The sequence below is a fragment of the Elaeis guineensis genome, chromosome 11 (assembly GCF_000442705.2).
Source record: "Elaeis guineensis isolate ETL-2024a chromosome 11, EG11, whole genome shotgun sequence".
In the NCBI taxonomy this organism is placed as follows: Eukaryota; Viridiplantae; Streptophyta; class Magnoliopsida; order Arecales; family Arecaceae; genus Elaeis; species Elaeis guineensis.
Genome location: NC_026003.2, coordinates 1,016,065 through 1,069,882, shown reverse-complemented (window position 1 = coordinate 1,069,882; position 53,818 = coordinate 1,016,065). Strand labels below are relative to the sequence as shown.

At 35.4% G+C, this 53,818-nt stretch overlaps 1 non-coding gene across 1 annotated transcript; it reads right to left on the bottom strand.

The window, feature by feature from the left end:
* Positions 1-26,107: 26,107 nt before the first annotated feature.
* LOC114914648 (small nucleolar RNA R71) lies at positions 26,108-26,213 on the bottom strand. Its single transcript, XR_003802187.2, has one exon. It is a non-coding gene; the product is annotated as a small nucleolar RNA R71 (small nucleolar RNA).
* Between the last annotated feature and the right edge of the window lie 27,605 nt (positions 26,214-53,818).

Below are 53,818 nucleotides of genomic sequence, written 5' to 3'. Positions count from 1 at the left end.
ATCAATCTCCCTTGACTGTTTGAAGTCGCTGACCCATTTCCATAATGTAGGTTCTGGTAGAATTCTCTAACTAGGTCAACATAGGTGACTTCCTTAAGGGAGCAGTAGAATTCCCATCCTTGGTTTTTAATTTTACTTGCAAAAGTAAAACCTTCTTTCTCAAAGAACCGAAAATCTATATTCTTCCCGGTTTCAACTTTTCTATCAGAAAGAGGATTCTTACTGGGGCTTTAGGAGGATTGAGGACCTGACTTAGCATACTGAAGCTGGAGTGGGATCAGTGGAAGACTGAGCATGCCTTTTCTTTCGGACAATTTCTTCAGGCTCACGGATTGATTTCTTCTTTGGGGAAGTTTCATCTTCGGAGCCATATTCAATATAGTAGCAGGCAATGAGACTTGGAGGAGTGGAGGAGGGATCACAAGAGAGTGAAAGAGGGATTTTGGTGGAGAAAAGAAGTGGATTTTGGAAGATCGTTGAAGTGCTAGGGCTCGTTCCAACCGCGCCAAACACTGCGAGAAAGCACAAAAATTCCTTTTCAAGGTGGCGATTTTGGTGGAGAGGAGGAGGGAGAATTGCTTCGAATTGGATCCTTGGATTTGGAGCAAAATGAATTGGAGAAGATGGCTTTTGGAAGGAAGACGATGAGAAGATGAGTCGTCTCACGAACAGGGATCCAGTATAAAAACACTGAACCCGTTGGAAGTTGGTGGGATTTACAAGTTTGCCATTGAGTCGACTCATGGGGGTCGACTCATGAAGTTCAGAAAATCAGAAAAATATGAATAAATTCCAAAAAAAATTGAAATTTTGGGAGAAGGAGCTTTGCTCAAAGATAAATTTTTAGAATGATAAACTTGAGCTTTTGGGACCAGGATAGATGTTGAAATTGAGCTCTAAGAATATTTGACATCAATTCTTGAAAATTGAGAGAAAATTTAGGCATATGGATCTAGAATTCCTAGATTTCTCCTAATTTCACAGAATCTATCCTCATTAAGGGCCTTTATAAAGATATCAGCTAATTGACTTTCAGTGCAAACATATTCAAGAATAATATTTTTGTTTTGAACATGTTCTCTTATAAAATGATGTCTTATTTCAATATGTTTGGATCTTGAGTGTTGAATTGGATTTTTAGATAGATTTATGGCACTTGTGTTGTCACATCTTATTGGTGTTTCATTAAGTTTGATTCCAAAGTCTTCGAGTTATTGCTTAATCCACAAGATTTGAGCACAACAGCTTCCGACTGCAATGTATTCGGCCTCAGCCGTAGACAGTGCCACCGAATTTTGTTTCTTGCTAAACCATGAGATTAGGTTAACTCCAAGAAATTGGCAAGTTCCACTTGTGCTTTTTCTATCTAATTTACATCCAGCAAAATCAGCATCTGAATATCCTAATAAATTAATTTGTGAGTCCTTAGAGTACCATAACCCTAGAGTTTGAGTACCATTTAAGTATCTAAGGATTCTTTTAACAGCATTTAAATGAGATTCTTTAGGATTAGATTGATATCTAGCACATAAACAAACACTAAACATGATATCAGGCCTACTTGCAGTTAAATATAATAATGAGCGATCATACCTCTATAGTATTTTAAGTCTACACATTTACCTTCATCATCCTTGTCAAGCTTACATGAGGGACTCATTGGTGTGCCAATTGGTTTGCAGTTCTCCATTCCAAATCTTTTGAGTAGTTCCTTGGTGTACTTGCTTTGGATGATGGAGATTCTCTCTTTTGATTGTTTGATTTAGAGTCCGAGGAAGAAGGTGAGTTCTCCCATCATGCTCATCTCGAACTCCCCCTGCATAAGCTTAGCAAAGTCTTGACAAAGAAATTCATTAGTAGACCCAAAAATTATGTCATCAACATAAATTTGTATAATTAGCATATCATTTTGATTTTTTTTAATAAATAGGGTTGTATCTACATTACCTCTTGTAAAACCATTATTTAGTAGAAATTTGCTTAGCCTTTCATACCATGCTCTAGGTGCTTGTTTTAATCCATATAAAGCTTTATTTAATCTAAAGACATGATTAGGAAAAGCATGATTTTCAAATCCAGGGGGTTGTTCTACATATACTTCTTCAGCAATATATCCATTTAAAAATGCACTTTTAACATCCATTTGAAATAACTTGAATTTCATAAAGCAAGCATATGCAAGTAGAAGTCTAATAGCTTCTAATCTAGCAACAGGTGCAAAGGTTTCATCAAAATCAATTCCTTCTTCTTGATTATATCCCTTAGCAACCAGTCTTGCTTTATTTCTAATTACATTTCCATGCTCATCTAATTTATTTCTAAAGACCCATTTTGTGCCAATTATTGAATAATTTTTAGGTCTAGATACTAAGGTCCAAACATTATTTCTTTCAAATTGATTAAGTTTCTCTTGCATTGCATTAATCCAGTTATGATCATTTTCAGCTTCTTCAAAAGTTTTAGGTTCAAGTTGAGATACAAAAGCACAATGATTAACTACATCTCTAAGTGAAGAACGGATTTTTACCCCATGCATAGGATCACCAATAATTAACTCCTTAGGGTGGTTGTGAACATACCTCCATTCCTTGGGTAGGTCATTTGTACCTTGAGGTTGTTCTTGAGTTTCTTCACCTCTCTCATTTTGTTCGTCTTCTTGATCCTTGTCTTCTGGAGTTGCTGAATCTTTCAGAGTGATCTCCTTCAAACCTTCTATTAGTGGATCTGCATCATCAACACCCTCATTCTTCCTTGAAGGAAGATCGTTAGATTCATCAAAGACAACATGTATGGACTCCTCAACTATTAAAGTTCTTTTGTTGAAAACTCTAAATGTTTTACTAGTGGAGGAGTAACCTAGAAAGATTGCTTCATTGATTTTGCATCAAATTTATCAAGTTTTTCTTTGCCATTATTTAATACAAAACATCGACAACCAAAGACATGAAAATATGCAATATTTGGTTTTCTTCCTTTCCAAAGTTCATAGGGGGTTTTCTTTAAAAATTGTCTAATTAAAGCACGATTTAAAATGTAACATGCTGTGTTAATTGCTTCCGCCCAAAAATATCTTGGAAGGTTGCTTTCACAAAGCATGGTACGGGCCATTTCTTCTAAGGTTCTGTTTTTCCTTTCAACTACCCCATTCTGTTGGGGTGTCCTAGGAGCAGAGAAGTTATGGCCAATTCCATTTTCATCACAAAAATTTTCAAAATCTTGATTTTCAAATTCAGTTCCATGATCACTTCTAATATTTTGAATTGAAAAACTTTTTTCATTAGTGACTTTTCGATGAAATTTAGTGAAAATATGAAAAGTTTCATTTTTGTGTGCCAAAAAGAAAACCCAAGTAAAACGAGAGTAATCATCTATAATTACAAAGCCATATCGTTTTCCTCCTAGACTAGTGGTTCTAGTTGGTCCAAATAAGTCCATGTGTAAGAGCTCTAAAGGTCTAGAAGTTGAAACAGTATTTTTGGATTTAAATGAAACTCTAGTTTGTTTACCTAATTGGCATGCATCACAAATTCTATCCTTTTCAAAATTCAGTTTTGGCAAACCAAGAACTAAATCTTTCTTAATTAATTTTGAAAGAGAATGCATGCTAATATGTGCAAGTCTACGATGCCACAGCCAACTAGTCTCATTAATTTTAGCATTTAAGGATACTAGGCATTGCATGTCTAATTTGGCTAAATCATTCAAATCTACCATATAAACATTGCCATGCCTTTGTCCTATAAATTTAATGCCATCGTTAATAGGACTAGTCACAATGCAAACAGATGATTCAAAAACTACTTTATACCCTTTATCACAGAATTGACTAATGCTAAGTAAGTTATGCTTTAAACCTTTAACTAATAAAACATTCTCAATGTATTTGGAGGGAGTGATACCAATGTTACCTATCCCGATGATCTTTCCTTTGCCATTATCTCCAAAGTGACCATCCCTCCATCCTTAGCATCAAGCGTGATGAATTATGATTCATCACCGTCATGTGTCTCGAGCATCCACTGTCAAGATACCATTTCCTGTTTCCTTCTTGGGATGCTAGACACACCTGCAAGCAAAGGTCAAGTTTCTGTCTTAGGTACCCAAGCTTTCTTGGGTCCTTTTAGGTTAGTCAAAATGGTTCCTTTTGGAACCCATATTTTCTTTGTGTTTGCATATTTGTTAATAAGACATGTGTATGATTTATGTCTATTCTTCCATATTTGAAACAAGTAATATTTGTAGACTTGTTACTTGAATAATTTACATAGATATCCTTCAGAAATTTTTGTTTCTTCAGAGGTTTATAGCCAAGTCCAGCCTTATCATATATAGCTTTCTGATTATCAAGGATCATATTTAGTTTGTTTGAACTTAAGGTGAACTTATCTACTATAGGTTTCAGCTTGTTAATTTCATTCTTTAAGTTTTAATTTTCTTGAATCAAGGTGGATTTTTCAATTGAAAGTTTTCAGCTTGTTTCACTAAGGACTGATTTTTCAATTTTAGTTCTTTGTTTTTCTTTCCTAGTTTCTTTAATTCATCAATTGAATCATAGAATGCTTCATGCAATTCTTCAAAAGTAAATTCACTAGTGGATTCAGAAGTTACCTCATTTTCGTGTGTCATCAGGCACAGGTTGGCTTGTTCTGTTGAGGTTTCCTCATCGGAGCTTGAGTCATCACTCGCACTCCAGGTCGCCATCATTGCTTTCTTTTTGAACTTTTTGGGACCTTTCTTCAGTTGTGGACATTCGGATCTGAAATATCCCGGCTTCTTGCACTCGTAGCATATAAGGGGTTGATCTTTCTCTTTCTCTTTCTTTGTTCCCCTTTTGTGAACTTCTTTCTCATCCCCTGTTTCCTTTTTCTTAGAAACTTCTTAAATTTTCGGGTGATGAGTGCCATCTCTTCATCCTGTTCTTCATCTTCAGTGTCATCCGTTTCATAATCAGGCGAAGTTGTGGATTTGAGGGCAATGGTTCTTTTCTTTTTGACTTCATCCTCTTGATGTTGCTTCATGCTAAGTTCATGAGTCATCAAGAATCCAAGAAGTTCTTCTAGAGGTAGAGTGTTCAAGTCCTTTGCTTCTTGGATGGCAGTCACCTTGGCTTCCCAAGTTCTAGGCAATGACCTGAGAATCTTCCTTACAAGCTCACTTGTTGCCCAGCTATGCAACCCAAGAGGGGGGGGTGAATTGGGTTTCTAAAAAATTTTAAGCCCAACAGATTACTTTTGAAGAACAAAACAAAGACTTTAATTCAATATTAATTCCCTAAAGCAGGAATGCAAGAATATAATAAAGAAATAAAGTGAAGAGATAAACACACCACAAACACAAGAATTTATAGTGGTTCGGTGCTAACCTTGCACCTACATCCACTCCCCAAGATCCTACTTGGGAATTTCAATCCACTATCCTTTGTATTCAACCCGAATACAAAACGTCGAAAACTCCGACACTAGCTATCCCAAGCTAGATCACTTGTTTCTCGGTACAAGTAAACCAAAATACTTCGATTTCAGGTTCGGATCAACCTTTTCTTGTTTTGAAATCCTCCAAAAACAAGAACAAAAACTCACAAAGAGTTAGAAAATTTAGAGCACAAATTAATACAATAAAGCTCCTTTAAATGAGCAAATATAACAATAAAAGCTTTACTCAAATGAAGAACCCCTTTTTCGGATTTTCTCAAAGTGGATGAACGCTTGAATGCTTGAGAAGAGGTTGATTGTTGATTGAAGATCTCTTGAAAGCTTTGAACAATCTCTAGATCAAGGTTGAAACAATAGGCGTGAAGAATTCTCTCCTTGAAAGATCTTGCTTTTCTCTTTCACAATCTCTCTGGTATATTGTGGATCCTCTCTCTTTTTCTTTTTGGATTTTTCGTTGATCTCAGACTTTTTCTTGCAAATTTCGGATCCTTTCTTCTATTCTTCTCGTTTTTTTGATTTCACGTTTGATCCGCTATTTAATCTACAATTTCTTTCACCATTTAAAGCAATTTGTAGCATTAGAAGCAAGAGAAAATAATTTAGGTAGATAAAGAGCCGTTAGAAGATTTTTAGAAGCATAAATGGCAATTAAAATGGGTAAAAAAATAACCGTTGCTGATATTTCCCGTCGCAGGGGTCGACTCATGAGTCGACTCATGCTTCAGGGGTCGACTCATGAGTCGACCTCTGTTGCAAAAACCAGAGAATGCGTTTCTGGAAATTCTTGGCTCAAATTAGCAGGGGTCGACTCATGAGTCGACTCATGCCTTGTGGGTCGACTCATGAGTCGACTCACAGGTCTGCCAAGCCAGAAAACTAGCGTGCCAAGGAGAATTTTTGCGTGCCAATCAGCTCACAGTGCCATGAGTTGACTCATGAGTCGACTCATGCACTTCAAACCTTCATAACTTCAAAAATATAAGTCCAAACACAATGAAATTTTCACCAATAGATTTCAAATCATTTGTTCTACCAAATGGTACTATCAAATCAGGATTTTAGTGAAATTATGATTTTGCCCTTGAAGACCATAAGGACTTTTTCATTTTAAAATTATTTGTATCCCTTCAATCTGCTTTGTAATCATCAAAATCAATCTAGGAGCAACAATCTCCCCCTTTTTGATGATGACAAAATATTTGAACAAAAATATTTATGTTAATGCATTAATTTCAAAAGAATCCATTATAGGTGTATATGCTTGAAAAGAGTATGATTCTTTTGGCATGTAATATAAATGCAAAAATAGTTTGTCCATTTTCTTAAAGATTTGAAAAGGGTATTAGATCATTTTGAGTTTAAGATATATCAGAGCAAGAGAAGAGAAATAAATTTTGCAATGTATCAGAGCAAGAAAAATAATTTTTACAATGATATTAGAAAAGATTTTATAATGTATCAGAGCAAGAAAATTTTATAATATATCAGAGAAAATTTCACACTGTATCAGAGCAAATGTTATAATATATTAGAGAAACTTTCTCACTGTATCAGATCAAATGTTATAATTTATCAGAGAAACCTTCACACTGTATCGGATTAAATTTTATCATGTATCAGAGCAAGTTAAAAGAAATTGTAGGGTGTATCAGAGTAAAACAAATTTCTTAAGATGTATCAAGGTGAATAAAATTTCAAAAGATGTATCAGAGCAAGTTTGAATTTTGAAATATATCAGAGCATATAAAAAAAAATACTTATTTGCATTGTACTTATGATTTTGCTTTTGATGGATGACTTTTTTGTTTAAGTTCTGTCTGATACCAAATTTCGATACCAATTTTCTCAAAGTTTTGTTTAATCTTTCAATCTTTGTTTTCATTTAATTTCTCCAATATTTATTTCCCAATATATATATATATTTTTTTAATCTTCCAATTTTTGTTTAATTTCACAAGTTTGGTTTAATCTTCCAATCTTTGTTTTTGTTTAATTTCTCCCCTTTTTTAATTTCTCCCCCTTTTTCTCATAATTTAGGGTTTTGCTTTTTATCTAATTTCAATTTTTGTTTTTGTTTAATTTCTCCCCCTTTTTGACATCATCAAACATAGTTAACTCTTCCTTTTCTTTTTTTTTTTTGAAATATTCTTTATTTTCTTCCTCTTTAGAGTTTTTTCACAAATGTTTGCTCCCCCTTAATATAGCAATTATCAACAGCAAACAACAACAAGGAGAAGACAATATTTCAACAAGAAGAAAATATATAACCAAAATATGATCATTACAAAGAGGTAGAAATATAGGTAAAAGATGATTCCATTAATATCATAATTGTTTCAATACATAAAATTCAACCAGCTAAATGTCAATACATGGCCTCAAGGTATAGATCCTAGAACAAGATACTAACTCCTAGAACCTAGTAAAGATCAAGATAAGTCAATGATCGGAATCATCAGATATAGGGTGAGGAGATGATGGATCAGAAGTGCGTCCTCTACCCCGTCTGCCTCTGCCATGAGCAGGAGAGCGAGATGAACTGGGTGGCTGAGAACGCTGAGATGCTAGGGACTGAACAGAAAGGGTGAGTCTAATAGAATCAAGTACGTTCAGTGCTCTGGAAACAGATTGAAGTAGAGCAGTGAACTGGGTGGTAGCATGCTCACTCGATCCTCGGATCTCTTTCCTCAGTAATTCATATCCACCTTCTAGTGCTCCTCTGAGCCTGCCAGCCTCTGCAGTGAGGTCTGTGACCTCAATAGTAGACTCCTGTGGCTGGGGATGGGCCAATGCAAGGACTTGCCCCTGCAAGTCAAGAACTCTGCCAGTCAGTCTCCAACTGTGTCCTCAAGCTGCTGTATCCTGACGGACTGATCTGAAATCATCTGAAATACAGTGAAGATATGGGGAGTAATGGTCTGATCAGAAGAGGTAGCTCCAGGTACAAAAGAAGTACTACTCCACTGGCTAGACAGCAAAGAAGCCACACGCTGAGATATATGCTCGATCTGATCATCAGCCAGTCTGAACTCTGAATGAGGTGCTCTGCTCTCTGGCTGATACACTGGTGTGGGCATCCTAGTAAACTCAGAAGGGCCAGCCTCAGTATCAGGAATGAACTGGGTATCTGGTGAAGCTGCCCTGAAGTCATGTACAGGAGAAGATGGACCTTCTTCTTCTACTCTGCCTTCAGTTCTGTCTTCAGCTCTTTCCTCAATTCTCTCCTCAGTTCTTTCTTCAGAGCCCTTGATCCAACCACCAACAGTCTTTGTAATTCCCATTCGTGCAGGCTGTGTTGGTTGAAAGTGTCCACATGTGAGAGCTTGGTAGCAGCCTCCCCCTCACAACTAACTCCAAACCTCCTAAATACTCTAGTAAGGGCCATACCATAAGGCAAGTGTGCCTTGGATCTGTTCAAAGTTTCTCTCATGGCCTCTATCATAAGTGCAGGGAGGTTTAGGGGGGTCTGAGTGATGATATGAAACATGACACATACATCTCTGCCAGATAGTAGATCATGCCTACCACTCCTAGGAAAGAAGAGTTTTGTTACAATCTGATGCAGGACCCTCATCTCAATGGATAATAGCTTTGCTTCAATTTGTTTAAACTTCCTGAAAAAGCTTCTCCTAAGATAATTCTGATCCCTTCTTCTTTAATTGGGAGTTCCATATATGAGTATCCTTCACTAGGCAACTGAAGTATTTCTCCCAATATCCTAGAATCCAAGCATATGTCAATCCCCTTGACTGTTGAAGTCACTGACCCATTTTCATAATTTAGGTTCTGGTAGAACTCTCTAACTAGATCAACATAGGTGACTTCCTTAAGAGAGCAATAAAGTTCCCATCCTTGATTTTTGATCTTGGTAGCAAAAGTAAAGCCTTCTTTCTCAAAGAACCGAAAATCTATATTTTTCCCGGTTTCTACTTTTCTATCAGAAAGAGGATTTACACTGGGGCTTATGGAGGATTGAGAGAGACCTTGAGCAGGTACTGAAACTGAAGTGGGAGCAGTTGAAGACTGAGCATGCCTTTTCTTTCGGACAATATCTTCAGGCTCACAGATTGATTTCTTCTTTGGGGAAGCTTCATCTTTGGAGCCATATCCAATAAAGTAGCAGACAAGAAGACTTGAATTGAGAGGAGGAGGGATCACAAGAGAGTAAAGAGGAATTTTAGTGGAGAAAAGAAGTGGATTTTGGAAGTTCGGTGAAGTGCTAGGGCACGTTCCAACCGTGCCAAGCAATGCGAGAAAGCACGAGAAATCTCTTTTCCAAGGAGGCGATTTTTGGTGGAGAGTAGGAGGGAGAATTGCCTCGAAATAAATCCTTGGATTTGGAGCAAAAAAGAGTTGGAAAGAACGGCTTTCGGAAGGAAGACGATGAGAAGATGAGTCGTCTCACAAACAGGGTTCCCGTTTAAAAACAATGAGCCCGTGGGAAGTTTGTGGGATTTACAAGTTTGCCATTGAGTCGACTCATGGGGGTCGACTCATGAAGTTCAGAAATTCAGGAAAAATCAAATAAATTCCAAAAAAATTTGAAATTTTGAGTGAAGGAATTTTGCTCAATGATAAGTTTTTAGAGTGATAAATCTGAGCTTTTGGAACCAGGATAGATGTTAAAAATTGAGCTCTAAGAGTTTTTGACATCTATTCTTTGGAAATTGAGAAATTTCAGACAAATGGATCTAGAATTCCTAGATTTCTCCTAATTTCACAGAATCTATCCTCACTAAGGGCCTTTGTAAAGATATCGGCTAATTGATTTTCAGTGCAAACATATTCAAGAATTATATTTTTGTTTTGAACATGTTCTCTTATAAAATGATGTCTTATTTCAATATGTTTAGATCTTGAGTGTTGAATTGGATTTTTAGATAGATTTATGGCACTTGTATTATCACATTTTATTGATGTTTCATTAAGTTTGATTCCAAAATCTTCGAGTTGTTGCTTAATCCACAAGATTTGAGCACAACAACTTCCGGCTGCAATGTATTCGGCCTCAGCCGTAGACAGTGCCACTGAATTTTGTTTCTTGCTAAACCATGAGATTAGGTTAACTCCAAGAAATTGGCAAGTTCCACTTGTGCTTTTTCTATCTAATTTGCATCCAGCAAAATCAGCATCTGAATATCCTAATAAATTAATTTGTGAGTCCTTAGAGTACCATAACCCTAGAGTTTGAGTACCATTTAAGTATCTAAGGATTCTTTTAACAGCATTCAAATGAGATTCCTTAGGATTAGATTGATATCTTGCACATAAGCAAACACTAAACATGATATCAGGCCTACTTGCAGTTAAATACAATAATGAACCAATTATACCTCTGTAGTATTTTAAGTCTACGCTTTTACCTTCATCATCCTTGTCAAGCTTACTTGAGGGACTCATTGGTGTGCCAATTGGTTTGCAGTTCTCCATTCCAAATCTTTTGAGTAGTTCCTTGGTGTACTTGCTTTGGGTGATGGAGATTCTCTCTTTTGATTGTTTGATTTGGAGTCCGAGGAAGAAGGTGAGTTCTCCCATCATGCTCATCTCGAACTCTCCCTGCATAAGCTTAGCAAAGTCTTGACAAAGGGATTCATTAGTAGACCCAAAAATTATGTCATCAACGTAAATTTGTATAATTAGCATATCATTTTGGTTTCTTTTAATAAATAGGGTTGTATCTACATTGCCTCTTGAGAAACCATTATTTAGTAGAAATTTGCTTAGCCTTTCATACCATGCTCTAGGTGCTTGTTTTAGACCATATAAAGCTTTATTTAATCTAAAGACATGATTGGGAAAAGCATGATTTTCAAATCCAGGGGGTTGTTCTACATATACTTCTTCAGAAATATATCCATTTAAAAATGCACTTTTAACATCCATTTGAAATAGTTTGAATTTCATAAAGCAAGCATAAGCAAGTAGAAGTCTAATGGCTTCTAATCTAGCAACGGGTGCAAAGGTTTCATCAAAATCAATTCCTTCTTCTTGATTATATCCCTTAGCAACCAGTCTTGCTTTATTTCTTATTACATTTCCATGCTCATCTAATTTGTTTCTAAAGACCCATTTTGTGCCAATTATTGAATAATCTTTAGGTCTTGTTACTAAGGTCCAAACATTATTTCTTTCAAATTGATTAAGTTCTTCTTGCATAGCATTAATCCAGTTATGATCATTTTCAGCTTCTTCAAAAGTTTTAGGTTCAAGTTGAGATACAAATGCACAATGATTAAGTACATCTCTAAGTGAAGAACGGGTTTTTACCCCATGCATAGGATCACCAATTATTAACTCCTTAGGGTGGTTGTGAACATACCTCCATTCCTTGGGTAAGTCATTTGTACCTTGAGGTTGTTCTTGAATTTCTTCACCCTTCTCATTTTGTTTGACTTCTTGATCCTTGTCTTCTGGAGTTGCTGAGTCTTTCAGAGTGATCTCCTTCATACCTTCTATTAGTGGATCTGCATCATCAACACCCTCATTCTTCCTTGAAGGAAGATCGTTAGATTCATCAAAGACAACATGTATGGACTCCTCAACTACTAAAGTTCTTTTGTTGAAAACTCTAAATGCTTTACTAGTGGAGGAGTAACCTAGAAGGATTGCTTCATCTAATTTTGCATCAAATTTACCAAGTTTTTTTTACCATTATTTAATACAAAACATCGGCAACCAAAAACATGAAAATATGCAATATTTGGTTTTCTTTCTTTCCAAAGTTCATAGGAGGTTTTCTTTAAAAATTATCTAATTAAAGCACGATTTAAAATGTAACATGCTGTGTTAATTGCTTCCGCCCAAAAATATTTTGGAAGGTTGCTTTCACAAAGCATGGTACGGGCCATTTCTTCTAAGGTTCTATTTTTCCGTTCAACTACCCCATTCTGTTGGGGTGTCCTAGGAGCAGAGAAGTTATGGCCAATTCCATTTTCATCACAAAAATTTTCAAAGTCATGATTTTCAAATTCTGTTCCATGATCACTTCTAATATTTTGAATTGAAAACCCTTTTTCATTAGTGACTTTTCGATGAAATTTAGTGAAAATTTGAAAAGTTTCATTTTTGTGAGCTAAAAAGAAAACCCAAGTAAAACGAGAGTAATCATCAATTATTACAAATCCATATGTAAGAGCTCTAAAGGTCTAGAAGTTGAAACAGTGTTTTTGGATTTAAATGATACTCTAGTTTGTTTACCTAATTGGCATGCATCACAAATTCTATCCTTTTCAAAATTCAGTTTTGGCAAACCGAGAACTAAATCCTTTTTAATTAATTTTGAGAGAGAATGCATGCTAATGTGTGCAAGTCTACGATGCCACAGCCAACTAGTCTCATTTATTTTAGCACTTAAGGAAACTAGGCATTGCATGTCTAATTTAGTTAAATCATTCAAGTCTACCATATAAACATTGCCATGCCTATGTCCTATAAATTTAATGCCATCGTTAATAGGACTCGTCACATTGCAAACAGATGATTCAAAGCTTACTTTATATCCTTTATCACAGAATTGACTAATGCTAAGTAAGTTATTCTTTAAACCTTTAACTAATAAAACATTCTCAATGTATTTGGAGGGAGTGATACCAATGTTACCTATCCCGATGATCTTTCCTTTGCCATTATCTCCAAAGGTGACCATCCCTCCATCCTTAGCATCAAGCGTGATGAATTGTGATTCATCACCAGTCATGTGTCTCGAGCATCCGCTGTCAAGATACCATTTTCTGTTTCCTTCTTGGGATGCTAGACACACCTGCAAGCAAAGGTCACGTTTCTGTCTTAGGTACCCAAGCTTTCTTGGGTCCTTTCAGGTTAGTCAGAATGGTTCCTTTTGGAACCCATATTTTCTTTGTGTTTGCATATTTGTTAATAAGACATGTGTATGATTTATGTCCTATTCTTCCACATTTAAAACAAGTAATATTTGTAGACTTGTTACTTGAATAATTTACATAAATATCCTTCAGAAATTTTTGTTTCTTCAGGGGTTTATAACCAAGTCCAGCCTTATCATATATAGCTTTCTGATTTTCAAGGATCATATTTAGTTTGTTTGAACTTAAGGTGAACTTATCTACTATAGATTTCAGCTTGTTCATTTCATCCTTTAAGTTTTGATTTTCTTGAATCAAGGTGAATTTTTCAATTGAAATATTTTCAGCTTGTTTCACTAAGGACTGATTTTCCAATTTCAGCTCTTTGTTGTTCTTCCCTAGTTTCTTTAATTCATCAATTGAATCATAGAATGCTTCATGCAATTCTTCAAAAGTAAATTCACTAGTGGATTCAGAAGTTACCTCATTTTCATGTGCCATCAGGCACAGATTGGCTTGTTCTGTTGAGGTTTCCTCGTCGGAGCTTGAGTCATCACTCGCACTCCAGGTCGCCATCATTGCCTTCTTTTTGAACTTCTTTGGACCTTTCTTCAATTGTGGACATTCGGATCTGAAATGTCCCGGCTTCTTGCACTCGTAGCATATAGGGGGTTGATCTTTCTCCTTTTCTTTGCTTTGATCCCTTTTGTGAATTTCTTTCTCATCCCCTGTTTCCTTTTTCTTAGAAACTTCTTAAATTTCTTGGTGATGAGAGCCATCTCTTCATCCTGATCTTCATCTTCAGAGTCATCCGTTTCATAATCAGGCGAAGTTGTGGATTTGAGGGCAATGGTTCTTTTCTTTTTGACTTCATCCTCTTGATGTTGCTTCATGCTAAGTTCATGAGTCATCAAGGATCCAAGAAGCTCTTCTAGAGGTAGAGTGTTCAAGTCCTTTGCTTCTTGGATGGCAGTCACCTTGGCTTCCCAAGTTCTTGGCAGTGACCTGAGAATCTTCCTTACAAGTTCACTGTTAGTATAAGATTTGCCAAGACTCTTTAAACCATTGATTATATCAGTAAAACGAGTAAACATAGCAGTTATGGACTCATCATGCTCTATTTTGAACAATTCATATTTATGTACAAGCATGTTTATTTTAGACTCTTTTACTTGATTTGTTCCCTCATGGGTTACTTCTAACCTATTCCATATTTCTTTAGCAGATGCACAAGTAGAAATGCGATTAAATTCACTAGCATCTAGTGCACAATAAAGAACATTCATGGCTTTGGCATTTAATTGTGCCAATTTCTTGTCAACCTCATCCATTCTTTCTCGGGTTTGGTTGACTCCTCACCATCTATAATCTTGGTGGGTGTGTGAGGACCATTCACTATGATACTCCACATATCATAGTCGAGTGCTTGTATGAAAATCTTCATCCGAGCTTTCCAATAGGTGTAATTAGACCCATTGAAAAGTGGAGGTCGGTTTGTTGATTGCCCCTCGGCTAGAGAAGTACCAACATGGGTTGCCATAGATCTTTGGCTCTTTGATTATTAGATCAAAGAAGGGCTAGAGCACTGGCTCTGATACCACTTGTTGCCCAGCTATGCAACCCAAGAGGGGGGGTGAATTGGGTTTCTAAAAAATTTTAAGCCCAACAGATTACTTTTGAAGAACAAAACAAAGACTTTAATTCAATATTAATTCCCTAAGGCAGGAATGCAAGAATATAATAAAGAAATAAAGTGAAGAGATAAAGCACACCACAAACACAAGAATTTATAGTGGTTCGGTGCTAACCTTGCACCTACATCCACTCCCCAAGATCCTACTTGGGAATTTCAATCCACTATCCTTTGTATTCAACCCGAATACAAAATGTTGGAAACTCTGACACTAGCTATCCCAAGCTAGATCACTTGTTTCCGGGTACAAGTAAACCCAAAACACTCCAATTTCAGGTTCGGATCAACCTTTCCTTGTTTTGGAAATCCTCCAAAAATAAGAACAAAAACTCACAAAGAGTTAGAAAATTTAGAGCACAAATTAATACAATAACAGCTCCTTTAAATGAGCAAATATAACAATAAAAGCTTTACTCAAATGAAGAACTCCTTTTTCGGATTTTCTCAAAGTGGATGAACGCTTGAATGCTTGAGAAGGGTTAATTGTTGATTGAAGATCTCTTGAAAGCTTTGAACAATCTCTAGATCAAGGTTGAAATAATAGGCGTGAAGAATTCTCTCCTTGAAAGATCTTGCTTTTCTCTTTCACAATCTCTCTGGTATATTGTGGATCCTCTTTCTTTTTCTTTTTGGATTTTTCGTTGATCTCAGACTTTTTTTGCAAATTTTGGATCCTTTCTTCTATTCTTCTCATTTTTTTGATTTCACGTTTGATCCGCTATTTAATCTGTAATTTCTTTCACCATTTAAAGCAATTTGTAGCATTAAAAGCAAGAGAAAACAATTTAGGTAGATAAAGAGCCGTTAGAGGATTTTTAGGAATCATAAATGGCAATTAAAATGGGCAAAAAAATAGCCGTTGCTGACATTTCCCGTCGTAGGGGTCGACTCATGAGTCGACTCATGCTTCAGGGGTCGACTCATGAGTCGACCTCTGTTGCAAAAACCAGAGAATGCGTTTCTGGAAATTCTTGGCTCAAATTAGCAGGGGTCGACTCATGAGTCGACTCATGCCTTGTGGGTCGACTCATGAGTCGACTCACAGGTCGTGCCAAGCCAGAAAACTAGCGTGCCAAGGAAAATTTTTGCGTGCCAATCAGCTCACAGTGCCATGAGTTGACTCATGAGTCGACTCATGCACTTCAAACCTTCATAACTTCAAAAATATAAGTCCAAACATAATGAAATTTTCACCAATAGATTTCAAATCATTTGTTCTACCAAATGGTACTATCAAATCAGGATTTTAGTGAAATTACGATTTTACCCTTGAAGACCATAAGGACTTTTTCATTTTAAAATTATTTGTATCCCTTCAATCTGCTTTGTAATCATCAAAATCAATCTAGGAGCAACATCACTGTTAGTATAAGATTTGCCAAGACTCTTCAAACCATTAATTATATCAGTAAAATGAGTAAACATAGCAGTTATGGACTCATCATGCTCCATTTTAAACAATTCATATTTATGTACAAGCATGTTTATTTTAGACTCTTTTACTTGATTTGTTCCCTCATGGGTTACTTCTAACCTATCCCATATTTCTTTAGCAGATGCACAAGTAGAAATACGATTAAATTCACTTGCATCTAGTGCACAATAAAGAACATTCATGGCTTTGGCATTTAATTGTGCCAATTTCTTATCAACCTCATCCCATTCTTTCTCGGGTTTGGTTGACTCCTCACCATCTATAATCTTGGTGGGTGTGTGAGGACCGTTCACTATGATACTCCACATATCATAGTCGAGTGCTTGTATGAATATCTTCATCCGAGCTTTCCAATAGGTGTAATTAGACCCATTGAAAAGTGGAGGTCGGTTTGTAGATTGCCCCTCGGCTAGAGAAGTACCGACATGGGTTGCCATAGATCTTTGGCTCTTTGATTGTTAGATCAAAGAAGGGCTAGAGCACCGGGCTCTGATACCACTTGTTGCCCAGCTATGCAACCCAAGAGGGGGGGGGTGAATTGGGTTTCTAAAAATTTTAGGCTTAATTAATTACTTATGATGAACAAAACAAAGACTTTAATTCAATATTAATTACCAAAAGCAGGAATTCAAGGATATAATAAAGAAATAAAGAGAAACAATAAAGCACACCACAAACACAAGGATTTATAGTGGTTCGGTGCCAACCTTGCACCTACATCCACTCTCCAAGCTCCTACTTGGGAATTTCAATCCACTATACTTGTATTCAACCCGAATACAAAATGTCGAAAACTCCGACACTAGCTATCCCAAGCTAGTCTACTTATTTTTCGGGTACAAGCTAACCCAAAATACTCCGATTTCTGGTTCGGATCAACCTTTCTTGTTTTGGAAATCCTCCAAAAATAAGAACAATTACTCACAAAGAGTAAGAAAATTTAGAGCATAAATTAATACAATAACAGCTCCTTAAATGAGCGAATATAACAATAAAAATATTTTACTCAAATGAAGAAACCCTTTTTGGATTTTCTTAAGGTGGATGAATGCTTGAATGAATGCTTGAGAAGAGGATGATCTTTGATTGAAGACTTCTTGAAGGCTTTGAAAGATCTCTTGATCAAGGTTGAACAATAGGCTTGAAAGATCCTCTCTTTGAATGCTCTTGCTTTTCTCTTTCACAATCTCTCTTGTATATTGTGGATCCTCTCTCTTTTTTTTTTGGGTATTTCGTTGATCTCAGGCTTTTTCGTGTAGATTTTGGATCCTTTTGTATATAGGTTTGATCTCTCCTTTTTGATCTACCATTTCTTTCACCATTTGAAATATTTTATAGCAATAAGAAACAAGAGAAAATAATTTAGGCAGATAAAGAGCCGTTAGAGCAATTTTAGAAAGCATAAAAGACAATTAAAACGGGCAAAAAAATAGCCGTTGCTGATATTTTCCGTCGCAGGGGTCGACTCATGAGTCGACTCATGCTTCAGGAGTCGACTCATGAGTCGACTTCTGTTGCAAAGACCAGAGAATGAGTTTCTGAAATTTTGGCTCAAATCAGCAGGGGTCGACTCATGAGTCGACTCATGCCTTGTGGGTCGACTCATGAGTCGACTCACAGGTTGTGCCAAGCCAGAAAACTAGCGTGCCAAGGGGAATTTTTGCGTGCCAATCAGCTCATAGTGCCATGAGTTGACTCATGAGTCGACTCATGCACTTCAAACCTTCATAACTTCAAAAATATAAGTCCAAACACAATGAAATTTTCACCAATAGATTACTAATCATTTGTTCTACCAAATGATACTATCAAATTAGGATTTTAGTGAAATTATGATTTTGCCCCTGAAGAGCATAAGGACTTTTTCAATTTAAAATTATTTGTATCCCTTCAATCTGCTTTGTAATCATCAAAATCAATCTAGGAGCAACATAGGGGATGAGACTTGGGTAGTGAGTTCAGTATTACATCTTTCTCAAGCTGCTCATGCAAAGAAAAGTCGAGCTTGCTCAAATACTTCATCAGCTCGATCATGTACAATACATGATCAGTGATAGAGGCACCATCCCATATTTTGGTATTGAAGATGGCACAACTAGTCTTGTGCCTCTCCACATCATCAGGTGTGCCAAAGGCATCCTCCAACACTTGAAGCATGTCCTTTGGCTGAGCCGTCTCAAATCTGCGATTGAACTCGTTGCTTATGGCAGCCAGAATGATGCAGCGCACCATGGTTCGATCATTGAGCCACTTCTGAAAAGTGTCTCTGACTGTTCCACGTGCATTGGCAACTGGCTCCTCAGGTGCAGGATTCGTTATCACATATAGGATCCATTCATGCTCCAGGATTATTTTCAACTTTCGGTACTAACTACCGAAGTTGGGTCTCACCAACTTATCATTGTCCAACAATGATCAGAGCGATAGGGAAGTGGCCATATCTGCACAAAGGAAAATCATAACCTAATTAGTAATTAATTCATTAAACCTAAAGATTTAGACTTTAATCAAAAGATTTTTCTTAGTATTTTATTCGAATTGGTAGCCTCTACCTCCAATTCGAGGAATTATCCTAATTCCTTAGTGGGTACTAGAATTCACTTAGACTACACACAAATCCAACTTTGGTTGGCCAACCCATGTACATCTAAAGATAGGTTCATAACAAATTATTTTTTTAAATAATTTTTAGTAATTTAAATTTTGCCCTAGTCCCTAATCAGTAGGCTTTGGCCTCCACTGAAAAGGTCTGATTAGGTCCAACCATTAACATGACCATACTTGGCCCATCTAGCCAATGAATGATTAGGTCCAACTTTGGTTGGCTAATCTAACCACCATTTAGAAAGATGCAGTCAAGAAATCATATTATGAATGATAATTCCATCAGCCGATAAGCACCAGACCTTTGGGCCTCCAATGATTATCCAACTGATGGATCCATTATCATCCACTTAATGGGAGGCTGTGATCTAGTTATCACCATAACTATTTTATTTTAAGGATCTAATAATTTTAGAAGATTTAATTGATTTAGAAGAGGAGGTCAAATGAACCAGCTTATCATGATCCTCCCACTGGCTTCACCAAGTCTGCTTAAGGGAGACCATTAAAAGGACTGGTCTAGGAGTACCTAAATCAGTCACACTGATTTACCTAGCTGACATGGGTCAGCTCGAATAGTCAAGTGATCTGATCAAAACATAATTTCATCAAGAAACTAGGTAAGTTCGATCGATGGGAAGGTCTCCCAAAGCTTGCCTTAGACATCATCAGAAATGGTCAGGTAAGTGGGCTGCCAATTAAAAACCACCGATCTGGTTTACCTTAGACACCAACTGGTTTAATTAGTTTCGATTAGATCAACCTAACAGTTCGTGTTAGACCGCTTAGCCAAGAATCAAGTCCATTTGGTTCTCGTTAAAGATATGGACTTGACCAACTACAACTGTTGTAATTGATCTAGAGAATCCTTGACCTAATCTAAGACAACAATTGATTAGATTTAGTCAATTCTCTAATTAAGTCCATCTTTAATCTAACCTTAGGTCTAACCCAATTAATGGACCTAATTTTCACTAACCTATTAACCCAATGTGTTATGATTTATGTCTTAGGTTCTTCAATTCATAATCCTAGAACCTAATAAAATAACTTCTTAATTCTCAATTAAGTTTTGGACTGAGGGTTGCGGTTCGACTTTTAGAAAATAATTTTCATATTTGTAAAATATTTTTACAACATGATTTTACCAACCAAGTTGCATGTTTGATTCATAATCAAAATACAAGTGAAATAAGCATGAAACTACTTGAGATCTAATCTAAACAGGCTTATATAATTGAAATATTTTAACTTTAAACTGTGTAAATTTTTCAGATAAATATATGATGGTTCTTTGTACGAAAATTATTAACAAAGAGATTTTATTTTAGATTTAAATATCTTTTAAATCTAATAAATCATAAATTTAATCTAGATCATATCTAACAAATTTATGATTAAAGATAGATCTACACGAACTAGGACAATCTTTGCACTGTAAGGGGTAAACCTTACAACAGGACAACCTACAGTTCGTGATTGATCTAAAAATTTTAATTTCAGATTTAATAATCAGATTATAAATTAAAAAAATAATTTAAGTATATATAAATAATCATGTAATAAATAACCTAGGCTCTGATACCAATTGAAGGAACCAAATCTAGGGTTTCAGGATTAGATCTTAAAACTTTTTCAAGATCAGGCAGCGGAAGAATAAAATAAATCAAAATTTATCTTATAAAATCAAAGAATCTCTAGATCTAAGATCCTATTATATGATTATTACATGGTATTAAATCAAAAATTAAAATATAAAGAGCAAGAACTACATGTTGATCATATCAACATGTTTCTATATTACATCTAATGTATGTAAAATATAATAGATCAAATCTATTACCTTGCAAGTTAGATATTCTAACTTTACTGATCTGGGCTTGAGGATGATGTTGTGAGCCGCACATGTATCCGACCTCTAGGAGTCATCCACATGAGCCCACGAATCACGATCAAAAGTCCTGGTCCAAGAAATCAGCACAGTATGCTAGTGCTGTACTGATCCTTCTTTGATGGACGATTAGATGCCTCCTTCTTAATTTGGACTCTTCCAAAGATGAAAAGTAGGAGAAGGAGTTTTAGATATGAGACACTCTCAGAAAACTCACAGATGGAGGAAGAGAAGGGGTGAACTCAGCAACCCTAGAAGAAGACCCTCTTCTTCTTCTTTTTGCTCTAACCCAGATACTTAGTTTTGTGTCTATTATATCTTCATGCCCTAATACTCTTTCTCTATAATTTTTACACACCCCAGAGGTCTCTCAATTCTCTATAATCTACAAAATATTTAAGAAGAAATTCATCTTAAATAAAGAGATATGAAGAATCTTTATCTAGGTCAAATACCTAGTTAAAGAAAATCCAAACTGGGCAAGACAAGTGGTGCCCAACTCTTGGGCGCCCCCTCCTTTTTTTTCTATCATGAACCATTATCAAAGGATACACAATATGTTCCATAAAAGCTACAAAAATCTCAAAAAAAATCTGAGTAAAATAAGTACTATAAGGAAAATGTTTTGGTTTCCTAAAATTCTATCTCATAGAATATGAAATCCAAACTAATTCCTACTTTGACTTGGTCCACAACCACATTCCATGTAAGAAAGAAAGAGTGGAAAGCTTTGGGTGTGTGTGAAGGACTGGGAGAGAAGGTTTTGTCGCACAAAATAAAAGAGAGTGGGTGTGGGGGGCTAAGGTGGCGCAAGGTGGAATCCTAGTCTTACTAGGATTCAATCTATGACTTGTTCAAATTTGTTTTCTCAAACCAAATCAAACCAAAATCAAATCAACCCAATTAAAATAGATCTTAACCTAATTAAGAATATAATTAAATCATATTAAATTAGATTTAAATCTGATTTAATTTTTTAATTGAATTAAAAATTAGGTTGACCCAAGTCCTAATTGAACTAGGACTAATTTTTTCTTGCACTTGGCTTATCCAATAAACCAATTGGACTTGATCCAATCAAGCCCAAACTAAATCTAATTAAATTATATTTAATTAGACTTAATCTCAACTCATTGGCTTAATCAAATTAAGCCAATTGCAATCGAATTGCTAATCAATCCTCCTACAACACTTGCACTAGGTTAAATGTCAATCGTATTGATCGTTTAACCCTAGAACGATTCTTAATCATTGATCAACCATCCGATCAGATCATGAACTCTAATGTGTGTAACTTCATTGGTCCAAACCTAAGCTGATAGCATAAGAATAAATTTTTATACCAATCGAAGTGACCATCTAGCAATGGTACCCGACGGTCGGATAGGTCGAATGTGTAGAACAACATCCTTAGAATCCATGCGGATATAGTTTCCATATAATTCATCCTCTTGACCAAAATACTTATAGGACACCTCAGAGTTCCACTGTTAATTCTGATCAGGTTGTCCATATTGTATTTCAAAATATCAAATCCATCTGATGGATTATCCTGACCAAGATTTTGCTAAATTAAAATACAGTGACTCATTCTTCTCCAACTCTTAGAGTGGTCAATCCCATCTTGATCACACTTCGACTTTGCAAGTACTTGACTGTGCCCAGAAGCCTTCTGTCACTGAATTAGAAATTCAGTTAGTTCAGTATCAAAGCACGGTGAGTTGCTTGCAAGTCACTGAGGTGATCTTAGGTCTAAGGGACACTTATACCTATATTCCATGAGAGACATTCTCGACAGAATGCTCTGGAGTTGGTCATGTTCAATGATGATGTACCCTTACATCTCACCTGTATGCCATACCAGTATCTCCATACTCTTTGATTAAGAGGATAACCAACCCATATGGCCTACAGCGACCTATGCTCGATAGAAACTGTCGTCCTTATTAACAGCCTATCATTTGGTCGTGAACAGTTTTAAGGACTAATCGATAAATCCTTTCTTTATCGAACCTAAATAGTCTAAGGACTTCATCACAACAACGGAGTTCATTAGAAGATGAAAACTTATGATGAAAATGTTAAAAATATATTTTATTTATTAATAAATCAATTACAATACAAAGTTGCTCAACCGTCAATAGGTTGACGATTGATATTTGGGACATATTTTCCAACATCGGACACCCTCAGACCCTAAGATAAGAAAGGTTCGGCCTAAGCTCTGACCATATCTCATATGGTATCTTACTAACTGACTTGCTCGGAATATTATTGAGCTTAAGATAAGCTGTTTTAAGTGAATATCCCTAAAAGAAGATTGATAGAATTACAAACTCCATCATGGATCAAATTATGTCGAACAAGATTTGATTTCTCTTTTTTGAGATGCCATTATGCTGTGTCCCTAGAGGAGTCTGATGAATACTTAATTTAGGATGCTAGAGGCACTAAATATTGTAATCATTAATATTATTTTATTAAGAATTTAATACTATCTAGTCTATTTGCAGGTAATTGGGAGTTTGGATTCATACGATTCAATTTGGACTCAAATTGGTTCAGATTTGAGTGAACCAAGCAATCAGTTCTTATTTCAGTATGAATGCAACTTAAAGATCAAGGGTCAAGAAGCAACCTCTCCAATCAAAGGTCCAGATTAAAAGATAAATGGAACTAAGTGTGAACATGACTTATTGATCAATGGAGGAGAATCAATATGAAGATCCAAGGGTTCTTATTCACACTCCTATCTCTCTTTTCATGAAACTCTAGCCTCCTCACTCTATAAATAGAACCCCAAGGCCTCCCTCTTTTTCAATCAAGTCAACGCCTAAGTTCTCTTCAAGCTTCTCTCTTTCTCTCTCCCTCTTCCTCTTCTTCATAAGTCTAGGAGAGGTACTAACCCTAGCACAACATATTCCTCCATAGATCCCTTTTCCACATCCCAACAAATCTAAGAGAGGTTCTAATCCTAGTGCCGCTACCCTTTCTCTATTACATATCCGCTTCCATCAATCTTTCTTCCTTGGAGTTTCTGTACCAAGCCTTCCAGCCATCCTGTCGCTGTCTACACAGAAGAAGATGAAGGATTCAAGGAGACACATCCACCATCAGACGCAGCAAGAAGATCAACTTGGTTTAGTTGTCTTATATCATAATTTTATTTCTTTTCTTTATGTATGCTTCTTTATTAGATTAATGAAAAGTAATTTTATTTTTCATACTTCTTTCTTAATTTTTTTTATAATTTATTATTATTTTTTTATATTTTTAAAATAATCAACTAAGATCCCTATGGATACGATCCTGACTCATCCTATCTACATAGTAGTGAGTAGGATTAATTTTGGTATGCTACGATACGCATCAAATTTTGATACCATTGTCAGAGATTTTGGCATGATTTTTTGGAAAAAAATTTCAAAATAAAAAAAAATCTATAAAATAAAAAAAATATTTTACTACTTTTTAGATTTTTATTTCTTACTTTAGATTGCTTGATTGCCTTTTATGTATTCTTTTTCAAAATTTTTATCTCATATTACTTTTCGTATATGGTAGATTTACTATTTTATATTTAGATTTCTTTATTTGCATACATAGAAATATTTTTTACTTCCTATAACCTAGCAATTTATTGCTTTCTATAGATTAAAATAATTTATTATTTTATATAATTAATAATTTTTACTTCATAAGTAGATTAGATTCTTAGCCTTTTATTTGGATTATGTAGTTACATTTTATTCTTAACTGTGAGATTACCTTATTTGTATAGTTAAGTAGTTATCTTATTTATTATTACCTATTATTCCTAGTGATTTATTATTTTCTATAGTTTAGAATAATTTATTATCCTAAAAGTAGATTTGATTTATTACTTTATTTGTAGAATACCTACTTATCTTTTAATCTTAGTATGATTTACTTTTCATTTAGTTAGATTCACTTGATCTTCTAATATCTAATTAACCTAATTTAAAAATTTATTTTTTATTTCTTCTTACTAAAAGATAACATAATATAAAAGAAATACAACGATAATACATAACACTTGACTAATATAAATAAATCAATTAAATTTTAAAATCCACTTAACATGTTTGGATATCTTTTTCTTTTGCATTACATATTTTCATAAAAAAAAAATCTTAAGGGCAAAATCCTAATCAATATAAGGTGGGAATTTCATCACCCTTTCTTGGCCCACAAATCACCATCTTGCAATTACATTGACCTAAACTTCTAATTTAAAATCGATTAGACGTTGACCCTTAAGGATCCTCAAGCTCAGTAGGAAAAGGAATCCTAAAAGTTAGACCGGGTTCAGGTTAGTCAGTTTAACTGGTGTCTAGGAAAGTGGTTCAGAGATTACATCCTGAAAGAAGGTGGTTCATTAATTAATTCCATTCGCTAATCTGGCCAACACAGTTGGTATCTAAGGAAAGCAACGGAGGGACCCCCACCAACCTTATACTTACCTGACCAGTTGAGTGACTAGTCTGCTACTTGGAGTGCTTGAAGGAGACCTTAGCAGTTAGGAACTATTTAGATCTAGGATAATCCATAGATAGGATTGATTGAACTACTTGATTGTTGACTAAAAATATCAAATCTAATTAATTCTTCTCTATCTTCTTAGCATTAGAACTCCTTAGATTCTCTTCTTTAGAATTCTTTTCCCTCCTCCTACTCTCCTCCTCTTTCAAAAAAAAAAAACTTGTTGAAATTAAAACTCGATGAGATCTTTTGGGTGCATCCTAGGACGCCGATCATTACAACCTGATTTACACCCATTAGACTTAGAGCTTGAAAAAATGATTCGAATAAACCAAATCAAAACCATGGATCCAAAATAAAAGACTGACCCACCATGACAATTGATAGAGTATTTTACTCCCTCATCTTACACTTACTCATGTATCCAGCCTCCTCCTTTGGAGACGGGACAATACAAAATCAAGTCCAACATTATTCAAATACTTCCATCATTCTATGGACTGATGAATGAGGATCCATATAAATACTTGGACGAATTTCTTGAGATATGCTTCACAATAAAAATCCAAAACTTCTCTGATGATGCCCTCAGGTTGAAACTGTTTTTTTTTTCACTTAAGGACAAAGCCAAGTATTGGTTAAACTCCCTAGATTTCATAATCATTTCAACTTGGGACCATCTTCAGAGAGAATTTCTCAAGAAATACTTTTCAATTGGAAAAATGAATCAAATTAGAAAAGCCATCACTAGTTTTTCTCAATTGGATGGTGAACTTTTTCATGAGACATGGGAAAGGTTAAGAAATCTTATTCGTAAATGCTCCCACCATGCTATCCCCAAATGACAACTTGTTCAGTGTTTCTATGATGGTCTATCGGAGAAATACTGACAAATGATCGATGCATCGTGTGGTGGGACATTCATGCTAAAGACTGAGGACGAGACTTGGCAGCTCTTTGAAACACTTAGTGAGAACTCCCTACATCACATGTCTGCCACCTCTAGAAAACAACCCATGTCTCAACAGAAAAGAGGTGGAATCTATCAGATTGGAAATGTTATGGATATCCACAGTAAGGTAGATGAGTTGTCCCAAAAATTAGACCATCTTCTGAATACTGGACACTCTTCGATTCTACCTAATCCAGTCCAAGATGTTTGTGCATTGTGTGTAAGCCCAACTCATTTTATTAGTGAATGTCCAACCGCACCTCAATTTTCTAAATTTATGCATGAGCAAGTCTAGCAAGCTCAAGCCCAACAAGCTCGTAGATCAGAAAATGATCCATATTCGAACACTTATAACCCCGACTAGAGAAACCATCCAAATTTTTTCTGGAGATCATAGCCAGTGGTTGGCCCTATTGTACTTAGACCAAATTATCAGGATCCGACATATAGGCATGGACCATACCACCAGTTTCAAAATACTCTTCAACCATCTATCACTGATCATAACTCAACTTTTGAGGATAAGGTTCTAAAAGTACTAGAACGATGAGAAGTCAACACCCAGACCCTTAACTCCCACACACAATTCATTGCTAAGCTAGAGACCCAAATAGGTCAACTAGCAACCGCAGTCAGTAGGAGAGAAGGAGAAAAATTACCTAGCCAATCTGAGAGCAATCCTAGAGGACAATTCATGGCTGAGAGCTCCAATACTTCAGATACCTTTTCTGAACATGCCAAATTAATCATGCCTCTCAAAAGTGAGAAGGTCATTGAACACATGAGTAAAATCAATGAGACCGATCCTAGACCTCTGACTAAGCCCAAATCACCTAAAAGCAAGGAAGACACAAAAGTAGAAAAGGGACCAACTGCACCAGAATCACCTTTCTTGCCTAAAGCCCCATTTTCGAGTGCCCTAAAAGCCCCCACTCTTGTGGATAAGAAAGGAGGAAGACTTGATGAGATGTTGGAATTATTTAAGCAAGTTTAAATTAATCTTTCCTTCTAGATGCAATCAAACAGGTCCCAGCTTACGCAAAATTTTTGAAAAAATTATACATCCAGAAACGTAAATCTCGATCACAACTCTCGAAGAAAGTATGCCTCACCGAACAAGCTAGCTCTGTATTTCAGCATGCTACCCCTCCAAAGCTTAAAGATCTAGGTACCTCTACCATTTCTTGCATTATAGGAGACCTTTACATTGAACAAGCTCTCCTAGATCTAGGGGCGAGTGTGAACCTTTTACTTAGCTCAGTTTATAAACTTTTTGGATTCAAAGAATTGAAACCCACATCGATCACTCTACAGTTAGTTGATAAATCAATTAAGACACCACGTGGGATGATCGAGGATATTTTGGTCAAGGTAGATGAGTTCTATTTTTTAGTTGATTTTTTAGTCCTTGATATGAAACTGAGTGGCAATCCAAGGCAAATTTCTATTATCTTAGGCAGATCCTTCCTAGCTACGGTAAATGCATGCATCAATTGTAGGACAGAAGTCATGGATGTATCATTTGAGAATAAAAAACTAAGATTAAATGTGTTTAGTGCATCCCAGGAACCATCAATGGATAGTTGTTTCGAGATAGATACATTCGAGGATATTATAGAGGAAGCAACATCAATGATTTTTGCACATGATTTTCGAGACACCTATTTGACGTACTTTAGAGTGGATGATTGTGATATGGAGGGAGGTAGTGAAGAAATAAATATTTTAGTTGATACATCAAGTGATGAAACTACTCCCTATTGGACAATCAAGTATGAGCCATTGCCTGCATTAGCCAATACACCCACAGCCCCATCATTAAAATCACCACTTGCACTAGAATTAAAGCCAGTTCTGACCACACTCAAGTATGCATTCTTAGGACCTAATGACACCTTTCCGGTGATCATTGCATTAGACTTGACCCCGGATCAAGAAGCACAATTGGTTGGTGTTCTGAAGGAAAATAAAGAGGCTATCGACTGGTCCATTGTCGATCTAAAAAGAATTGACCCCTCCATCTGTATGCACCATATTCATTGCGAAGTAGATGCTAAACCCCATCGAAACATGCAGAGGAGACTGAACCCAAATATGTGAAAAGTAGTGAAGAAAGAGGTGGTAAAATGATTAGATGCTGGAATCATCTACCCCATATTCGATAGTAAATGGGTCAGCCCTACTCAAGTAGTACCTAAAAAAGTAGGTATTACTATGGTGGAGAATGAAGAAGGTGAATTGCTTCCTACTCGCACACCATCTGGTTGGCGAGTGTGCATTGACTATAGGAAACTCAATGCTGTTACTAGAAAGGATCATTTTCCATTATCCTTCATCGATCAAATCCTAAAACGGCTAGCAGATCAATATTTTTTTTATTTTCTAGATGGTTATTCGGGGTACAATCAAATACCTGTATTTTTGGATGACCAAGAGAAGACCACCTTCACTTGCCCCTACGGCACTTTCACTTTTCGACGTATGCCGTTTGGACTCTGCAATGCATTCGCTATTTTAACGGTGCATTTTGGCTATTTTTTCAGATATGGTGGATAAATATCTCGAAGTATTTATGGATGATTTCTCCGTATTTGGAATCACTTTTGAGAATTATCTTCATAACCTCTCCAAAGTTCTTAAGCGCTGTATGGAGATAAATTTAGTTTTAAGTTGGGAAAAGAGCCATTTCATGGTTCGAAAAAAATCGTATTGGGATATATTATTTTTGAAAGGGGGATTGAGGTAGATAAAGTAAAATTAAGATCATCTCAAAACTATCAAACCCCACTTCGGTTCGACAAATACGATATTTCTTAGGTCACGCTGGATTTTACAGACGCTTCATTAAAAATTTTTGCAAAATATCGAGATCCTTGTGCAATCTGCTGGCCAAGGATATACCATTTGTCTTTAATGAAGAATGTCTACAAGCCTTCTACACGTTACGAATAGCCCTGACAACAGCACCCATAATAAAACCTCCTGATTGGTCCTTCCCATTTGAAATCATGTGCGACGCTTCTGATTTTGCAATAGAGGCCATCTTAGATCAAAGAATCAATAAGGAGCCACATGTGATCTATTATGCTAGCAAAACTCTATCCGATGCTCAATTGAACTACACTATGACAGAAAAAGAGCTACTAGCGGTGGTATTTATCCTTGATAAATTTTATTCATATCTATTAGGGTCTAAGTTCTAGTATATTCTGATCATGCAGCTTTGAAACATCTGCTCTCAAAGAAAGATACTAAACCACGATTGATCAGATGGATCCTTCTGCTTCAAAAATTTGATCTAAAAATCCGAGATAAGAAGGAGTCCAAAAATATGGTCGCTGATCACATTTCTAGAATCTTAGTTGATCATACGATGGGTACAGATGAAGTCAAGGAGAAATTTTCTGATGAACAACTTTTTGCAACATCCTCTGACCAAATCCTATGGTTTGCCCACATCATTAACTACTTGGCAACAGGGCAAGTTTCTCTCTATTGGACAAAACAGGAGAAGGATCGATTCTTCTCATAGGTCAAACATTATTATTGGGAAGAACCTGAATTGTTCAAATATTGTCCTGACCAAGTGATTCGACGTTGTATCCCTGAGGGTGAATATCAAAGTATACTTACTTTTTGTCACTCTCATGCATGCGGGGGACATTTCAGTGGGAAGAAAATGGTCGCAAAAATGTTACAAAGTGGGTTTTATTGGCCGACATTATTTAAGGATGTACATAAATTTTACCTGGAGTGCTTGCACTATCAGCAAATAGAAAATATTTCTAGAAAAAACATGATGTCCCTATCTCCCATCTTAGTCGTGGAAGTTTTTGATGTTTGGAGAATCGATTATATGGGCCCCTTTCCTCTATCCTATGGATATGAATATATTTTGGTTGCGGTAGATTATGTATCTAAATGGGTTAAGACTATGGCAACCAGAACGAATGATCACAAGGTGGTAATCAAATTCATCCAACAGAATATCTTAAGTCAATTTGGTTGCCAAAAGCCATTATTAGTGATGGAGGTACAGACTTCATGAATAAGTACTTTGAAAGTTTAATGAAAAAATGTAGAATCACTCACAAAGTTGTCACACCATATCACCCCCAAACTGGTGGCCAAGTGAAAGTCTCCAATAGAGAGATCAAACGAATTCTTGAAAAGATGGTTAGGTCTGATTGAAAAGATTGATCTGAACGATTAGACGATGCATTATGGACCTACCGTATTGCATACAGGACCCCGATAGGAATATCTCCTTACCGACTCATTTTTGAAAAAGTCTGCCATCTGTCGGTAGAGCTAGAACACTGCATATTTTGGGTCATAAACCAATTCAATTTCGACATGACAAATGTGAGTAGTAATAGGAGACTACAATTGAATGAATTAGAAGAGCTACGCAATGAAGCATATGAGAGTTCACGAATTTATAAGGTTCGAACTAAGGCCTATCATGATAAATATATTTCATGAAAAATGTTCGAACCTAATCAAAAAGTGTGGCTTTATAATTCGAGGTTGCGACTATTCCCTGAAAAACTCTATTCACGTTGGGATGGATCATATTTATAACTCAGGTGTTCCCTCATGAAGCAATTGAAATCAAAGATCCTAAACAGGAAAATACCTTTAAAGTAAATGGCCAATGATTGAAACATTATGTGGATGAAATTAGAGATGGCGAGCAAGTTGACTCAATTAATTACAGGATCCAGTTTACAATTGAACTTTGGCTTGGTCTAGCTGAAGACCTTAAACTTAGCGCTTGTTGGGAGGCAACTCAATATTTTATTTTTTAGCTATCCAGTTTCTTTTTATTTTATAAAAAATTTTGAAAAGGATAATTAGCCAAGTTGGGGGGAGCACTATGATCAATGGAGTCAAGAACACACTAGCCTAGCAATGAACGATATGTTAATCAATATTACACACATCGAACTCAGGTAGTGTCCTTTTTTGTTACACTCTATTTTTGCTTTGTTATGATTCTCTTCTTTCATTGGGGATAATAAAAATTAAGTTGGAGGAGAGAATAACTAATTAATCCTCGAGTATGGCCAGAAATAATTAGTTTAGTGCATTTAAATTTTATCTCAATTTGAAGTTAACTAGGTACTCTAATCAATAAATGATTAACGATCTAGATAATTTTAGAGATATCGAGAAAAAAATTATTAAGGATACCCAATTAATGAAAGAATTTAGACCAGACTAAATTTTAAAGTGATTCTAGAACCCTTTTCCCACTATCTCAATGAAGAATCTGCTTTATGGGGGTATGGGTGGAAAGGTCGAGATATGCCAAAAAAAATATTATTTAAATAAAAAATGAGATAAAATAAAAAAGAAAGATTTTTAGCATTTCTCACTAAGTAACTGCATCCTTTCACCTAAGTAAGCATTGTTGTTCGCGTCAAAAGGTGAGAATATGAAAAAACTTCTTGTATAGTCAGTTTTAACTCGTAGTCTTTTTGATTTGAATTAGTAAGCCTGAGGGGTGCCTTACACCTAATGCCCTAGAGCCAACTGGTTGGGGAGTCATTGACCTAAAGCTCGCTATAAGAGTCAATTAGAAAGCTTAAGGGGTTAGGACATTGCACTGACTATACATGTAAATATTTCTTCAAAAAAAAAAAAGAATAAGGAGACTAAATTGTAAGAAGATAATAAATCTTGCTCACATCAAGTTTGAGGACTTAAAGAGTAGAGTGGGAAGTCGGTGAAAGAAGATCTCAAAAAATTTTATGGCTAATACTCAACCATTAATTGGGTTGAATTGATAATCCAATGAAGTACCTCTTTAATGATCTAGCCGGATATCAACTATAGTTAGGAATGTCTAGGATAATTTTTAATTCAAGGACAATTTGGTGTACAATGCTAATGTATCTATTTTACTCGAGGATGAGTAAAGTTCAAATTAGGAGGTGAGATGAATACTTAATTTAGAATGCTAGAGGTACTAAATATTATAATCATTAACGTTATTTTATTAAGAATTTAATGCTATCTAGTCTATTTTATAGGTAATTGAGAGTTTGGATTCATATGATTCAATTTAGACTCAAATTGGTTCAGATTTGAGTGAACCAAGCAATCAGCTCTTATTTCAGTGTGAACGCAACTTAAAGATCAAGGGTCAAGAAGCAACCTCTCCAATCAAAGGCTCAGATTAAAAGATAAATGAAACTAAGTGTGAACACAACTTATTGATCAACGGAGGAGAATCAATATGAAGATCCAAGGATCCTTATTCACACTCCCATCTCTCTTTTCATGAAACCCTAGCCTCCTCACTTTATAAATAGAACCCAAGGCCTCCCTCTTTTTCAATCAAGCCAATGCTTAAGTTCTCTTCAAGCTTCTCTCTTTCTCTCTCCCTCTTCCTCTTCTTCATAAGTCTAGGGGAGGTACTAACCCTAGCACAATATATTCCTCCATAGATCTCTTTTCCACATCCCATCAAATCTAGGAGAGGTTCTAATCCTAGTGTCACTATCCTTTCTCTGTTACATATCCACTTCCATCAATATTTCTTCCTTGGAGTTCCTGTACCAAGCCTTCCAGCTATCCTGTCGCTGTCTGTATGGAGGAAGATGAAAGATTCAAGGAGACACATCTACCATCGGGCATAGTAAGAAGATTAACTTGGTTTAGTTGTCTTGTATCGCAATTTTATTTCTTTTCTTTATGTATGCTTCTTTATTAGATTAATGAAAAATAATTTTATTTTTCATGCTTCTTTTTTAATTTTTTTTATAATTTATTATTATTATTTTTTTATATTTTTAAAATAATCAACTAAGATCTCTGCGAATACGATCCCGACTCACCCTATCTACATAGTAGTGAGTAGGGTTAATTTTGGTGTGCTACGACACGCATCATGGTCCATTGGGAGAGAATCCCATTCTCTTCTATATATGTTAGAAATTCACTAGAGAGGTATTCATTTTCTCGATTAGACTGAAGAGTTTTAATAGTTTTTTTAGTTTATTTTTCTACTTCATTACGGAATCATTTGAATATTTCAAATGATTCAGACTTATATTTCATCAAGTAGACGTACCCATACCTAGATAGATCGTCTGTGAAGGTAATGAAATAGCTATACCCACCTCTGCATATGTGCTCATGGGTCTACATACATCAGTATATATAAGATCCAGCACATTACTGGCTCATTCACCTTTTTTAGAAAAAGGTGACTGGGTCATCTTTTCAAGCAAACAAGACTCATAGGTAGGTAATGATTCATAATCATTTTTATCAAGAATCCCTTCTTGAGCTAATCTATTCATCATGTTCTTGTTGATATGACCTAGCCTACAATGCCAAAGGTAGGTATCTGTGACATCATCTATTCTATGGCATTTATTTGAAATGTACATTACATGAGGTCTAGATACAATATAGATACCATTGTTCAATTGACCATGCAAAATTGTAACACCATTCAAAATGATATTACAAAAGTTTTTCTTTATTGATATTTCATAATTGAAATTGATCAAAAGGTCTACAGAAATAATATTTAAAAGAAAACTAAGATAGTAATGACACTCATCAAGAACAATATAACGAGACTCAAATACAAGCTTGATGATTCCTAAAGCTAGAACTGGAACTGATCTTCCATCTTCAACATTCAGAAATCTCTTGCCATCTTCAAATCTCTTAGTGATATGAAGATCTTGCAATGAATTGCTAATGTGAATAGGGCTATCAGTGTCTAATACCCAGGTCATTGTATCAAAAAGAGAGAAGTTACAAGGTGTTATCACATAAGTATCTTATCCAGCAACTGATTGCTTCTTCTTCTTTGGTCTATTCGGGTCAAGAGAAGTGATGTACTAAGGACAATTTCTCTTCCAGTGACCCTGCTTCTTGCAAAAGAAGCACTCTGTCTAACTTTGATCAGTCTTGAACTTGGATTTCTGGGACTGACTCCCAGCACCAGGCTCCTTCTTATTCTTTTTCTTTTTTTTCTTGAAAGGACGATGACTATCCAAAAAAAATCCTCCCACTAAATTCACCATCTCCTTATAGAGCTGGTGATCCTTCTCAAAAGTCTGTAGCAATCTTAATAAATTATGGTAGTTGATTACAGGCTTCGTCATTATGAAATAACTGAGGAACCATAGGTAGGACTTGGGTAGGGAGTTTTGGATCGCATCCTTCCCTATTGTTCATACAAGGAGAAGCTAAGTTTGCTTAGTTTTTCAATCTATTCGATCATGTACAATACATGATCAGTAACAGATGCACTCTCCCTCATCCAAGTATTGAAAATGACACAACTAGTCTTGTGCCGCTTAATGTCGTTAGGAGTACCAAAGGAATCCCTCAACATTTGAAACATTTTCTCTGGTTGAGCCTCTTCAAACTTTCAACTGAACTCATCGTTCATAGAGGCCCATATGATGCAACGAATCATGGTGCGATCGTTGAGCCACTTCAAATAAGTATCTCAACCATTCTTCGAGTGTTAGGAGTAGGCTCCTCAAGTGTCAAATCCGTTATCACATAAAGGATCCTCTCATGCTTCAGGACTATCTTTAACTTTCGATATCAGTTATCAAAATTCAGTTCAATTAGCTTCTCACTATCCAACAGTGATCGGAGCGATAAGTTTAAGGCTATATCTATACACACAAGAAAAATACAAAACCTAATTAGTATATGAATTTGTTAATCTTAAATATTTGAACTTTGTCTAAAGATCCTCCCACTATTTTATACGAATTGGTAGCCTCTACCTCCAATTTGAGGAATTAACTTAATTTCTTAGCAGGTATTAGAATCCACACAGACTACATATAGGCCCGATGATGGCTCGATCAATCCAAATGCACCTATGGATAGGTTCTCAGTCAATTATTTCTCTAAACAACTTTTAGTATTTAATTTAGCCTCAGATTTTATTTCAGTAGGCGATGGGCCTCCACTGAAAATTTTGGTTAGGTCAAACCATTAACATAAACCTATTCAGTGATTCTAGCTAATGAATAATCAGGTCTGAAGATGGCTCGGTCAATCTAACCATCATCAGATAGTTCAAAGAGTCATCATATGATGAATGATAATTCCATTATTCAGAGTGAAGACAAGATGGATGGCACCTGCAATGTCAATTATAAATAATGGATCCATTATCAATCACCTTAATAGGAGGCTATGATCTAGTTATCACCATAACCAGCTTGTATTAGGGACCTAATAATTTAGAGGGTTTAATTGATTTAGAGAAGTGAGAAGAGAAGATCAATCAGTAGACCATAATCCTCTCATTGACTTCATCGAGTCATTGAATAAGGTTAGGTCATGTTGATTGAATTGACACCTAGATCAGTCACACTGATCAATCTTAATGGCATGGGCTAACTCAAATTACTTAGCGATCTAATCAAAATCTAGTTCACTAAATTGGTTAGGTAAGTGAGATCAATGAGAGGGTCTGCCAAGCTTGCCTTAGACACTATCGAAATGGTCAGGTAAGCCGCTTCCAATTAAAAACTGCGGATCAAAATGCCAAACTTACCTTAGACACCAATTAGTTAACTAATTTTGATTTGACCAACCTAATGATTCTGGTTCAACCACTGAGCCACAATCAAGATCCATTTGGTCTAATCAAAGATATGGACTTGACCATCTACAACTATTGTATTAGAAAAACTCTGATTAATCTAATTCAATATTTAGTTAGACTTAATCAGTTTCTCTACATGATCAATCAATTCTTTAATTCTAACCTTAGGTCTATCTCAATTAAGGAGAAAGATATGATTTGAGCTAATCCATGCTCCATATTTTATACAATGTCATTAGATCTAAATCATAATTCTAGATCTATTGAGTTTAACACTTAATTCTTAATTAAGTTTTACATCAACATGGTTAAAATTTTGAAAATAAATTTTTATGTAAATTTTTTATATCAAATCATAAAATCTTTTAGATCAAATCTAAATTTTTTTATAATTTTAAATTAAAATAATTTTGATTGAACAAGATTAGATATAATTAGTTTCTTCGCAACTTGCATCACATACAACAACACCTAAGATTTCAAGATCTAGAATTTTGTAAGAAAGTAAGTTTTCTCTTTTTACTTTCTTCTTTGTAGAACCTCACAATGGCACCCCTACATGTCATGAAGAGCACCTCATTGAATGAGAAGAGAGGGTCATAAAATTTTACTTGCTCCTATGATCGGATGGCCTGATAATTATCCAATCCGAGTACTTTGCTACTCAGAATATCTAATCTAAATAGGTAATAATCAGATCTGAAAATAAACTAATTTAGATCTAATCTAAATTATAAATAATCAGATCAAATAAAAAAAATAGATCTAAGTCATATTAATTCACATCAAAACAACCATGCTTTGATACTAGTTGAAGGAAATATGCAGTAGTACAGTACATGTGATTTTAAAATTTTTATGCAGTAGAAATAAATGATTAAATAATTTAATCCTAATCACATACATAATATCTAATCTTAAACTACTACATCATGACCTTTGATATAAAAATATATACTTTAGATCTGAAAGTAAAAACACACATCGATCTCATCGATGTTGAAAACCTAGATCTAACTATTAGATCTATCATAGAAATCAAAACGAGTTAGAGATCATTATCAAACAAATTTTGATCTTGATCTCCTTTGATCCAATGGTTGGAGAGGATATTTATCAGATCACTCACAGTCATACGAAGTCATCTGGCCTTTATAGAAAAATCTATGCAAAGACTGACGTAGATCAGGGACTTGGAGATGCTAGTCTGCAAGTAACTTCGACAATTGATTTTTTTTTCTTCTACAAGTATTTTGAACACTCCAAAGTAGTAGAGAATATGGAGGAGGAAAAATGAAGGAGGAGAAAAGCTCTAGAAAACCCAAAAATAGTAAGAAAATTGATCATGGGACGTCTAAGAGAGAGGACCCCTTTTATAGACTAGGAATTAGGGTTTTTCCAAGGAAGGGTGCCAATAGTCTATACCAAAACCACCTTTTGGCATTCTAAAAAATTTTAAAAAAATCACTAAAATATGTAGAAGGATTTTGAAGTCTCACACACCAAAGAATTCTCTAAGAAAAATAAAAAAAAAATAATATGGTGCCAACAATATTCTATATATGAAAAATCTCTTTCCTAGTTTACATCTTATCTCTAATTCGGATCACATTCGAATTAGATAGGAGATAAGATTATATCTCATCAAATATTTCCACTCACTCTTATTAGACCCACTATCATGACACCAAAAATCACAACCCAAATCCAATTAGGTGTGGAGAAATTGGCATGGGTTCAGGAGTGGCGCAAGAGATAAGGATAGAGTCCAAGTTGACAAGGACTCTTCATTTTTAATTCTGATTCTAATTCAAATCAAATTTGGATTGAACCCACTGATAGAAATGAATCTAATCCAATTAAAAACTTAGATATCTCATCAAATTTCTAATCTAATTAAGAATCAATCGAGTCAAAACCTTGATCGAATCAAGATCAAATTTCTCTTGTAATCGGGATTGATCATATCAAACTCAATCAGAGTCAAACTGAATCCAATTTATTAGACTTTATCCAAAGCTCTTTGCTCAATCAAATTGAGTTAATTAGTAATTTAATTACTAATTAATTCTCCATTAATAATAGAGTCCCAGTCCTAGTGGGACTCTCTCACAGAGTCCTAGTCCGAGTAAGACTCTTCACTAGAGTCATAATCTAATTGGACTCTTCAGCCATCTGATCTGATCAAATCTTCTAATGCATGTGACCCCATAGGTTTAAACCTAAGCTGGTAGCATAGAAATAACTTTCTATACTAATCGATGCAACCATTTAGCAATGGTGACCCGATGATCGGATTAGTCGAAATATTGCAAAGTAACCTTCTAGAATTTATTGACGTATAGTTACCGTATAATTCATCCCTTTATCTCAAATGCTCAAGGTGACCTAAGATTTAACTATCAATCCTAATTTAGTTGACCACATTGAATTTTAATCTTTCAAATCTATCTCATGGATTCTCTTGGATAAGGTTTTACTAAATTAAAATACATTGATGCATATCTCCTACTAATTCAGAGGGATCAATTCTATCTTGACTCATACACCAACTTGATAAGTACTTGACTGCACCTAGTAACCTTTCATTATTGAGTTAGAAATTTAGATAGTCCGATACTAAAGTATAGTGAGTTGCTTACAAGTCACCATGGTGGTTTCAGATCTGAGGGACACTTATATTCATATACTTCACGAGCTACTCTTGACAGCAGAGTGCTCGACACATGATCATGTTCGATGTAAATATACTCTTATATTCTATCTGCATGCCATAACAGTGTCTCCACAGTTTTTGATTAAGCGGACAACCAACTCATATGGCACACAATGACCTACACTTGATATCACTATCATTCTAGTAATAGCGTATTGTTTGATCTCGAATATTTTTAAGGACTTAATGATAAATCCTCTTTTATCGATTAATTATAGTCCTAAAGACTTCATTACAATACTGGAGTTCAAATATGATCAATTTGTAATGAAAATATCAAATAACTTTTATTAATGAAAATTCATATACAATTTACAAGATGAACACAATCGTCAACAGGCTGACAATTAATTTTGGAATATATTTTTTAATATTTCTACTACACTATATAAGTTATGATATGGTAAGAAGCCAACTCTTGGATATCTCAAGATTTGGAGATGTCTGATCCATGTCAAGGACAGCAAGCAGACAAGTTAGAGGCTAGGTCCTTTAGGACTCGCTTTATAGGATATCCTAAGAAAACCATGAGATACACTTCTATCTTTTTGAGGATCACAATGTGATTGTGAGCCATTATACCATCTTTTTAAAAAAGAGTTTATCCAAGATGGAGGCAGTGGGAGGAAGATTGATATCGAAGAGAAAGTCTCTGAAGAGCATCAAGTCCAAGAACCTGAACCCAGTAATGAGCCAGTAGATATGATACCTCCTCCATCTCGTAGATCAAGTAGGGTCTTCTGTCCTCCTAAAAGATACTTAGGTATTTTTACAGAGAATTTAGAGGAAGCATTCCTTGTAAAAGATAGGGACATTAGGAATCATCCCAAAACCTATGATGAGGCAATATTTGATATAGACTTCGTGAAATAGATGAAAGCGATGAAGTTAGAAATTAACTCCATGCATTCCAATCATATTTGATCCTTAGTAGATCCATCGAAGGTATTGTACTTATTGGGTGTAAATGGATTTACAAAAAAAAAATTGGATCGGATGGTAAGGTAAAGGCCTATAAGGCAAGGTTAGTTGTGAAAGGTTATAGTCAATATGAAGGTATTGACTATCATAAAATTTTTTCGTCCATAGCCATGCTGAAATCCATCCATATTCTGCTTGTGGTAGTAGCATTTCATGATTATAAAATTTGACAGGTGGATGTGAAAACTGTCTTTCTAAGTGGATATCTTGAGAAGATATCTATATGGAGCAGCCTTTGAATTTCACGTCCAGTGATAGTGATCACAAGGTCTACAAGCTATAAAGATCTATATATGGACTTAAGTAAGCATCTCAGAGTTGGAATACTCACTTTAATGATGTGATCAAAATATTTGATTTCATCAAAAATGAAGAGCCGTATGTGTACAAAAAGATCAGTGAGAGCGCTGTCACATTCTTCATATTGTACGTGGATAACATCCTCCTGATTGGAAATGATATTCCCATGTTGACATCAGTCAAAGTATGGTTGTCGAAAGAGTTCGTCATGAAAGATCTAGGAGAAGAATTCTTGGTATAAAGGTCTATAGAGATGATCTAAGAGAATGATAGAACTCTCACAGCGAATATACATAGATGAGATGCTGAAAAGGTTCAGCATAGAAAACTCCAAGAGGGATCTTTTGCCCTTTAGACATGGCATTCATCTCTCCAAGAAGATGTGCCCTGACACATCGGAGGAGATCTATTGTATGAGCAAGATCCCATATGCTTCAGCAATAAGGAGCCTCATGTATACCATATTATGTACACGCCCAGATATAGCACTTATCGTGAGTGTCACAAGTAGATATCAGGCAAATCCAGGTGAAGAATACTAGATTGATGTTAAAAATATTCTTAAGTACTTGAGATGGACTAAGGATTTGATGTTGGTCTTTAGTGGAGGATCGAAATTGAAAGTTGAGGGATACACCGATTCAAACTTTATGACTGATGTCGATGATAGAAATCTATATTGGGGTGTATCTTCTTATGTAATGGTAGTGCGGTTAGCTGGAAGAGTTTCAAGTAGCTGATCATTATAGATTCGATCATGAAAGTTGAGTACATCGCCGCCTCTGAAGCTGCTAAAAAATTCTTTTGGTTCAAAAAGTTATTGGGGAGCTGGGTGTGATGTCATCAGGTGTTATTGCATTGCACTATGACAATAATGGTACCATAGCCCTCGCTAAAGAGCCAGGTGTCATTAGAATTTCAAGCACATAAAGCAACAGTTTCACATCATATGCAAATATCTCGAGAAGAAGTTCGTCAAGGTCCAGAGAGTCGACTCTGTGTCGAATGTGGCGGACCCACTAACCAAGCCTCTTAGCTAGCAAAAGATTGAAGTTCACCTTGAGAAGATAGGTCTTATATATATGGTCAATTGGCTTTGGGTCAAGTGGGAGTTTGTTAGATTTGTGTCCTAGAAATCAATTATTGACTGACACATTATGTAATTTCAGGACTTAAAACTTGTACTTATAACTTTTCATTATCAATAAAGGGCTTTTTCATTTCAATCATGTTTATGTGTCCATGATTTATTCTAGAAATTAATAAAGATAATTTTTATATATTCTTAAAGTGTTAAAAATTTGAGACATACATTAATTAGTGGTTAATTTATAAGTACTTCTGATCAAAAGATCATCACAGAGGACAGTAATCAATCCAATTGAGATCGATGTATAGTTCACCTCCCTTATGGATAGACGAGTCTCGAGTCTATGATGTGATGACATTAGAGTGAGAGTGCAGGTGGTTGTTAGAGAATAACTTACACTGAATATGATCAATATGAGAAACCACTTGGATATCGACTCACTCATCAGTGATCTTCTCGATGCTGTAGTGGTGTGAGTGATCTTTTGACCTGTGATGTCATTGATTATTTATAGCAAGGCTACTGAGTTTGACTGTATATTTTTTTGATCCCTAGCTATTCGGATCCTTGCTGTGTATGTTGGTTTCAGTAGGTTCAGATTTGCTGTTTGAAGTAGGATGCACCTAGATGAAATCTATCGACCTTGGTAGAAAAAAAGAAGTCCTATATGATTTGTGAGACTGAGTTCAGAATGTCTTTGGCCAAAGCAAGTATGAATACTAAAAAAAATTTTCATAAAATTTATAAATAAATTTGAATCGAACAAATCTAGCATATGACTGATGATGGGGTCTGACAAGTTCTCCATGACCTCTGTCAAGTCGGAACTCATGACAGAATGACTGAATCATTCTACTGGATTGCCATTACATACTACTAGGTGTCATTGGTGGATTGTAAGACTTATCGAATGTCATCTTGATAATCGATGGTCCTCGAAGGATAGAATTGAAAATATTCCAACCCATCGAAAAGAGTTTCGATGATATTGTGATGAAGATTACAATATATCTCACTATCAGATAGAATGGAACCTATAAAGTCACACATTAAGAGATTTGATCTTGAATTTGTCAATTGGACTTATAAAGTTCTAATTGGATTAGGATTTATTGAAATTCTATTAGGTTTATGAGAACCATGCTAGCACATAGTTAAACCTAATTTTTCTCGAAACTTTGATTTGGTCAAATCCATATATTTGAATATAACCTAAATCTATTTAGATTTAATTGATTTTTTAATTATGAGCCCAAGAAGATTTGATTAAGTCAACTAGTTGGCTAAATTATCCTAATATTATCTCTTCATTATCTCCTAATTATCTCTAAGAGTGTATGTGGAATAATGGAAAGATGGGAGGCGCCTGCTTCTCTTTTTGGCAAGATCAGGGGATGCCAACCCTTTGGATATGGCAAGAGGGGCCCGCCCCCTCTCATGGCTAGGCATAGAGGAAAGAGAGAGGGGCCACACCCTCTCTAATATGGCAAGAAATCCTAATGTGAGGCATCAAGAGTTGGCACCCCAACTACCTGACTTATATCTCATGGGCGCCCCTTATACCTACCTAAAGAGGCTGATTATTTATCAATTATATTTAATTTTATTGAGAATAAATTAGATTAAAAAAATAAAGAATTTTTATGAGATAAGGATGTACCTTTTTAAGATAATTGGATTCTTTTTTTGAGTCAGGGTAGTGCCTATATAAAGAGAATATCTCTAGGATTTCTAAGTGATAGAATTTTATGAAACCAAAAGTCTCTCTCCTTTCTCCACGCCTCCCCTTCTCTTTCTTTTCTCTTCCACACCCAAGGGTTGGGCATTCCACTTTCCACACATCAAGAGTAGAGATACTGTCCATCTACAGTGAAGAAGAAGAAGAAGAAGAAAGCTGTAGATCAAGGAGTTGATCTCGCAGTCTAGATCAAGGAGTTAATCTAAGTTCTCAAGATTGAGATTCTACTTGGAGAAGAAGAATTAACTATGAGAAGATTAGTTCAAGATTGATCCTAATAGATCTCCGTAGAGGTCGGACACGTGTGCGGCTCGAGCATCTACTATCCGTGATCATCGATAACAGTGAATATTTACCCATTCTAAAGTATTGAGATGTGATCTCATACTTATTTTTAAAATTTTAGATTATATATTTATTTTTCTCTAGGACTTGGGTAAGATTAGATTTGATCTTATGCATGTAGGGTTAAAGGGTTTAACTTGTTTGTTTTTCGTTGCGTTCAAAAATGATTTTTGAAATATACACATGCTGCCTATCCAGTATTCTAACACTATCTGGGTTGTGGTTGGTGTTTGAAATTAGATTCTTTTCAGTAGACAATCTTTTCAAGGGGCTTCAAACAACTTATGAAAGCCATGTAGGATGTATTCTGTCCTTTATTGATTATTCCCTAGGTTACCTTGGGTTCTTATACAAGATCAAATAATCCAAATAAGACTTTTTCCTGATCTTTTTGGATGAGGTCTTGTATTGTTATAGATAGTATTAAAGCGGACTTAGTGTATGGCTCATGTGGATTTGGGGACACTAAAATAGATCCATTTTGGATTGACTATGAGCCAATTGTAGTGTTTGTGGTTGGATTTATAGTACCTGACCTCAAATTGAGTTATGAAAATAATATGTGATTTTTAGATAACTACTAAAGGCCTGAAGAGAAAGCAAAATAAGTTAGAGTGGACTAAATGTTGACTCTAGGATTGATTTTGATGAGTACAAAACTTTTGAATATGATACTAATGAATGTGTATTTTTAAAAAATTTAATTTATTTTATAAGGAGCACAATGGCTTGAATATTTAAAGAAGCATGGAGAAGCTTAAAAGAATAAATCTTAAAGTTGGAGAAGTATTTAAAGTATTTTGAAAGCAAAAGAGAATGATTAGATAAAGATTTTTTATGAAAAATCAAGTGAAGAAGACTTAGAGTCAACTCCGACACGTTGGCACTAAGTGGCACAGAGCTTAAGTCGACTCCTAAAAAGCTTGAGTCGATTCTCTCAGAAAAAATAGAAAGTAGAATTTCTGAGTGCAGTTCTCGAGTTGACTCTTACTATTTATGAGTCGACTTCTATTGCTTATGAGTCGATTCCAAGTTTACTCGAGTCAACTTCAGCCCCAATAGCTAGTTCTGTAGAAATTTAGATCTATTGCAAATGAGTTTCAATGGCTAGTTTTTGTTTTCCAACGACTAGAAACGGCTAGTGTAGCCTCTAAAAAGGATTTAAAGATTTTCAAACTCAATGAAGAGCTAAGTTAAGAGGATTAAAGAGTGAAATACATCAAATTGAGTGAGCATCATTGAATATTATTGAAAAAAGAGAAAAGAGAGGGTGTTATGTATAGAATTTAGAGAGCTTTTAAGAGTGATCATCTCCAACGTCATTTTTATTCTCTCAAGCATCAAAAAGAGAAGTTCAAGCTTCACTTGAGCCATTCATTAGCAACTTCTCCGCACTTCAAAAGAGTTTAATTTTTTATTCTTTAGTTTATGCTTAAAATTCTATTCATGTATTTTGTTTTCTTTATAAGTCTTTTTAGAGGAAAGAAACTTGGAGTTAGGCCCATCCATATCTAAAATTGGATAATTATAGATTTTGGTTAGTGAGCCAGTAAAATCAATTGAGTTGATTGTGAGCCTAAAAAACAATCGGTATATAGGTTGTGGTTGGTGACTTCAAAAAATCAAATGGATTTGTTTGTAATTCCAAATAAAACAAATACACTGTAATTGTAGAGATTATAGTGAAATTCTTCAGAAACTCTTGAGAAGTGGATATAGGTGCAGATTGCACCAAATCACTATAAATTTGAATGTATTTGTGTTGTGCCTTTTTGTGCTTGCTTTACTTGCTTTTATTTCTTACTTAGCATTATTTTAATTCTTAGATAGCTTACCTTATTTCTCAATTTTGTTGTTGCATATTGCCTTCACTTCATAATCAAATAAGTTAAATTAATTCGAAGCACATACTTGTTTTAGAATTTCGATTTGTTTGAAAGTTTTGAAAAACCCAATTTACCCCCCCCCCCCTCTTTTGGGTTGCCACTTCTCTAGGCAACACTAAATGAGTTTGATTTTGATACCTTAAACCTCTACTTTCTTCATTAATGAATTTCAATGAACTTTAGATGCCATTCCAGGGTTGTTGCAACATCTTCAAGTTTAAAAAAAGCCATTTAAATCATGATGGTTTCCATAGTTTGCATATAAGATGCATATTTAGGATTGTCTTAGATACAAGACATAATTGGAATATAACAATCTTTGAGGATATTACTCTAAATTTCTAGACCAAGGTAGAACTTATTTATATATTTTTTTATTTTTACCACTTGCAAATCTGCGAGGTAGAGTTGATGTAGATTCTTATCTTTCCTTGATTTAATTTTTTTTTTTTGGTAGCAATCTTGGTTTAGTTGTTGAAGATAGATTTTTATAACCATTCTCTCATTTGAATAGCAACTACAGGGCAGCAAATGATGCAGATTTATGATAGTGCAATATGTGACAGACAGAATGCGATCTTGATCAAGATTTTCTTTCTTTCCATTTATCATTAGTGAATGAGAATACTACCTATATAGCACTTGGTTAACTCTTTCCTTTGCAAGAGTTCTTTGTTTATTACTGTTTTCTCATCACTGTAATTGGTAATTCACTAACCTTTTAGGTAGCAACAAGCTTTCTAAATTCAACAAATGGTTTGATGATTAGTTCTTCTAATGGGCCTATTCCAGAAGTTGAAAGAGCTAACATGTGTCATCCAAATGGAAGTCCAAGGGCTATACTTGAGTACCAATTTTTTCCTAAGTGCACAACTATCTGTTCCTCATTAGAATCTGTTCATAAAGATGGAGCAACTAGAAATTTTTATCTGTGGAATCTTTATAAAGGTCCAGGGCAAGAATATCATCAAATTTTCCTTGAAAAATCGAGCATCCACTCAAAAAAAAAAAAAAGTAAGAGTTGACAACAACCATTAGATGCTTCTGATACAAGGGTGATGTGATATTCCGGAGAATATTGAAGAGAAGGGGTTAGATGACATTCATGCCGGAGAATTTAGATGATAACTAGGCAATATAGGTTTGAAATTTATTAGGTGTTTATCATTTATCTTGATATAGAGTACATTAGATGAGAGATAAATCATAATCTATGTGTTTATATAAATACTTTCATGTATTAATGAAAATGTGCAAAACCTCTATTTGCCTATGTCACTGCATGAGTCAATCAGTAATGATGAGTTAATAAGGGATATTTATTAGGTATTTATCCTTTATCTTGATATAGAGTACATGAGACGGACAATAAATTATAGTCTATATGTCTATATAGATTGTGTCCATAGATTAACGAAAATGTGTAAAAATTTTATTTGGTTTTTCCATTCTATAAGCCTCTTCCTTTTTGCATTTGGCATCATCACTCCCTTTGGCAATATCTACTAATTTAGAATTTAATTTTAAAGCTATATTTAGACTTAGATATTTTTAGGATACCCTATGATGACCAACGAATGGCAAATGCTTTTCTTTATCAAGGATTTATTCCAATAGAAACCTGAATGAACCAATTTGCTGACATGTTTTGCTTTTATTGCTACATCAGAAGTTACTTCATGTATTGCTTGATATAAAATAAATATTATATTTGTTTCAACCTTTTGTTGAAATCCTTTTCTTGGTACAATATTGAAACCTTTTCATGGCTTGATAAATAATTTGATAAGTCAATAATTTTTTTTTATGTTTTATAATATGGTTAATCAACATCTTAACTAATCAATTATGATAAATTGGATCAGATTTTGTAATTTTCTTCTTCTACAATACCTCAACATTATATAAGCATAGAAGAGGTTCAAGAATCATATTCCTTTTATAAGGACTAAAAATTGGGTAGATCTCGAAAAATATGAAAGATCTCCTTCTAAGCCATACACATGACCATCATCGAATATGACTTTCCATAGAATCTTATTTATATCTATGAGATCAAGTATGAAATCTTATTTACTTACTTTAAATTGAGCATTTGTTTCCCTTCTTTCTCTGCTTAGAAAAAAATCTAGTATGTTATATGTACATATGATGAGTCCTTATATTTCTAAACATTGTTATTTGAGTCAGACTTGTTCCAAAAAAAATGAGGTACTTTTAATTGTTTATTGACATGGACATGAAAATGATTGCAAAATTGGACCTTAGACATGTTAGCATAATTTTAGGGATCACATAATAATTTGTATTAGTTTGTGATTTTTTTTTTATTAGCATGATCCTATAATGGCTGATATTAATTTCTTTTATTAGTCATGAACTTATTATAGTGATTTTAGGGATACATACATATATACATATATATGTAGAGACACATATATGCATATATAGACACACACACACACACACCCTTTCCTTTAGTGGTAATAAAAGTTCAAATAAAGTACTTACCAGCCTAAAGGAGGATATCTAATTAATCTAAAATTAATATGAGGCATAATCCAAAAATCAATTCATATATGACCAACCATATTTGAATTTAATTATGTATTAACTTTCTAATTCCTAAGTATTGATTCTCAACTACCTATAACCCTAGATTTTTCTATCCTATCCTAAGCCATACCCAATTTTCAAAATTAAATAAATAGATGGGTAAGCATTTTACCTCAATTTAAGGAATAGAGTGTAAAACCTCTTATTAGAATTCTTTATAAAACCCCTTATTGAAATTCTTTTTGCTTGATAATTGCATTGGCCACAATGCAGATTGAAGAGCAATAATTAGAGAAGACTGCAAAGGGATTAAGGACAAAGAAGGAAAAATATGAGCAAAAGATGGAAGAATGACAAGGCTGATCGGATGGTGGTATCTAGTAGTTCAAATTGCCCTAATATAGGTAACAACTCACCATATCAAGAAATAGGTTGACACTATAGTTAGGGCTAGATGAAGCCTAGGATGGAGATTGATAATATGAGGGGTCGCAAGATCGATTAGGACTCCTCTACTAGGGTTGATTGGAGAACAAAGAGAGAGAGAAATGGACCCTCTACTAGGGTCCACCTAGATGCCTAGAGATAGAAAGAGAGAAAGCATGATAGGAAAAGAAAGAGAGATAGAGCCCATGATTTGGGACTAAGAGAGAGAGAGATAGAGAGGAAGACAGAAGGCAAAGGCCTACAGTCTGAGATCCGATAGGAGTTGTAGTGAGTGATAGATAGAGGACATACAATAGATAGTGGTGATAGTAATAGGGTGTGATTGGCAAAAAAAGTGGGAGAAAAAAAATAGAAAAGATTTACCAAAATAAGATATCAAAGGAATGAAGGCTTAGCATTGGATCAAGTCTTAGCTTGCATTGCTTGGTGACTAGGTTTGGATCCTTGGTCATTAAGCATCGAGGAGGGGCTCGATCGAAGGGTTGGTTGGGTTATTGTCATGCAAATAGGGAAGGAGAAGGCAATCATTAAAATAAGTGAGTGGAAAGCAATATTGGGCAGCGATGCCCAATAGTAGCTCCCAGATGGGATGGGAGTGAGCATAGACATGTAAGGTTTGAGAGAGAGAGAGAGAGGTGGTGGTGAACAGAGGAGGGAGGAATAGGGAGTTCTTCATTTTTCTTTTCATTATGATTTTGATTGATGGAGGTGGAGAATCAAGAGAGAGGTTTCCTTGCCTTTGGTGAAGTCAAGTTAGGATGGCTTAGTTGGGAGGTTGGGTCAAGTGGATTGAGCCTCATAGTAACATATCAATTAAAAAATACAAAACAACGCATACAGTTTTTATAAATTATTTGCAGACTTGGATATCTCAAACTACTCCAGCACATCCATTTCTACTTTTCTATAGCTAAGTCACCATGATCTACATTTAAATACTAAGAAATAAGGAGGAAAATAATCCTTGAAGATGGCCAATGGGATACTTAATATTTCTTTAAGCCCTAATATTATAATCTACATAAATAGAATCCGATAGCTGGCGGTCCCTAGACTTCTCAATGGCCTTATTAGTTTCAGAATCACCCAACATTAATTCTATAGCCTCATTCTCTCTTTCAGATCCAACTCCAGGTTAGATCTACAAGGGTGGTACAAAGGAATGATGTATTGCTTCTGTTGCCTAGCTATGCAACCCAAGAGGGGAGGGGGGGTGAATTGGATTTCTAAAAATTTTAAACTTAACTTACACCTTATGAAGATTATTTAACAATAGCAAGATAAGTAAGGAGAGTGTAGTTGATTCAAGGCTAATGGTTGAATGCAAGAATGCAAGAGAATAAAGAAGTTCTAAAAGGAGAGCAATTAAGCACAACACAAACAAGAGGATTTATAGTGGTTCGGTGCCAACTTTGCACCTATATCCACTCCCCAAGCTCCTACTGAGGAATTTCAATCCACTAAACTGTATTCAACTTAAATACACTCATCGAAAACTCTGACTTTAGCTATCCCAAGCTAGTCTACTTATTTTTCAGGTACAAACTAACCCAATACAATCCAATTCAAGGTTCGGATCAACCTTTCCACATTTTGGAATCCTTCCAAAATAAAAACAATAACTCAAAGAGAGTATTACAATTAATTGCACAAAAAATACTGATAAAGCTCCTTTAATGAGCAAATGAAGCTTTAAATACACTTTACTCAAATAGAAGAAAGCTCTTTCTGATTTTCTCAAGGTGGTTGGAGACTTGAATGAGCGCTTGAGGAGTTGGTGGACTTGAATTAAAAGCTTCTTGAATGCTTTAAGTGGGCTCTTGCTTAGGGTTGAAAAGAATGCTTGAAGAACCTCTTTCAAAAATCTCTCTCTATTTTTTATATCTTGATTCCCTCCTTTAAGTCCCTTTATATATCTTCAAATAATGGTGGAGAGTAATCTGGGCTGAAATAAAACTGTTAGAGCACATTAAATGAGTATCAAATGCAATTGAAATGGGTTAAAAACTAGCCGTTGCGAAACTTTTCCGTCACAGGGGTTGACTCATGCTCATGGGTCGACTCATAGGGTCGACCTCTGTGGAACAGAACAGAAAATGACCGTTCTATAATTTCGGTCTGCAAAGCAGTAGAGGTCGACTCATAGGGTCGACTTATGTCAATGGGTCGACTCATAGGGTCGACTCACAGAGAGTGCCAGCCAAAATTTCAGCGTGTCGTTCAGCTCTTTAAGCTATGAGTCGACTCATGGGGTCGACTCAAAAATAAAAACTTAATTTTCTTGTAAAATATACTTTCAAAAATATTAAAATTTTCTCCAGTAGACTGCACATATTTTGTTCTTGCTCTTGAGGCTTCTGAATCAGGTATTGATAAAATTACGATTTTACCCCTGAAATGTAATTAGTCTTTTTTCAAGTCAAGATCATTAGTAATCCCCTCAAATACTTTGTAATCATCAAAATCAATTCAAGGAGCAACAATCTTCCCCTTTTTGATGATGACAAAACACTTGAGCAAAAGCATATATAAAGCATTGAACATGAATTTCAAATTTATAAAGATGCATCACTTAAATATCATAGTCAAGTATTGGAACAAAATGCATCATAAGCAGTTTAAAGACAGATTTGAAAATTGCTATAAATTTGAAATTTTCTTATAAATTTAAAATTTGCTTATAGTTCAATCTCTTATTGCTCAATCTCGACTTCGATTTTTGGATTTGTGCTCAATCTCCATCTTAATGTTCAGTCTTTGCTGCTCTTATTGCTTTGCTCAATCTCATCAATCTTGATTCTCTACTCTCTCTTTTTGACAGCATCAATTGAGATTCTCTACTCTCCCTTTTTTGAAAATATTTTCTATTCCTTCCTTTTGATGGGATCAATTTTACTTCTTTAGCTGCTTTCTTTAATTGCTTGTTTCGGTATTGCTTATTGTTTTACTCCTCCTTAATATAGCAATTATAAAAGATAGATCAATTTGCTCATTTAAAAAAAATATTGCTATTCAAGTTTTTCATAATTTAAAAGTAATCCAAGGTGATCACATTCAGAGATATTCATTGAAAGTCAAAGTGTATATATATAGATCCAAAAGATGAGTGAGTACAAAGATATTTTAATACATAAGTGTTGACTTAGAGTACAAAAGACATGGATAGAAACTATCCAAGAGTTAATCAGTCAACATTGCATTACATGGCCTACAAGATAGATCATAGACAAAAACTAAAGAAAAGACTGACTACACTCAATCTAGTAGATATTATGACTGGATGGATTGGAGTCTGATGAATCAGAGATGGGGTGAGGAGATGAAGGATCATGTCCACGAGCTCGACCTCGACCGTGCCTGCCTCTGCCACGAGTAGAGGTGCCAGCACGAGTGGAGGGGTGAGAAGATCCTGAAGACTGAGAAGTAAAAGACTGTGCTACAAGTGATAGTCTGATGGTGTCCAGAAGGTTTAAAGCTCTCAAAACAGATTGTAGCAGTGCAGTGAACTGAGTGGAAGCATGCTCACTAGAGCCCCTATTCTCTCTCCTCAGAAAATCAAAGCCACTCTCCAAGACTCCTCACAGTCTGGCTGCCTCCGCAGATAGGTCTGAGACCTCAGTGATGTCCTCATGTGGCTGTGGATGGACTAGAGCTAGTACTTGCCTCTGCAAGTCGAATACTCTGCCAGTCAGTCTCACTACACAACCCTCAAGCTGCTCGATGTGTACTGACTGATCAAAAATCATTTGGAACACCATGAAGATGTGGGGGATCAGTGTCTGATCAGATACATCATGAGATGTCGATCCCTGAGCAAAAGTTGAAGTACCCATCTGACGAGATAGTATGGAAGCTACGTGCTGAGATATCATCTCTATCTGATCATCAGCCAATTTAATCTCTGAGGGATGTGCTCTACTGTCCGACTGCTGGAGTGAAATGTGCCTCCTCATAGACTCTGACGGCCCAGCCTCATGGTCAGAAACAAACTGAATATCTGGAGAACAGCCCTGTGATCACGGAGAGGTGATGATGGTCCTTCCTCCTCTGTTCTGTCCTCAGCTCTCTCTTCCACACCTTTTGTCCAACCACCATCAGTCTTGAAAAATCCCATGCGGTGCAGAGTATGGCGGTTGATAGTGTCAGAGTGAGAAAGCCTAGCTACTGCCTCCCCCTCAAAGCTAACTCCAAACCTCCTGAATACTAAAGTGAGAGCCATACCGAAAGGCAAATGTGCCTTGGACCTATTCAAGGTCTCTCTCATAGCTTCAATCATCAATGCCGAGAGGTTCAGGGGGGTTTGAGTAATAACATGATACATAATGCAGATATGCCAGCCAGAGAGGAGATCATGTCTACCACTTCTAGGGAAGAATAACTTAGTTACCATTTGGTATAGTAGCCTCATCTCAATGGAAAGGATCTTGGCCTCTAATTTGTTTAGGCTTCCCGTGAAGGTTCTTCCTAGAATTACATTTATTCGCTCCTTAACTGGGAGTTCCATGTTTGTGTATCCCTCACAGGGTAAATGAAGAATTTCTCCCAAAAGCATAGGATCTAGGTTAATTTCTACACCCTTTACCGTGGAATTTACTGTTTCATTGCTGTAGCTCAAGTTCAAATAAAATTCTCTAACAAGATCCACATAGGTATTTTCTTTAAGTGAGCAGTAGAATTCTCAACCTTGGTCCTTGATTTTTGATCCGATAGAGAATCCTTTCTTTTCAAAAAATCTGAAATCAATATTTTTGCTGGGCTCTACCTTTCTATCAGAGAGAGGTATCTTACTAGGGCTAATTGGAGACCGAGCTGTAGCAGGAGCAGATGCAGTAGCAGAGATTGAAGCTGACGTGGTCTCGGTTGCTTGTCTCTTCCGGTGCATATTTTCTTCCAACCCGCGAACTAATTTCCTCCTCTGTGGAAGCTTCATCTTTGGAGCCATTTCCACAAACAGAGGTAGCAAGGAACTTAGGAGAGCGAATGTGGGAAGAGATAAAGGGTTTTTAGGGGAAGGATAAGGATTTTGGAGAAGAGGAGTGCCGATTTGGAGAAGACAGGTAGAGTCTAGGGCAAGCTCGACTCGCTCCAAATAAAGAAGGAGAAAAGGGAGGAGCTGGGTTCCAAGAGGATGATTTAGAGGGTGAGAGATGGTGGGAGAAGAGTTTTTGGGGAAGAACTTGGGTTTGAGGAAGAAGAGAGGGAGTCTTTTGGCTTGGTGGAAGGAAGAAGATGAAGAGTTGGGTCGGCTCAAGGGAGATTTTCCAACAAAAGGAAGCACCCGAAAGATTTGGTCAAAATTACAAGTTTACCCTAAGGTCGACCCTAGGGGTCGACTCATGGCACAGAAAAATTCAAAAAAATGATGAAACAATTTCAAAAAAATTTAAAATATTAGGAGAAGGATGTATACCCAAAAATTAATTATGAAATGATTATTTTGGATATTTGAGCTTAAAGGATGAGAATTAAGCTAAAAGAATTTTTGGTATTGATACCTTGAAATCAGAGAGACACCTAAGCAGATGGATCAAGGATTCCTAGTTCTCTCCTAATTTCACAAAATCTATCTTCACTTAAGGCCTTGGTAAAGATGTCAGCTAATTATTTTTCAGTACAAACATAGTCAAGAATTATGTCTTTATTTTGGACATATTCTCTTATGAAATGATACCTGATTTCAATATGTTTTGACCTAGAATATTGAATTGAATTTTTAGTGAGATTTATAGCACTAGTGTTATCACATCTTATGGGAGTTTCATTAAGTTTGATACCAAAATCTTCGAGTTATTGCTTAATCCACAAGATTTGAGCACAACAACTTC